The sequence below is a fragment of the Scyliorhinus canicula genome, chromosome 16 (genome assembly GCF_902713615.1).
Source record: "Scyliorhinus canicula chromosome 16, sScyCan1.1, whole genome shotgun sequence".
In the NCBI taxonomy this organism is placed as follows: domain Eukaryota; kingdom Metazoa; phylum Chordata; class Chondrichthyes; order Carcharhiniformes; family Scyliorhinidae; genus Scyliorhinus; species Scyliorhinus canicula.
The window spans coordinates 61546143-61618231 of NC_052161.1; the positions used below are offsets into that span (position 1 = coordinate 61546143).

Here is a 72089-nt window from a genome sequence, read left to right on the forward strand (position 1 = left end):
ACAGAGATAGGGCGGCAGATTTGGGCCAAGATAGGGTGCACTTACAGAGAGTTGGTGCAGTCTCGATGGGCCCACTGGCCACCTTCTGCATTGTAGGTATTCTATGGTAAAAATATTCCATTGACAATCCTTGGTTTCTATGGAAATAGGAGCTGGAGTAAGCCATTTGACTCATTCAATAACATCCTAGCTGATCTGACTATGGCCTTAACCCCTGCCCTATGCCCCTTGACTCTTCTGTCAATCAAAATCTGTCTATCTCAGCCTTGAGCATATTTTTTTTTTAAGAAAACATTTTATAGAAGCATTTGTAATTTTAACATTTTAACACTATAAATAACCGAGCGGCCCGACACATGCAACAACCTCACAGTAACATACCAAACTTCCCCCCACCCTACCTCCTGACTACCCATATATTAGATTCCCCACCCGTATTCTTCACTACCGTGCCTTCCTTTTCCTCCCCCTCCCTCCCACCCCTCACCCTTTCCCCACCATCACCCTCTTCTGCTGATGGTCGGTTTTCCTTAATAAAGTCTGTGATGAATGTGATTCACACCGGATTATAATCTGTATATACATGTGTCTGTATTGTAAGTGCAGTTGCACTACCTGTCCTCTAGGGGGAGTAGCTCTGGGAATGCTCAAGTTGTTCGGGGCTTCTCCCTTGGCTCTGCCCAGGACTACTCCCCCGGAAGCTGCTGTATAAAGGTTAGTGCCACATGGTCAGCCGGCCAGTTCACCGAAAATTCAATGGCTAATAGGCTGGCTCTGTTGTGAGTATATTAAAACCGCTATTCTAATCCTACAAGCACGTGTCCGTAGAATTGTTGGTTCCAACAAAGTCGAAGCTGCCACCTCCGAGCGAACCCCTGAATTGAACCTCTGAGAACAAACTTAATCTTTTCCGGCCTGAGAAACCCTGCCATGTCACGAACCCACACTCCTGACTTTGGAGGCTCCGAGTCCCTCCATCCCAGTAAAATCCATCTCCGGGCCACCAGGGAGGCAAAGGCCAAAACGTCGGCCTCTCTTCCCCCTGGGCTCCCGGATCTTCCGACACTCCAAATATTGCCACCTCTGGACTCGGAGTCACCCTCCCTTCCAGGACCTCTGAAATGACATCTGCAAATCCCTGCCAAAATCCCCTCAGCTTCGGACACGCCCAGAACATGTGTACATGATTCGGCGGGATTCCCACACACCGCTCACATCTGTCCTCCACCTCCTCGAAAAACCTACTCATCCGGGCCACAATCGTATGAGCCCTATGGACCACCTTGAACTGGATCAGGCTAAGCCTGGGACATGACGAGGATGAATTGACTCCCCTCAGGGCCTTTTCCCATAGTCCGATTTTCAACTCACCCCCCCCCCCCCCCCCCCCCCCCCCCCCCACCCCCGGTACCTAGGTTGATGCTGTAAGATCATTGCTGTGGGAGGTACCTGAGACAGTACAATCATTGGTGAAGCCTGCCTGCTGATTCCGCCCAGTAAGGCGGAGTATAAGAGTCTGTGTCTCCCTAGCTGCTGCATTCTGTACCTGCGCTGCTGGGGAAACATCTAGTCCAATAAAGCCTTCAATTGTACTCCAATCTCACTTCGAGAGTTATTGATCGTGCATCACCCCAGTCCCTAGCCACCTGAATCCCCAAGTACCTAAAAGTCCTTCCCACCACTTTAAACGGCATCTCCCTCAGTCTCCTCTCCTGCCCCCTTGCCTGTATCGTGAAGACCTCGCTCCTGCTCATGTTTAATTTGTAACCTGAGATCGGACCGAATTCCTCCAATATCCCTATAATTCCTGAAATTCCCCCCAATGGGTCTGTTATGTAAAGAAGCAAAGTGGCCGCATAGAGCGAGACCCTATGCTCCACGCCACCTCTCACTATCCCCGCCAAATGTTCGATGACCTTAGCGCCATTGCCAAGGGCTCTATGGCCAGGGAAAACAGTAGTGGGGAGAGTGGACACCCCTGCCTTGTCCCCCTACACAGACTAAAATACTCTGACCGAACCCAGTTGGTCCTTACATTCGCCACCGGTGCCTGATATAGCAGACGGACCCAGTCCACGAATCCCTGTCCAAACCCAAACCTTCCCAGGGCATCCCACAGGTACTTCCATTCTACCCGATCAAAGGCTTTTTCTGCATCCATGGCCACCACCACCTCGACCTCGCATCCCTCCGCTGGCATCATTATCATGTTTAGAAGCCGTCTAATCATAGAATTTACAGTGCAGAAGGAGGCCATTCGGCCCATCGAGTCTGCACCGGCTCCTGGAAAGAGCACCCTACCCAAGGTTAACACCTCCACCCTATCCCCATAACCCGGTAACCCCACCCAACACTAAGGGAAATTTTGGACACACTAAGGGCAATTTATCATGGCCAATCCACCTAACCTGCACATCTTTGAACTAATATTGGACATCAGGTGACGTCCCTTCACAAATCCAGTCTCGTCCTCCCCTATTACCCCCGGTACACAATCCTCTATGCACGTGGCCAAGATCTTTGCCAGCAATTTCGCATCCACATTTAAAAGGGCCTATACGACCCACAACTCTCCAGATCCTTATCCCGCTTCAAAATATGGGAAAATATGGGATAACGTTGGGGAGAGCACTCCCAACTCCTTAGACTCATTAAAAGCCTTTACCAGGAGCGGCCACAGGAAGCAGGAAAACTTTTTATAGAACTCAACCGGATATCCATCAGGACCCAGGGCCTTACCCAATTGCATCGCCCCCAACCCATCTATAACCTCCCCAAGCCCAAGTGGGGCTCCCAAACCTTCTATCAACTCCTCATCTATCCTCGGGAAATCCAGCCGCCCCAAGAACCGCTTCATACCCTCCTCTCCGGCTGGGGGTTCCGATTTATACAATCTACGTAAAATTCCAGAAACACATCGTTCACCCCCACCGAATGCACCACCACCGTCCCCCTCGTATCCTTTACTTTCCCAATCTCTCTCACCGCCTCCTGTTTCCTCAGCTGATGCGCCAGCATCCTGCTGGCTTTTTCCCCATATTCATAGGCCGCCCCATAACCCTCCTCAGCTGTCCCTCTGCCTTACCTGTGGGCAGAAACCCAAGGGCGGGATTCTCTGATCCCCGCCGGGTCGGAGAATCGCCAGGGGGGCGGCGTGAATCCCGCCCCGCCGCTCTGACGCCGGCTGCCAAATTCTCTGGTGCCATTTTTGGGCTGGGGCAGGGATCAAACTGTGCCGGTCGGGGGTCGTTGGCAGTGCCCCCCCCCCCGGCGATTCTCCTGGCCCCGATGGGCCGAGCAGCCGCCTGTTTTCGGCCAGTCCCGCCGGCACGAAACAGACAAGGTCCATTCCAGCTAGACCTGGCTTTAAGGGCAGCTTGCTGAGCCCTCGGGGGAGCAGGGGATCTGGCACGGTGGCCTGGCCCGCGATCGGGGCCCACCGACCTGCGAGCGGGCCTGTGCCGTGGGGGCATTCTTTCCCTCCGCGCCGGCCTGTGTAAGGCTCCGTGATGGCCGGCACGGAGAAGAATCCCCCTGCGCATGCGCAGGAATCACGGCAGTTGTTCTGTGCATGCGCCAGTACACGCTGGTGCTCCTGTGCATGCGCCAACATGTGCCAGGCAGTGGAGGCCCTTCGGTGTCGATTGGCGCAGCGCCAACCTCGTCGGCGCCGGCCTAGCCCCCAGTAGTGCGAAGGATTCCGCACCTTCCGGTGGCCCGACGCCGGAGTGGTTCACGCCACTCTTTGGCGTTGGTACGGCCTGCCCCGCCGATTGCAGGAGAATCCCCCCCCCCCCCAAATTCCAGTTGTAGTCTCTGCTGCTCCTTCAGGAGCCCATCATCCGGATACTCCGCATACCTCCTGTCCCCCTTAAAATTTCGCCTACCAGCCTGTCCAACTCCACCCGTTCAACCTTCTCCTTATGGGCCCGAATTTAATTGAGTTCGACCCCGAATAACTGCGTTCAGAGTCTCCCACATCACCCCAGCCAAGATCTCACCCACGTCATTGATCCTTTGGTATCCCCAAATGGCTTCCCTCACCCGCTCGATTACCTCATCCTCCACTAGCATCCTGACATCTAACCTCCATTGCGGCCACTGGGCCTTTCCTTTGCTAACCTGCAGGTCTACCCTGTGTGTGGCGTGGTCTGACACCACAATTGCTGAATATTCAGCATCTACCACCTCAGCCAGCAGCGTTTTGTCCAGCACAAAGAAGTCTATCCGGGAATACACCTTATGCACATGGGAGTAGAATGAAAACTTCTTACTCTTTGGCCTCCCGAATCTCCACGGATTCTCCCTTCCCATGTGCTCCATGAACCCCCGCAGCTCCTTTGCCATAGTTGATACCTTTCCAGACCTGGTACATCTTCCATCTTCCAACAGAGGCTTCAGGGTAAGGATGAACCTTTTCAGTCCTTCTTGACCCATCTCCGCATTCCAGCGCAGTCATGTAATTATGACTTGACAGTTGATTCCATGATCCGGGATCAGATCGTTTTTGGGGTCCAGTCCGACTCCCTGCGGGAGCAGCTCCTCAAAATCAAACAGTTGACACTCTCCATCGCCATTGAAACGTGTGTTGTCCATGAGCATGCCAGGAATCATTACTCCCGCATCAGGGCGGCAGAAAATGCAAAACTAGTCTCCCACGAGGCAGAAAGGGTGCAGGCCATCGCAAAAATGCAAGGCCTGAGCATCGAGGAGAGTGGCCGTTTCGCGTGCATTTCCCGGGTCCCTACGCACATGCGCCACCACCGGGTGGACGACAAGGTCGAAGACCCCGATACGCATGTGCGAACGTCGGCCGACCGCACTGCGCATGCACGATGGCGCACAGAACGCGCTGACGTCAGCGTCATGACGTGTCCAAATTGTGGCTCCACCCATTTGAAGCGGTAATGTCCAGCCAAAGGAAGGCGATGTCTACAGTGTGGAAAGCCTGGGCATTACGCGGCCTTATGCAGGTCCGCTCCACTGGCCAACAGCCAGCGATCCCAGCTGCAGCGCAGACGTGTCCGCTGCGTACAACAAGGCATGAAGGATTCGGATCCCGACAGCCCAATGGACCCCGATGCTGACTGCCTCGAGTCTCCATACCGGGTGGGTATAATCACCACGCACAAGCTGGCCTCCACCGTGCCTGCAAACTGCCTTTCAATCCTCACTGTGGATCCTGACGACGAGTGGTGTGTTGTCATCACGGTTAACCAGCCTCGCATCCGATTTAAATTGGACACTGGCGCATCTGCAAACCTCATATCACAGTCGGTCCTCGACAGCATCCGAGACCAACCTAGCATTCTTCTACCAGCCTGCCAGCTCCTTGACTACAATGGCAATGCCATAGCTGCCAGTGGATTGCGTCAGCTAGGTGTATCTCACAAGGCAATCAAAGCGACGTTACGATTCGAGATCTGACAAGGCATCCCTGCTTGGTGCTCGCACATACAAACTCCTAAATCTGGTCCAGCGCGTCCATGCCATGTCCTCGACACCGGCGACTGCCTCGTCCAATGTAAATCTCTAGGCTGAGATAGCCGACATTCTCACGCAATACCACAACGTGTTTGATGGAATGGGCCGCTCCCATATTGTTACAAGATATTGCTCAAACCGAATGCCATCGCAGTCATCCATGCATCACGCCGGGTGCCGGCTCCTCTCAAGGATTGTCTGAAAAAGCAGCTACAAGAGCTCCAAGACCAGGGTATCATCTCAAAGGTCACGGAACCAACAGACTGGGTCAGCTCCATGGTCTGCATCAAGAAGCCCTCTGGTGAACTCCACATTTGCATTGATCCCAAAGACCTGAATCGCAACATCATGCGCGACCACTACCCAATCCCGTGAAGAGTTAACCTGTGAAATGGCTCATGCCAAATTCTTTACCAAGCTGGACGCCTCCCGTGGGTTCTGAAAGATATAGCTGGATGAGTCCAGTCGGAAGCTGTGCACGTTTAACACTCCGTTCAGCAGGTATTGCTACAACTGCATGCCTTTTGGTATCATATCAGCTTCCGAAGTATTTCATCGCATAATGGAGCAAATGATGGAGGGCATCGAGGGGGTACGAGTCTATGTGGATGACGTAATCATCTGGTCCACGACGCCCAAGGATCACATCGCTCGCCTCAAACAAGTTTTCCAGAGGATTCATGAAAACGGCCTCCAGCTCAACAGGGCCAAATGCTCATTTGGTAGGTCCGCTGTCAAGTTTCTGGTGACCACATTTCACAGCAGGGTGTGCAACCTGACGCTGACAAGGTGCTGGCAATCAATGCCATGAAGACCCCAGAGGAAAAAAGGCGGTCCTCCGTTTCCTCAGGATGGTGAATTTTCTCGGGAAATTCATTCCCAACATGGCATCCCACACCACAGCCCTCTAGCACCTCGTAAAAAAAGTCGACAGTGTTCCAGTGGCTTCCTGTACATCAAGCGAAATGGTTTGAGCTGAAAGCGAATCTCACGGCAGCCCCAGTACTGGCATTCTTTGCCCCAACCAAGGATACCAAGATATCCACAGACGCAGGCCAGGATGGCATTGGGGCGGTGCTCCTCCAGTGAGATGACTCCTCGTCCTGGGCTCCAGTGGCATACGTCTCCAGGGCCATGACTCCGACTGAACGACGGTATGCCCAGATCGAGAAGGAATGCTTGGGTCTCCTGACGGGAATAGTCAAGTTTCATGACTACGTATACGGCCTGCCAAAGTTCACGGTGGAAACAGACCACAGGCCTTTAGTCCACATAATCCAAAACGATGTGACGTTGAACTCGTCTACACACCGGGTAAGGAGCTGATCGTCGCGGATGCCCTATCCCGATCCGTCACCATGCCATGTGAACAGGGCGACTTCATTTGCCACATTGAAGCACAGGTGCAGCTGTGTGCCAGCAACCTCCCAGCCACTGATGAACGAGTTATACAAATACGCGAAGAAACTGCCAAAGATCCCCTACTGCAGCGCGTGATGAAGCACCTCGCCCATGGCTGGCAAAAGGGGCAGTGCCCCCAGTTCTTCAATGTTAAGGATGAACTGATGGTTGTTGAGGGGATCCTTCTTAAACAAGGTAGAATCGTCATTCCCCAAAGCATGCTCAAACAGATCTATGAGGGTCACCTGGGGGTCGAGAAATGTTGATGCAGAGCTCGGCAGGCAGTTTACTGGCCTGGCATCAGCCAGGACATTGCCAACACAGTCCTCAACTGCACAACATGCCAGAAGTTTCAACCAGCTCAGCCCAAGGAAATGCTGCAACAGCACGAGATTGTGACCTCTCCGTGGTCCAAGGTGGGGATAGACCTCTTTCACGCCAATGGGCGTCGTTACGTGCTCCTGGTCGACTACTTCTCCACCTACCCGGAAGTGGTAAAACTGTCGGACCTCATGTCCAAGTCCGTCATCAAAGCCTGCAAAGAGACGTTTGCCAGGCATGGGATACCACTCACGATAATGAGTGTTTCTACAGCCAAGAGTGGTCCGACTTTGCACGATTCTACCACTTTAGTCACCTCACATCCAGTCCCCATTACCTGCAATCAAACGGGAAGGCCAAGAAAGGGGTCCATATTGTCAAGTGGTTGCTGTGCAAGGCTGCAGACTCAGATTTCAACCTGTCTCTATTGGCATACAGGGCAACCCCTCTGTCGACTGGTTTGTCTCCGGCGCAGTTGCTCATGAACCGCAACCTGAGGATGACTGTTCCAGCCATCCATGTTCCAGACCTTGACCACCTCACGGTGCTGCAGAAGGTGCAGCGATCCAGGGACCAGCAAAAGATCACGTATGATGCTCATGCCACGGATCTGCCTGCGCTGGCTCCAGACGATATTGTTCGCGTTCAGCTGCCTGAAGGAGGTTGGTCAGCCCCAGATGTTGTCATCAGACAGGCTGCTCCCAGGTCTTTCATTGTCCAAATGGCTGATGGCTCCATTTTACGGCGCAACAGGAGGGCACTGCGTAAAGTTCCCTGCCCATCACCCGACCGCACTTCTACGTATGTCATCATGCCTCCTCCGGACGTCTTGCACCACGAGGCCACCGAACTGGCAATGATCCCACCTGTCCACAAGGTCACCGAGGTGGCAGCCATCCCGCCTGTCCAGGTGCCGGCGTCACCCCCTCCACCTCTGCGGTGATTGACAAGAATTTGTCGTCCACCACAAAGACTGAATCTATAGATTGAAATCTTGTAAATTTTGTTCAGTTTGCTCTGTATCTGCACGATAGACACCTTCACAGGTACATATGTTCATTCATTCCCCACTTGTACATAGTTATGCATGCATATACAGCCACGTTCCAAAATTTATTTTAAAAGGGGGCGATGTCATAATATCCACTCATGTATATCATGAGATGCAGACAGGCAGTGATTGACACACAGGATAACCAATGAACACACACAACACAGAACAAGAATCACCAGACAGGCCACCACTATACAGCCCACAGGGCATTAAGACTCTCCCTCTCTCACAGAACACGGCTAGGGAGATAGTCACTGTGCACAGGCCAATGAACATCATCACCATGTGGTGGAGAGCTAGTCTGGTCAAGCCAGTAGGAAGTTATCAGTTAGGTTAATAGAGTGTCAACCCACAGCAGATTATGTACAGCAATCAACAGGTTCAATAAACCAGTGTTGGACCATCTCCTGTGTCAGAAGCCTGTTTCTCATTTTACTGCATCCAGTTGCAGTCAATGTTAGACCAACACAGATAAAATATCATGCACCAGCGTCCGATCCTTCTCTTCCCTCCGGCAGACCCACGATCCGAATGTTCTGCCTCCGAGAACATTCTCTATGTTCTCCACATTCTCCAGCAGTCACTTCTGCTGGTTTTGCAGCATCCCAATCCCTGCTGCCATCGAAGTGGACTGCTCCTCCTGCTCCCCCAACAGCTCCTCCAGTCTCTGGATCACCTGTCCTTGGGTCGTCAGTCTCGCCTCCACGCGGTCAACCACCGCCTTGATCGCCTTCACTGCCCGGACTAGGTCCTCTGCACACTCCTTACGTTGTTGGGTGAACTTCTCGTTTAGGAAGCTCACCAACTGGGATGTCGAGCACTGCGGTGACGGGGCTGGACCCTGTGCATCCGCCATTTCCACACTCGCTATCTGCTCCTCACCCGCCATCACCTCTGGTTCCTTCTTTTCCGATTTTTCCTGGACTGCAGCTTCATAAACTGGGGGTCCCCTCCTTCTGTTCCTGCTTCTACACCTTTACTTCATAAAATTCTTGCAACAGTCTGGCGTAAAAGCCACAGAAAGACCACCATGAGCGGGAGCTGCCAAATTGCAGCAGGGTAGCATGGTGGTTAGCATAAATGCTTCACAGCTCCAGGGTCCCAGGTTCGATTCCCGGCTGGGTCACTGTCTGTGTGGAGTCTGCACGTCCTCCCCCTGTGTGCGTGGGTTTCCTCCGGGTGCTCCGGTTTCCTCCCATAGTCCAAAGATGTGCGGGTTAGGTGGATTGGCCATGCTAAATTGCCCGTAGTGTCCTAATAAAAGTAAGGTTAAGGGGGGGGGGGGGTTGTTGGGTTATGGGTATAGGGTGGATACGTGGGTTTGAGTACGGTGATCATGGCTCGGCACAACATTGAGGGCCGAAGGGCCTGTTCTGTGCTGTACTGTCCTATGTTCTATGTTCTATATGCGACCACTCACTCCATGGCCGCCACCGAAAGTCTCAGCCTTGAACATATTCAAGGACCCAGTCTCTACTGCTCGCTGAAAAATAGAAATCCAAAGATTAGCAATCATCTGAGAGAAAAATTTCCTCATCACCTCCATCTTAAATGAAAGACCTCTTATTTTAATTTTCCCCAAATTTGAGATCCTCCGCAGGGGGCGGGGGGGGAGGGGCATCTTCCCAGCTTCTAACCTGTCAAGCCCCTCAGAATCTTACTTGTCTCAGTAAGATCAGGAGGAATTTAACAGGTGGGCAGAGATGCCAAATGGGAAAGACGTGATCATCATCAGTAACACGGTAACACATGGCAAAAAAAGGTGTGACAGTCATGTTTGATACGCTTCCAGGTAGAATATGTGGCCAGTATGAAGCATGGGGATGTATGGGGACAAGGACAATTGGTGTCTCTTGACATATTGCTAACTCTCTACTTTTTCATGCAGGATCAGGAGACATTCAGTGCCAAGGAGAGGGCCAAGACCAGAGGGGAAGTGGACAAGCTCAAAGTGATAATGCCTTTTCAACACAATGAATGGGAGATTGGAGGCAAACAGTTTCATTGCAGAAGGCGAAGTTGGACTAGCCAGCCAACAGGGTGAGAATGCCTCTAAACTGACATTGAGACATTGGCACATTAGAGAAATGCTTGAAACTGGACTAGCCGCTCCTTAATGAATGGCTATCTTGTTGCTCGCCACTGCAGGTTATCACCACAGGCTGAGAAGGCTAAAGTTGATTTATGAATTATAACTATTTATTATAATCAAAAGAATTGTTTTAACTTTTTTTAGTTTTTGGATTTGAATGAGGTATTTAGTGTAGGGCTGACTGCAGATTCCAATTGTGAGTTTTTTATTTTACAAAGTAGCTTCACATCAATTGCAGTGCTGCCACGCTTAATTATTCAGATTGCACATAATACTTTTATTGCAGTTCTGTTCAGAGATAACATTTTCTCTTATACCCTTCTCAGGAAATGCTTAATTTGCACACAATGAATTTTGTCATTTGGGGTTAGTTCAGAAAAACTTCACAAAAATCTAGTAAAAACTGGAACACTGCCCCCAAAAAGCTGTTAAGGCTTGGTGGAAGGGAATTTCAAAACTGAGACTGGGCAGCATGGTAGCACAGTGGGTAGCACTGTGGCTTCGCAGCTCCAGGGTCCCAGGTTTGATTCCCAGTCACTGCCAGTGTGGAGTCTGCACGTTGTCTGCGTGGGTTTCCTCCGGGTACTCCGGTTTCCTCTCACAAGTCCTGAAAAATGTGCTGTTAGGTAATTTGGACATTCTGAATTCTGCCTCTGTGTCTCTGAACAGGTGCCAGAATGTGGCGACGAGAGGATTTTCAAAGCAACTTCATTGCTGTGTTAATGTAAGCCCACTTGTGTCAATAAAGATTATTTATTTATTTTTTATATTTGTTTGGCCAGGACGTTTGCAGCAGAGGGCAGCAGAGCAGAGCTACTGATCAGCTGTTCTGGGGAAATTTGCATACATGCAGTGCGGTCAGCCTAAGTTGAAGGTGGTTTGTGGAGGGGCTGTTGGCAAGTGATACTAACGACATAGGTAGGAAAGGGGACAAGGATGTCAGGCAGGCCTTTAGGGAGCTAGGATGGAAGCTCAGAGCGAGAACAAACAGAGTTGTTATCTCTGGGTTATTGCCCGTGCCACGTGATAGTGAGATGAGGAATAGGGAGAGAGAGCAATTAAACACGTGGCTACAGGGATGGTGCAGGCGGGAGGGATTCAGATTTCTGGATAACTGGGGCTCTTTCTGGGGAAGGTGGGACCTCTATAGACAGGATGGTCTACATCTGAACCTGAGGGGCACCAATATCCTGGGGGGGAGATTTGTTAGTGCTCTTTGGGGGGGTTTAAACTAATTCAGCAGGGGCATGGGAACCTGGATTGTAGTTTTGGGGTACGGGAGATTGAGAGTATAGAGGTCAGGAGCACAGATTTGACTTCGCAGGAGGGTGCCAGTGTTCAGGTAGGTGGTTTGAAGTGTGTCTACTTCAATGCCAGGAGTATACGAAATAAGGTAGGGGAACTGGCAGCATGGGTTGGTACTTGGGAATTCGATGTTGTGGCCATTTCAGAGACATGGATAGAGCAGGGACAGGAATGGTTGTTGCAGGTTCCGGGGTTTAGGTGTTTTAGTAAGCTCAGAGAGGGGGGCAAAAGAGGGGGAGGTGTGGCGCTGCTAGTCAAGGACAGTATTACGGTGGCGGAAAGGATGCTAGATGGGGACTCTTCTTCTGAGGTAGTATGGGCTGAGGTTAGAAACAGGAAAGGAGAGGTCACCCTGTTGGGAGTTTTCTATAGGCCACCTAATAGTTCTAGGGATGTAGAGGAAAGGATGGCGAAGATGATTCTGGAAAAGAGCGAAAGTAACAGGGTAGTTGTTATGGGAGACTTTAACTTTCCAAATATTGACTGGAAAAGATATAGTTCGAGTACATTAGATGGGTCATTCTTTGTACAATGTGTGCAGGACGGTTTCCTGACACAATATGTTGACAGGCCAACAAGAGGCGAGGCCACATTGGATTTGGTTTTGGGTAATGAACCAGGCCAGGTGTTAGATCTGGAGGTAGGTGAGCACTTTGGAAACAGTGACCACAATTCGGTGACCTTTACGTTAGTGATGGAAAGGGATAAGTATACCCCTCAGGGCAAGAGTTATAGCTGGGGGAAGGGCAATTATGATGCCATTAGACATGACTTAGGATGTGTTGGTTGGAGAAGTAGGCTGCAAGGGTTGGGCACACTGGATATGTGGAGCTTGTTCAAGGAACAGCTATTGCATGTTCTTGATAAGTACGTACCAGTCAGGCAGGGAGGAAGGGGTCGAGCGAGGGAACCGTGGTTTACCAAAGAAGTGGAATCTCTTGTTAAGTGGAAGAAGGAGGCCTATGTGAAGATGAGGCGTGAGGTTTCAGTTGGGGCGCTTGATAGTTACAAGGAAGCGAGGAAGGATCTAAAGAGAGAGCTGAGACGAGCAAGGAGGGGACATGAGAACTCTTTGGCAGGTAGGATCAAGGAAAACCCAAAAGCTTTCTATAGGTATGTCAGGAATAAAAGAATGACTAGGGTAAGAGTAGGGCCAGTCAAGGACAGTGGTGGGAAGTTGTGTGTGGAGGCTGAGGAGATAAGCGAGATACTAAATGAATACTTTTCGTCAGTATTCACTCAAGAAAAAGATAATATTGTGGAGGAGAATGCTGAGACCCAGGCTATTAGAATAGATGGCATTGAGGTGCGTAGGGAAGAAGTGTTGGCAATTCTGGACAAGGTGAAAATAGATAAGTTCCCGGGGCCGGATGGGATTTATCCTAGGATTCTCTGGGAAGCCAGGGAAGAGATTGCTGAGCCTTTGGCTTTGATTTTTAGGTCACCATTGGCTACAGAAATAGTGCTAGAGGACTGGAGGATAGCAAATGTGGTCCCTTTGTTCAAGAAGGGGAGTAGAGATAACCCCGGTAACTATAGGCCGGTGAGCCTAACGTGTGTGGTGGGTAAAGTCTTGGAGAGGATTATAAAAGATACGATTTATAATCATCTAGATAGGAATAATATGATTAGGGATAGTCAGCATGGTTTTGTGAAGGGTAGGTCATGCCTCACAAACCTTATCGAGTTCTTTGAGAAGGTGACTGAACAGGTAGACGAGGGTAGAGCAGTTGATGTGGTGTATATGGATTTCAGTAAAGCGTTTGATAAGGTTCCCCTCGGTCGGCTATTGCAGAAAATACGGATGCTGGGGATTGAGGGTGATTTAGAGATGTGGATCAGAAATTGGCTAGTTGAAAGAAGACAGAGAGTGGTAGTTGATGGGAAATGTTCAGAATGGAGTTCAGTTACGAGTGGCGTACCGCAAGGATCTGTTCTGGGGCCGTTGCTGTTTGTCATTTTTATAAATGACCTAGAGGAGGGCGCAGAAGGATGGGTGAGTAAATTTGCAGACGACACTAAAGTCGGTGGAGTTGTAGACAGTGCGGAAGAATGTTGCAGGTTACAGAGGGACATAGATAAGCTGCAGAGCTGGGCTGAGAGGTGGCAAATGGAGTTTAATGTGGAGAAGTGTGAGGTGATTCACTTTGGAAAGAATAACAGGAATGCGGAATATTTGGCTAATGGTAAAATTCTTGGTAGTGTGGATGAGCAGAGGGATCTCGGTGTCCATGTACATAGATCCCTGAAAGTTGCCACCCAGGTTGATAGGGTTGTGAAGAAGGCCTATGGTGCGTTGGCCTTTATTGGTAGAGGGATTGAGTTCCGGAGCCATGAGGTCATGTTGCAGTTGTACAAAACTCTAGTACGGCCGCATTTGGAGTATTGCGTACAGTTCTGGTCGCCTCATTATAGGAAGGACGTGGAAGCTTTGGAACGGGTGCAGAGGAGATTTACCAGGATGTTGCCTGGTATGGAGGGAAAATCTTATGAGGAAAGGCTGATGGACTTGAGGTTGTTTTCGTTAGAGAGAAGAAGGTTAAGAGGTGACTTAATAGAGACATACAAAATGATCAGAGGGTTAGATAGGGTGGACAGTGAGAGCCTTCTCCCGCGGATGGAGGTGACTAGCACGAGGGGACATAGCCTTAAATTGTGGGGTAATAGATATAGGACAGAGGTCAGAGGTGGGTTTTCTACACAAAGAGTGGTGAGGCCGTGGAATGCCCTACCTGCAACAGTAGTGAACTCGCCAACATTGAGGGCATTTAAAAATTTATTGGATAAGCATATGGATGATAAGGGCATAGTGTAGGTTAGATGGCCTTTAGTTTTTTTTCCATGTCGGTGCAACATCGAGGGCCGAAGGGCCTGTACTGCGCTGTATCGTTCTATGTTCTATGTTAAGATTTACAGAACCAAGGTGGAGAAATGGAATTAAGATACAACTCAGCCATAACATAACTCGGGGATCCCCAACTAAGTTATGCAGATCCCTGCAATTCCACTGGAGCCTCCCAGGGGTTCCGTGACAAGCCGGGCTGATTGATACAATTTGACCTTCGTGCTCTTTCCAGCTCGTCCAGAGGTTAGTATTTCTGGAATCCAGCCTCTGATTGGATGAGCAGTGTGTGTGAGTGATTAGAGGGAGTGAGAGATGTGAGTGATTACGTGTGTGTGTGTGAGTCAATGTGAGTGATTGTGAGTAAGTGTGTGTGTGCGAGGGCGTGTGAGGTGCAAGGGCGAGATGAATGCATGTGTATGTGCGCGCAACATGAGTGTGCGCAAGATCAGTGTGTGCGCGATTGATAAGTGCGTGCACAGGGTGGCACTGCCAGGGTGACAAATGGCAGTGCCAAGCTGCCATTTCAAAGGTCCCTGGGTGCCAGAATACCATGCTGCCCAGAGCTCGGCCACCTGTGGGTCTCCAAAGGCCTGGGAGACCAACTCAGTTGCCATTACAACTGGTCTACGTTTGTGTGGACCAGTACTAAATGGAAGCAGGTTGAGGCCTTGCTGGGGAGTCCTTTAGTTCCTGGGGGCCGGGAGAATACGCCAAACGGATATTTAAATGAGCCTAATGACTCATTTAAATATGCTGATCTAGATCTCGCAATCAGCGATTGCAACATTTCAAACCTCTCGCGAGACTCAATGGACTTGTTGCATTGTCAAGTCGGGAGCGACAAGGTCGGTACATCCCGGAACACAATCATTTTCTCAGGGGTTCCTTCATTCCTCTTGGGAGGTCAAAGGAGTAACGTGGCTGGAAAAGTTTGGGAAACCCTTATCGAACTGAATGGCAGAATAGGCTAAAGGGGCAGAATGGTCTACACTGGTTCATATTTATTTATTGAAAATGTATAAATAGTGAATCAGAAAAACTGGTGCAAGTAAAAAAAAACAAAGACAAATAATTATTAAAAATATTTATTAAAAACACTGCAGAAAATCAACAGTCCAGTTAAGCATGTAGTTACTCTCAGAAAATGAAAACCTGTTAGCGATGATGCATCTTTAGTAAACCACAATGATGTATAGGAGGGGCAATTTAATTACCGCTAGCTGTATAAATTACAGCTAGCTGTGAAATAATGAGGAAATGCTGTTTTGACAGCACTTCATTGTTTTCCTTGCTCATAATTTAAAACTTCCAGTTGACATAAAAGTTTGTTGTTTTGCTCATTATGTGTAATCCAGTTTTGCCTATACTACATCAATGCAAAATTGTCAGGAGAAGTTCATGTCACACTTTTCTACAAAAGTACTTCCACAGCGGGATGAATGCAAATGGAACAATGGCCCAGATTTTGTGCAGGTAGTAACAAGAAAATGTAGCTTTTGACAGCATTACTCCATTGAAACTGATAGTCACTTCTAGAGTTTACACATACGCAGAGTAATTCAGATACCCAGGGGTTGCAGTCAGCAATTCTACACTTATCCAGAGAAGCAATTGAGGCACACAGACTACAATTAACAGGACACCTATCAATTGTTAAGAATTTCTGCTTTCTCACAGTTCATTTCACTGTATAAAACCCCCTGAAAAGGTTGCACTTTGCTGAATGAAGTGTATCTGAGTTTTTAAACCGGTGCACTAACTTTATGGTTACAGTTGGACACATTCACAAGCCATGAAATGCTAATTTCACACTATGGTGTGTGGCATTTCCCCCCAAATCCACTTTTTAAAATAAATTTAGAGTACCCAATACTTTTTTTTCCATTCAAGGGACAATTTAGCATGGCCAATTCACCTACCCTGAACATCTTTAGTTTGTGGGTGTAAGACCCACACAGTCACAGGGAGAACGTGCAAACTCCACACAGTGACCCGGGGCTGGGATCGAACTTGGGTCCTCGGTACCCTGAGGCAACAGTGCTAACCACTGCACCACCGTGCTGCCTCAGATCCACACATAGTGATTTTTTAAAAAGTGTTTGTTTATTTCAGCTTTTATCTTAATCCAATTATATTCTTTGTATCATGATTGCAAGGCCTTTCTCGTAACTCTCGTTGAGGTCAGCATCGAGTGCTCTTCCCTCGCTGCTGACTGCAAAAAAAAAACAGGACCTACATAACTGCATTGCACTTAAAAGATCATTCCTGTTGAATAATTGGATATACAAGTTTTCATAAATCCATTCATTATGATCATGGCTGATCATCAAGTTCAAAACCCTGATCCCGCCTTCCCCCCAAATTCTCTTGATCCCTTTGGCCCCAAGAGCTATATCTAATTCCTGCTTGAAACTACACAAAGTTTTGGCCTCAATTAGCTGGCCTGTAAACCTTCGCTGCACTCCCTCCATAGCGAGAACATCCTGCCTCAGAAGGATGCGTGTATTTCCTCCAAGTGCTCCAATTTCCTCCCACAAGTCCCAAAAGACTAGTTGGGTTTATTAGACATTCTGAATTCTCCCTCAGTGTACTCGAACAGGCGCCAGGGTGGAGACTAGGGGATTTTCACAGTAACTTCATTGCAGTGTTAATGTAAGCCTACTTGTGACACTAATAAAGATTATTATTATGATTATTATTTTTTTTTAAATTTTGCTCTGCTCCTCACCCATGTCCCTTTCTCTTTTTTGTCTGGGTGCTGAAGCACAAATCCTGACACATTAAATACATGCATTAATTTCAGTGGAATTCTGTACAAGTCAGAAACCACACAGCAGTCAACCCAATGCACTTTGTTCTTTACTCTTGAAGAATTGGCAGAAGATTTACATCAGTCATTTACACCAGTCAAACACAAATCTCGGGCACGATTTAACTAAATGGGAACACTGTCCCATTGTGAGCATGTTTAGCCGCATGTCGTAGTGCCTAGAAACACAACATTATTAACTTCAGCATAATGGCGAAATTGAAGTTGTTGGTTCAGGGTTAAGACAGGGACTAGAGTCTGCCGGACAACCCCCACCCACCCCAACTTCACCATGTCCAGTTCCTATTGGCTTTCCAAATTCCATTTGCTCAGACAATACTAGGTCTTGAAAATGGGACACACGGTATTACACAACCATTTCCATAATTTGAATGTGCCAATCTCAAACAAGCATGAGCTCCTTTTTCTACCAACTCAGTTCCAGAAATGCATGGCGTAGACAAAAGAGGTGGAAAGCCAACCATTATAGATCCTGCGAAAGCAACAGCAGTGTTGGACAGACTGCATAAACCTATGTCAATATTGGAGAAGTCAGTACATTGGCATCTATTTGTTTAACATTCTGTCGCGAAATAGATGTGGATGTTTGGATTCAATATTTGATCTTTTTCATGATAAACCTGGTGCGAAGGTTCCTCCACTTTGAACCTCCCAGCTTGAACAGGATTCTTCTAATGTTAATTTCCAAATGCTCATCACGGTAAATGGAATGAGTTTCAGCCATTTTAACGTGGACAACAAGATAACATGGCAACACGTGAAATTACTGAATAACCCCAATGGGGTGTTGAGAACTAGAAAAGCATCTAAGCAGACATTGATTTCATTGCTGTGCCATTTTCACTTGTATCCGCTTTGCTTTCTTCATTAGTATCCTCTGCCTTCGGATTAATTTGTCTTATAATGTTTTCAGCAGCGGCGACACATTTTGCCTGTCTGAGTATTTCAATCAATCGAGGAAACGCGCCTGCATTTCCATAACTCTGATGCCAGGCAGACAGTATTTCATAGCCCTGTCGGCTTATGTTATCATGAAAGTCAGATTCAATCTGTTGCACTTTAGTTTCAAGAAGCCCTAACATTATTCCAATTTCATGGAATTTTCTTGGTTCAATTTCCTTCGTAATCAAATTCAGGTGCTCTGCAGAAAGCGGAATGTCTGTTCAAGAAAAGAAAAAAGACACATTGCTTATTCAATACCAAATCTGATTGCAAGTAAAATCCCACCAAGTATGGGCGGTATTTTCCATGCCTCCCGCAGCACGGTGTGAGCCCGCCATTGGACAACTACAGGGTCATCTGATCCTGCCACTGTCAACCTGGTTACCTGTTCTATGCATTATCTGCCGCCGGGAAACCAGCATTGGGGGCCCACAATCGGTAGGACAGGAAGATCCTGCCAGCGAGAATAGCTGGGGAGCTGAACTCACTGGCCAGACCGGCTCCTCACCCATCCTAGCTGGTGGATCCTCCACATCCTCCACCCATGGGCAATGTTCACCTCACTCCCCCATGCATATGGGAATTACCCCTCCCCGCGCCCCTCCAAGTGAGGACACCACGCTATGTGGCCACTGAGCGGCACCCATTTCCAGGTCTTCTACAACCCCTTTCGGGACCCCCTTTCAGGACCCCCACTCTTCATCCCACCAATCTTTCAGAGGCCCTTCATGTCCGCCCTATACCTCCTCACTCTCCTTTTATGGACACCCCGCCCCCCTCAGGCCCTGACTCTTGGCACTGCCACTCTGGCAGTACACTTTCTGGTTTTACGGTGCCACCTGAACACCATGGCAGTGGCAGGGTGGCAGTGCCAGGATGAAAGCCAGACATTGCCAAGGTGCCCACGTTCCAGGGGTAGGCCAGGAGGCAATGCTGGACTATTTCTGGCAATCCTAGGGCTTCCGATGCCTGGGGAGATCCACTTTGGACCAATACTGAATGGTGCCTGGCTGGGGACTCCCTGGGATGGCCGTTAGATGCCAGAAGGTCGGTAGATTATGGGTGAGTATGCTTAAGTAGGCAGGCCCATTGTGGGTGATTTCTGGTTATGACGCCTGATGGGACTTGGGTAGATTCTGCGAGATGTGGCTGCCAGGAAGCCCGCGGGAGGCTTCACTCGGCATCTACCGGCCACGCTGTGCTCCCAGTCAGGCCTGACGTAGCCAGTGGATCTCGCCCATGACTTGCACTAAATAGTCCTTTGCAGATCTGCATGAGTCCATGTGACTATTTATTTTAAAAGTACAGCCTAAAATGGGTTCAAAATGGAAACATGAGAAAGGTTACGTGCACTGACTGTGTTTGATGGTGTACAGTACCTTGCACCTGCAAGAATAAAAAGGAAAATAATTAGAATACAAGTTACCTGTGATACAAAACCTAACTGGGAGCGAGGTGCAGTGCTGAAACTTGGGATCGAGGTTGCCAGGACACCCGAGATCCAAGATTCAATTCGCATCTCAAACGGTCCCAGACACAACTTGCTAATTTCACAAAATGTAACCAAGCATCGCAAAATGTTACAATCAGATTATCAGAGTGTGAAGTGAATTTCCAGTTGCTCTTATGGTTTCAAATCGCTTTAAAAGTCCTCCTCTGTTCCTCTATTGTCCCACCATAAAGTCTTCACTCCCAGTCTACCTTTACCAACTACTCCCTTATCCCATTGTAGTCGCCTTTGTTGTTTAAGCACAAGACACTGGTATTGGATTTTACCTTCTCACCTCCACCTGTATTTTAAATTCAACCATACTGTGATAGCGTCTTCCGAGAGGTTCCCTAACTTTGAGATAATTAATTATTCCTGTCTCATTACACAGGACCAGATCAAAGCTAGCTTTCTCCCTCATAGGCTCCATTTCATACTGTTCGAGGTAACTGTTGTGGATACATTCTATTAACCCCTCCTCAACGCTGCCTTGCCCAACCTGAAATCAAGATTTCAGCTTTCCCTGCACTGGCCCCTTACTATGGAGGGGGAAACAATTCAGTAAATTACAGCAAAGCCCCACGCTGTACCTTACAGACAAACTATCATTTAAAATTTGCTGGTGAGGTGTCTTGCATTTTCACTGATCAATATAAATTTTGAATATAGGTCTATCATAACTTTTCTGTGACAATATGCATCACACATTTACTGGTTAGAACATAGAACATAGAACAGTACAGCACAGAACAGGCCCTTCGGCCCTCAATGTTGTGCCGAGCCATGATCACCCTACTCAAACCCACGTATCCACCCTATACCCGTAACCCAACAACCTCCCCCTTAACCTTACTTTTATTAGGACACTACGGGCAATTTAGCATGGCCAATCCACCTAACCCGCACATCTTTGGACTGTGGGAGGAAACCGGAGCACCCGGAGGAAACCCACGCACACAGGGGGAGGACGTGCAGACTCCACACAGACAGTGACACAGCCGGGAATCGAACCTGGGACCCTGGAGCTGTGAAGCATTGATGCTAACCACCATGCTACCCTGCCGCCCCAAGCTAAGTACTCCAAGCGAGGAATCATGCTGACACTGGGTGTGAAATACAGGGTCTGTTGCCTCTGACATTTCAGCCATTAATTTACATGAACAGGATATGAAGGCCCCAGGCCTGTGAAATTCCTAATCAGTGCCCTGGGAAGTCAGCGGTGGACCATTTTACACTTTGAATGCTAATAGCATTCGAAACAAAGTAAATGAGTTGATGGCACAAATCGTCGTGAATGAGTATAATTTTTTTTTAATTTAGATTACCCAATTATTTTTTCTATTAAGGGGCAATTTAGCGTGGCCAATCCACCTACTCTGCACATTTTTTGGGTTGTGGGGGCGAAACCCACGCAGACACGGGGAGAATGTGCAAACTCCACACGGACAGTGACCCAGAGCCAGGATCGAACCTGGGACCTCAGCGCCGTGAGGCGGTTGTGCTAACCACTAGGCCACCGTGCTGCCCCAATGAATGAGTATAATTGTGGGAATTACAGAGGCATGTTTGCAGAGTGGTCATGACTGGGAGTTAAATATCGAAGGGTATCAGACTATTCGGAAGAACAGGCAGGAAAGTAAGGGTAGTGGTGTTGCTCTGATATGTAAGGATAATAAGAAGTCTTACAACACCAGGTTTGTTTCGAATCACTAGCTTTCAAAGCGCAGCTCCTTCATCAGGTGAGGGAAGAGGTGGGTTCCACAACCAGATATATAGACAAAGTCAATGATGCAATTGGATACTTTGAATGCAAGGATTTGCAGGTAATCAAGTCTTTACAGGTCCAGACAGAGTGATGGAGAGAGGAATAATCACAGGTTAAAGAGGTGTGAATTATCTCAAGCCAGAACAGTTGGTAAGATTTCACAAGTGGGTTCTTTCATGGGGTAACAGGTGAGTGCAAGAGGTGTGGGAGGGGGCCAGCGAATCACGCGCACACGTTTTGGAGTTGCGAGAAATTGGGAAGATTCTGAGGGTGGTGTTCGCGGTCTTAGCCAGGATTGTGGAGGAGGAGGTGGCCCCTGCCCTTTGGTGGTGATATTTGGGGTCAGAGAAGCCGGAGCTCATGGAAAGGAGGAAGATCGATGTTGTGGCCTTTGCTTCTCTGATTACATGGCGGCAAATTTCACTGGAGTGGCGGCCGGCATCGCCATCGGGGGTAGTGCTTGGTTGGGTGGCCTGTACGACTTCCTGTGGTTGGAGAAGGTGAAGTATGAGTTAAGGGGCTCTGCAGGGCAGTTTGAGAAAAGGTGGGGATGTTTGTGACCGTGTTTGAGGAGCTGTTCGTCACGGGTGCGGGGGGGGGGGGGGGGGGGGGGGGGGGGGGGAGCATGAAAAAGGGGGAAAATCTGTAGAGACTGTATAGTTGATTGCTGGGAAGTATGTTTCCCGGGGTGTTTATTTGCTGTAACATGTTTTGATACAACATGTTTGTAAAAAATAAATTTTTTTTAAAAAAGAGAAGGTAAAATCCAATACCAGCGTCTTGTGCTTAAACAAAGGAGACTACAATGGGATAAGGGAAGAGATGGCAAAGGTAGACTGGGAGCAAAACTTTATGGTGGGACAATAGAGCAGCAGTGGTGGACTTTTAAAGCAATTTTTCACAGTGCTCAGTATATACCAGTGAAGATGAAAGACTGTAGGAAAAAGGTTAATCTGCCATGGATATCTAAGAAATAAAGGAGGCTATCAAATTGAAAGAAAATGCATACAAAGTGACAAAGATTGGTGGGAAATTAGAGGATTAGGAAATCTTTAAAAGTCAACAGAAAGCTACGAAAAAAGCTATAAAGAAAAATAAGACTGATTATGAGAGTAACCTTGTTCAGAATATAAAGACAGATAGCAAAGGTTTCTGCAAATATATAAAAGAAAAAGAGTAGCGAAGGTAAACATTGATCCTTTAGAGGATGAGAAGGGGGATTTAATAATGGGAAATGACCGAGGCATTGAACAGGTATTTTATGTCAGTTTTCACAGTGGAAGACACAAATAACGTGCCAATAATTGATGGCAAGGAGGCGATGGCAGGTGGGGATCTAAAAATGGTCATCATCATTAAGGAGGTAGTGTTGGGAAAGCTAATGGGGCTAAAGGTAGACAAGTCTCCTGCCCCTGATGGAATGGTGCTAAAAGATGGCGGGGGAAATAGCAAATGCACTCGTGATAATTTACAAAAATTCACTGGGGCAGTTCCGGCAGATTGGAAAACAGTAAATGTGACTCCACTGTTTAAAAAATAATCGGCCGGTTAGCTTAACTTCTGCAGTAGGGAAAATGCTTGAATCTATCATCAAGGAACAAACAGGCCCTCCTTCCTCAATCCCTCATGCCTCCCAGACCGACCCCTCCCCCCTGATTTCTCTTTCAGTCTCACCTTGCACATCCCTGAAATCAGGCAAAGAATCTTTGCTACTTTGACTAATTGCTAAGAGCTGCTTAATCAGTTTTGAACATAGCTAATAATTATTCTGCAATAACAAATGATTGCTTACCTCCTGTGGCTTTTTGTCACCTGAAATAGAAATAAAAGCAGGTAAATCTCAAAATATAACTTTATTTACATGATCACTTACATGACATCTTAATCACACTCTGAAACTATACATAAAATGCCTCTCTAAATTAAAATTAGGTTTCTAACATTCTGGATTAAACTGGTTACTCACTACAACTTTTGTGAATGGACAATGTATTAAAGACAATCTCAGCTGACAGCTGTTGGTAATAACACAGATTTAGTTACTTTACTAAGTCAACTGATTGAGAAAGACCAAAGGGTTCATTTAAACCCTGCACCAGCTCCCCAACTCCATCGGGAACAGATCAGCCGATTTATTTTACCTCAAGACGGGGCAGCACGGTAGCATGGTGGTTAGCATAAATGCTTCACAGCTCCAGGGTCCCAGGTTCGGTTCCCAGCTGGGTCACTGTCTGTGCGGAGTCTGCACGTCCTCCCCGTGTGTGCGTGGGTTTCCTCCGGGTGCTCCGGTTGGGTTACGGGTATAGGGTGGATACGTGGGTTTGAGTAGGGTTATCATTGCTCGGCACAACATCGAGGGCCGAAGGGCCTGTTCTGTGCTGTACTGTTCTATGTTCTAAACTCCAGTACTTACCAAAGGCAAATGAATGGAGAGTTCACACATACTAAACTGGGATCCAAGTATGATAGAACATTGATAGCCAATATTGGCTATCAATGGCCTTTTTATTGATTTACAGCTTATCAACTTATAATAGATATTATTCCCAAAAGTATTTTAAAAAACAAGCAGTAAATTGAAACTTATATTCTGAATTAGGTGCAACTTCTGTTGGGTTAAAATGATCCCCCTGCTTTAAGCACAATATCCACAAAGGTTTTGAATCAACCACTCTTATAAGTGGAATTTCATATAGAAATTGTGTTACATGTGTATGGTGCAGTAATGATTAAAAGCCTGGGTTAGCGTGTGTACGTCTCCAAAGGTTTTTTAAATCCTGGTTTAAAAGGCAGGAAGGTACTGCGGCTGCAGAATGTGCATCGTAAAAATCATATAATCACTCATTCCACATCTGTATATTGTTTACCGAAATAGGGTAATGGAATTTTCCCTGGGAAGTAGATAATTCGAGACATCTATTTGGCCTGAGTAAAATGATCATAACCCAGTTAGTGGAATAGAGATTATGTCGTTAACAGAAGAAGCCAGGGGATGAAGCAGTTAGATGTTGAGCTTTCAGTTAAACAACTTGCTGTTAACAGAACAGGGTTTTTTTTGCCAAATGTTGGGAGGTTAAACTGCAGTTTGACACAGGCAAGAACCTGCAGGCTGTTTACCGAAGGATCTCTCTCTCTCAAAGCAGTTTATCCAAGAAATCTTTACAGCAAGTATTCCTGGGTATGCTAACTGTATTTAAAAGTGGGTTTTGACATGAGGCGGGTTTTGCTTGATTGGAGATAAAAAGATAGCAGTTAGGAGCTAAAATGTTTTATTCTTAAGTATTGTTTAACTGGTCATTGCAAGCCATTTCTTTTATCATGTTAAAGTTAATTTAATCCTATGTTAGCAATACAGTTTATTTTAATATACCATATCTCTGTGCGTGGAGTCACTCATGGAGCAAAGTATCCTTTCCTCACAGTCTTATAAATTAAATTAAATGTTGGGGTTTCTATCCAGTATCCTAGCCACTGTTGGGGTCTGCTCCGGGATCTTAATACAAGCATTCAGCAGCTATCCCTACAGGAACAAGTGTCCCAACTCACTCCAGGAGTGTAATATTGGTATGAGTGGAATCCAATCTGTACCTCATTATTGGCTGAGACCAAGTCAGTGTTGGTTTCTTACATAGAGAAAAGATGTAAAACTGGGAAAAGTAGCTATTTTATGTTTGTCCGTTGCACTCAAGTGAATCGCAAAGTTACTTAATGTGCAGACAGCGTAATGGTATCTCCTGGACATTAGGATATTGTAAACATGCCATACTTCAATAGGCAAGTGGTGCAGAATACCAGATTAAATAATGACATCTACATCTACAGAAAGATATTTTCAGTGTTTGTCGAAGCAGGGAACAGTGGAATAAATGGTGAACCGTCGATATAATGGGTGGCCTGCAAGTTAGAGCTACTGCAAGTTAGATACACAGGAAGTCTTAAAATGCAATAACTAGATTCTGAATTTATTCTATATGCGTGCAATTATGTGTCAGTACATCACAAATATACATGTATGACAACCGTTTGGTCAGGAACAATCTTGGTCACTAGATAATTACCGTCTTTTGGATTGTTTGGCTGTGGAGAAGAAACACAAATCAAATAAGAAAAATGTCAGACATAGATGAAAAGATATCTAAACATTATTACATGAACTGAAGTAACAGCCTGGATTTTGTGCTGCAGTCTCTGCAGTGGAGCTTGAACCCACAACCATTGGAATCGAGTGGCAAAGTTGAGTCACAGGAAATGTCTGTGAAATGCCTGATGTGTCAGGCATGTTTTGAAACATTAATAAAATTGAGTGTGATGCAACTCCTGTGGGAAAAAAAACAGCAAATGAATCATAGGCAGTGGGAAGGGGTGGTGTAATGGTTTCATCACCGGACTAGTAATCCAGAGACCCAGGGTAATGCCCTGAGGAACCAGGGTTCGAATTCCACCACGGCAGATGGTGACATTTGGATTCAATAAAAATCTGGAATTAAAAGTCGAATGATGTTGATTGTCTTAAATGACCATCTGTTTCACTAATATGAATCTGCCGTCCTTATCCGGTCTGGCCAATGTGACTCTAGATCTCAAATACTCTCACTCAGTTCAAGGCAATTAGTAATGGGCAATAACTGTTAGCCCTGCCAGTGAAGCCCACATCCTACTAATCAAAAAAAGAGGCTGCAAAATAAACTTAGCACACTGTAAATTATGGCCCATGCAGATAATGTACTTACAATTTACCACTTAAAGGTAGAAAATCATAAGCTGTTATGTGTGTTTAAATGTTCCAGATTTCCCATTTTTAAATGGGGCAACACAACACTTTATTTCTAGAAATACTCAAATAAACCGAATTAGGATCTCAAAATACAACACCCTCTGTACTTTCATACATTAAAGCATTATATTACTTTAAAATTATATATATTTGTAAAACAATGAAATTAGTATTTACCACAGGCTGAAAATCACGTGGCGTCCGAGGGCCTGAAATAAAATAAAAACTTATCAGTGCCAGATGAGTAGACTATGTGCCAAGATAAAACTAGTAACAGGATTATCGATGATTAAAAGGTAACAACAGTAAATACTATTTATAATTGCTTATATTACTTTTCAAGAAACGGCTTGAAATATAGGGCTGTATTCTCTGTTGCGAATCTGCCCTGCTACCGCTGCTCATGGGGGCGGATAATTTGGCGCAGCGTTTGCTAGTGGTGGGATTCTCAACTCCCGCCACGTGTCAGTGGGATTTCCCATTGAGTCATCCCAGACCGCCGGGAAACCCACAGGCAGGGATGCACTGGCGGCAGGAGCCAGCGAGCGGTCAGAGAATTCGCTCATGCTCTGTCAGTCGACAATAAGTTTCTAGTTGCAATTCAGACTGTGAAATGTAGGTAACGATAGAGGAATTACTCCAGCTTTTGCCAGCAATAATACTACTCCAGTAACTAGAGAGAATCGACTCAGTCATGGTTGACTTGCAACACAATGACTGATCACTGTCCTTGAGAAAAAAGTAACCTCTTGCTCACTGAAAATATTAACCAAGTGGGTATGAAATGCCGCTTTTTTTCCCTTCCAAACATATTGGTGATTTGCTGTGCCGCACCATGCCAACAATGTAGCATATACTATTTGGTGAGGATCTCCTGACTGCACATTTCCGTGAAGGTTCAATCAACAATAAATGGGTACATGTAGCATCATAGCTGATTTGTTCTTGACTGTGATAGGAAAGGCAGACTATTTGTATGGAGCTTTTGCAACCTCAGCATATTCTAAATAACTTTACAGCCCAGGAAGTAGTTACAGCCAGGGAAGTAGTTTCAAAGTGCAGCCATGTTCATAATGCAGTAAAGGCAGAACTAATTTGTGCACAACAGAGTCCTACAAACAGAAATGTGGTAACAGCTATGATAATCTGTTTCTGTAACGTCGGCTGAGGAATCATAATGGCAAATATTTGAGACCATGAGACTTGTATGTTTCAACATGAACCGTTTATTGATAGTCTTTAACTAATTACCATTCCAAGTTATAATAATCCTGCTTGGTACTGTTTCACCATGCTGGCTGGCTGGCTGCTTACTTAGACAGTGTTGCCTCTAAACTGATCTGTCTCTTACCATGTGACTGTATACAGCATACCGTAGGCGGTGTATTCTTCAGACCCATGTTAACCCTTCTCTGTTAGGAAAATTTACATCACAATGGCGTGCATGAACGTTTCACAACAGCTAACAATACTCATCACTATTATTGGGTAAACACGGCAGCAGGTTCTGGAATATGCATGCATACAGTTCATTGCAGACATTCTGGAGCTGCTGTCAGAAATAACCTCTACAGTGTTCTGCCGTTGGATTCTGGCTCTGAAAACACTGCCAAACATGTGAATTTGCTGCACTCAATCTAGCTGCACATTAAAAATGGTTGATAAAGTTCGAGCTGGTTCACGTACATTTTTAAAAAGGTGCTTTTTTCAGACTCGTATCTCTCCTCCTTAATCCCAACTGCATTTCATAGAATTCATAGAATCCCTACAGTACAGGAGGTCATTCGGCCCGAGGCTGCCCGATCCATATCCCACCCTATCCCTGCAATCCCATAATTTAACCTTCACATCCCTGGACACTAAGGGGAAATTTAGCATGGCCAATCCACCTACCTCGTACATCTTTGGACTGTGGGAGGAAACCGGAGCACCCGGAGGAAACTCACGTAGTCACAGGGAGAATGTGCAAACTCCACACAAACAGTGACCCAAGGCCGGAATTGAACCCGGGTCCCTGGCGCTGTGAGGCATCAGTGTTGACGTGCTCATCAACATTGTGCTCATCACATTGTGCTACCGTGCCACCCCAATTCCCAATCTTTATTTAGCTGTTCACGCCCTGTTTTGGACCCTGGAAGGTCTCAGCAAGATTCTTAAATCTGTTTCTCTCCCTGCTCAAACACACCACTGACCCCCATCCCCTGTGAGTCTGCTCCTCTGAATATATGGCAGATTAGAAAACATCTATCCTAAGACTCAAAAATTTTGTGGCCATCTGTCAGTGAGGTGAACATCAGTTCTACATAAAATCCAGACTATATTTTGTTCAGATTTCAAGAACAACTTTTAACAAAAGTCTGCTATGAAAACTAGCACTTTAATAATAGGATCCTCCATTGCTTTGGGGCAGTTCAAAGGAACAGTTTTTTTCCCTTACTAGTAGCCTGGGCTTAAAATACATAGAAATAGTTTTCTTTGTAATCATCACTGTTGACCAATATTGAAATGGAGAGAATTAGGTTGCTATTTTTAATGAGTAGAAGTATTTTTTGAGGTTTTTTTTTTTTTACTTACATGGGAGGGATTTTCTTTTATAGTACAAAATGATGCCTCCAGCAATTACTGCAATAAGAATCACACCAATCACCACACCAGTAACCCATTGCTTTTCACCTGCAAAACAGAAAAATGTAAATAATCAAGTGGATTCCCAACTGGCAGCCAATACAGGCTTAGAGGTATTTTGCTGCTTATCACCACCCGTGACTTTGCCTCAACAGTACAGGAGAAAGGGGAACCTTATGAACCCCTTGTGAACAATACATTTTGCAACTGAGTCACTACAGTCAAACGGCTGTCACCTCGTGGTTTCTATAAACTTGATATACGACACAAAAGCAGCTCTTTGACAACCAGCTTACGTCCGCAAGCTGTCCGATGGATAGGTCAGACATACAGGCCGGAAACGTAGGAAAGCCACGGACAAGAAACGATTAGCTATTCCATCCGCCTGATCCTCGTGGTTCTGATGGCCAGATCGTTCCAGCTCCACGTGCCGCCAGCATTTTCTGGTCTCTCTGAAAGTCAGTGGACTTTTGCCTCGCCTGCCGCAACCCCCAGGCAAGGTCCCACCATGGCGGAGCCAGAAAATCTTGGCCATTGGGCGGGATTTCCCGGCCGCGCCCACCCTGCGACCGGAAACTCCCACCTGAGGTCAGTGGACCTTTGAATGGTCCACCAAATTTTCCATCCCATCCTCGTTGATTCCAGTGGCAGCAGGATCGGAACATTTGCCCCAGTGTCTTATGCTGCCCTACCAGGAGTCATATGGTTACCTGGGAAAGGTATAAAATAAAGCCCAGCTAACTCAGAGAAAAAAAAGCTCGGGGAAATTTCTCTCTGACCACTTTAAGTGGTGGAAGCTAGTCCAGTTGACCACTGACCCTTATTTATATTACAGGGATCCCAGACTCAAGCAATGATCGGCTTTGACTTCAGTGATGTCCGCAATAGCGTCACCAGTAACTGTAATAGGCTATAGTGTCTATCTATGTCCAGTTCCCAACATTGGAGGTGCACGGAGTTTGGGAGAAGCAGAATATGGATTCAACTGTGAGGAAGGTCAGCAATTGAAAAGCTGACCGATGCTCATTGTTAGGCTCCTGTAAGGAGGAATCACTATTTGCATGAAATTATTGTTGTTGATATTGAAGTGCTGGGGAGAAGCCCAGCGGCTCTGATGCTCCACCTCAAACAAGGAGTCGGCTCACTACAAAGTGAGGAGGAAATGCTTTTAAAGTGTTGTGCAACTAAACGTGGCAGTAACATGCAAATTCTTCATTGTCATTTATGTTTATGAACAAAACCAGTATTGTAATGGAGCCAGTTAGCAATTATAGAAATACATGTGTTTGCGTAACATCAATTTTATCAGCTGCTTAAATTTGGTGGTAATGATAAAGCAGTGAGATAGAGACAGACCTTTCTTCACGCAGACGGTGTCGTTCTTTTCTGTGCAGGGATTTGCAATCTCTTCTGTATCTACGTCACACCTTGGGCAAGAAATGAAAGACATAAGGAAACAGCTAGAAAACAGGAACAGAAAATACTAGAGACACTCAGATGGTCAGGTTTGAAACGTCTTTCCTTTCTCAGAACCTGCCTCAGATGCACTGAATGTTTCCATGTAGTTCTGATTTTCAGCATCATGCAGTATTTTGTTTTACTGAGTCTAGCAATTTGACGATGAGCACCTCTCGCACCCTCACTCACTGCAAAATAAAAGCACGAGAAATTGGCTGCTTCAGTTCGCAAACCTGCGATTTCCCAATGAGTGCAGACGGCAGGCAAGGCTCCCCGCTGATGACAGCTAGTTCAGCATTACTATTCAGTCCTTCAGCATAATCAGGCAAAACAATACGCCATGTACCCAGCTTTGAAGCCCCTCAACTGCAGAGAAATACTTGCTCCTGCATCTCAAGCATCCTCGTTGTAAGATTGTTCATTTCGAACCATGTTGTGCCAAATTGTGCCCAGTTTTAAACTGTATCTTACACCCATTGTGAGGTGGGATGCAACTGTCAAAATTCATTTGATTCCAGGCAGGTGAACACCCAATGATATGCACTTCCACAGTACGGTTCCCCATTGGGAGGACAATTTCAGAAAATCTCAACAAGCGTTTTAATGTTCTGAGCAGCTGTGTTGCACGATCTGAAAAGTGCTCAGGGTAAATGGTAGAAAATCAGTTGGGCATCTTGCCAAAACATATGTACCGAGAATTCAAACGTTCCTACCCATGTTTTCAATGTACTTAAAATCAAACAGTTGGATGTGACTTAACAAAATCGCAGCTGAGCAGTATAAATGAGATACCAACAGCTGTGACAGTCAATTCACTGAGACCTTTGACTCAACACAAAGAAAAGACTGTGTCAGTCGAGGCTCATTGTTGGCACACTCACCTCTGCATCAGAAAACTGTGGGTTCAATGACTACTCCAGAGATGAGAGCACAGAATCAAGGCGGATATTCCACTGTACTTACTATTAAAGGAGAGCTGCACCAGGGAGTCAGTTGGTCGGATGGCTGGTTTGTGGTTCGGAGCCACACCAACAAGGCCGGTTCAATTCCCGTACCGGCTGAGGTTATCCACGAAGGCCCCACCTTTTCAGCTCTGCCCCTCACCCGAGATACGGTCTCGCTCAGGTTAAATCACCACCAATCAGCTCTCTCCTAGAAGTGAAGAGCGCCTATGGTCCTCTAGGGCTATGACGACTTTCATTTTCACGAGATGAGATATTGAACTGGTGCCCTACCTAACCTCTCAGGTGGATGCAAAAGATCCTGATGCATTATTGTGAAGATCAACAGGGAAACACTCCTACTGTTCTGGCCAACATTTATCCCTCACCCAAAGAACAACACTGAAATGGATTATCTGGTCATTATTACTTTACTATTTGTGGATCTTGCTGCCCGTAAATTGGCTTCGACTTTCCCTACATCACCATGGTGACTACACTTCAAAATGAATTGTAGTCAATAAATTTGGCTGTAAAATGCTTTGGAATATGCTGAAATCATGAAAGGCACTATTATCAATGCAAACCTATTAACATATATGAGCAGAGTTAGCAAAGTCATCACAAAAGTGGTCTCAGTGACATTAAACGTAAGCATGTGCAAACGATATTGGCAGCTCGGCTGCTTATCCAATTGATTCTCTGCAGATCTGTGTACAAAGACCCAGGTACTATTTTCCAGCATTGAGTAACAAACCAGCTGACACTCTCAGGTCTAGCCTTGGGTTTCATAGAATAGCACAGGCTGAAACTTAAATGTATTTTTTCTGGTATTTCTTTTGTATAACTTTATATCGTTATGCAGCATTCTTGATGCCCTTAAGATTTCCCTTAGCACTTATTAGCCAACATGACTTTTGAAATGTAGGGGATCTTTGGTGTTTTGCTGGCAATTGTCATTTACAGTTAATCACTCCAGTCAACTTTAGTACAACAATATATACAAAACAGCAATGAGATAACTAATGATCAAAACTAATTAAGAGTTAAACTGCTCTTCAGTAATATTGCACAGCATGTTTTACAGACAACAACAACATGCATTTATATAGCTACTTTAGTGCAATTAAATGTCCCTAGACAATGCACAGGTGCATCGGCAAACACAATTTAGGTGATATTAGGATAAGTCATTAAAAGCTTGGTCAAAGAGGTATGTTTTAAGGAGCTTCTAAAAAAGGTGATAGAGGTCACGAGGAGGAGAGGTTTAGAACATAGAATATACAGTGCAGAAGGAGGCCATTCGACCCATCGCATCTCACCGACCCACTTAAGCCCTCACTTCCACCCTGTCCCCACAACCCAATAACCCCTTCTAACCCTTTTTGATCACTAAGGGCAATTTATCATGGCCAATCTACCTAATCTGCACGTCTTTGGACTGTGGGAGGAAACCAGAGTGCCCAGAGGAAGCCCACGCTGACACGGGAGAACGTGCAGACTCCGCACAGACAATGACCCAGCGGGGAATCGAACCTGGGACCCTGGTGCTGTGAAGCCACAGTGCTATCCACTTGTGCTACCGTGCTGCCCTTGGGAAGGAATTTCCAGAACTAATTATCCTGTCGGCCAAAGATACAGCCACTAATGGTGGAATAATCAGAGATGTTCAAGAGATTGGACTTTAGTGGGTTATTTAAAGGGCAGCAATCCTTCACTACTGCATTAATGCACCCGCCCACATTACGCAATGCCCTGAAATAGAATTTTGATCTGCAATCTTCTGACTTGAGGAAAGAGTGCTCCCAAATTGGACCAAGCTGCCACTTGATAATTCAGAGTTATAGTCATAGAGTTTCACCGCACAGAAAGAGGTCATTTGGCCCACTGTGTCTGCCCTGGCCATCAAGCACTGACCATTCTGATCCCATTTTCCAGCACGTGGTCCGTAGCCCTGTATGTTACAGCACTTCAAAATCCCCATCTAAACGCTTCTTAAATGCTGTGAGGGTGCCTGCCTCTACCAGCCTTTCAGACAGTGAGTTCCAGATTCCCATTACCCTCCAGGTGAAAAGGTTTTCCTCAAATCCTCTATAAATTTCCTAGCACTTACCTTAAATTTATGCCCCCTGGTTATTGATCCCTCTACCAATGGGAAACGTTTCCTCCAATCTACCCTATCATGTCCCTCATAATTTTGTACAACTCGATTAGGTTCCCCCCTCAGCCTTCTCTACTCTCAGCAGAACACCTCGGCATAACCAGCTCTCTTCATAGCTGAAAAGTTCCAGCCCCCGAAACATCCTGGTCAATCCCCTCTGCACCCTTTCTTGTACAATCACATCCTTCCTATAATGTGGTGACCACAACTGCACGCAGTACTCTATCTGTGGCCAAACCAGTGTTTTGCACAGCCCCATCATACCTCCTTGAATAGTAAACAAAGGAATATATTCTATGCCTTTGTTTACTATTCAACATATCAATCACAATTGCACATTTTTCTTACTTACTCTTTACAACTGCGGCATTGCTGACAGTTTTCAGAAGTTGGGCAGAAGAAATTTTTTCGGCAGGTACATTCTGTGTTTTTAATTTTAGTACAGTTGTTTTTTATTTTGTGACCTAAAAGAGAATAAACAGATTACAATCTTCATCCATTGGAGAGCGCAGACTGAGGCTAAATTTGAACTAGATTTTATGGTCAGTGATGAAGCCACCGATCTCTGACCCAGTGATCTCCAAGGAGGCAACTTCCCCCTTTCTCCACAGCAGTTTAAATCTGGTTCCAAATTAATGGGTTCTTTGGCATTGAGCAGAAGCAGTGTTGGTGGGCAGGGAAGCTACCAATCAAATTGGAGTATTCACACAGCAAACTAAGAAGTTAAAGGCACTTAAAAATCCGTTACTTTTAATTTAAACATTCAGAGAGTAAAATTAAAATGAGATATTAAGATGGAGGCTAATGTGTAGGCAATTGGACTGTTAATAAAGAATAGTGTTTTCGGAAAATGTAAAATTACAAAATTGCAATGACGGAGAGCCTGTCCTTCGTTGCAAAAATGTTGGAAGAAGCCCAAATCCCAGAGGCCTCACCCCCAAAAACGGCAACCACCATTTCTCACAGTAGGGTGCCTGACATTTCATAGTTTTATTGACAGCTCCAAGTGGTTATGGACTCTTTGAAGTGGGATTAGTTTATTCGGGATAATGTAGTTGAAGAAATGCAAATGTAATAAATTATTTGTTTTATGAATGAAAGGTGTTTTTTTTTTAAGTATGCAATAAACACTTGGAAGGTTATTTTATTTAATCTCAGCATGGGTCCAGAGGTCTACCGGATACAGGGTGGATACTGGGTGAGATATTTAGGTGCAAGGGTAGGGGGTGCTGGGTGGGAGTGGTATCGGTTGGCATGAGGTATAGGAGCTATAAAAGGCCAAAGGTGGGCAGCAGCATAGGTTGGCACAGAGAGTAGAAGGACCATGCTGAGTGGGTGGGGGATCCTTCCAAGCCACTTTCTTCAAGGTCTGGATTGTGGAGCTGGCGATTATCCCGACGCTGTGCTCCCTACCTAGGAAAGAAAATCTATCCTGATGTGGAGCGGTGCCCTCACACTGTATATAACCGCTTACCTCTCTCTAACAGAGAGAGATGCCTTTGACATGACAGAACATTTCCAATTGCCAGAACAAGAAAGTGCAATGATATTCACATTTACTCCAAAGATCAAGATGCTCTCTGAGGTGCTTCAATTCAGTGATGAGAACATTACAAACATTTCAATGTTTTCATGACAGTGAGTAAAAGTCTATTCAAACAGTATGCATTGGTCATGTTGCACTCTGCGGTGCTTCAATACATACGGTTAGGATTAAGCACACAGTCTGGGGGTTTTTTACGGTTTCCAGCCCCCTCGGTCCACATTGGCTGAAAGGCCTTAGACAGTGGCCTTTCCCCATTGTATTTTGATGACGGCTGCCCCAAGCTTCAGTGCATCCCTCAGCACGTAGTCCTGGACCTTCGAACGTGTTAGTCTGCAATACTTGATCGGGGACCACTCTTCGCACAGGAAGATCAACAGAGTGACCTGTTTCCATAGCTAGTATTCACAGAACAAATCGCTAGTTTGTCATCAGGGAGCTTATAACTTGAGGCGCCCCACTCCACATCAAATGTGGCTGACCAGGAGTCCCTCCCACTCTTACTACCAGCCATTGGCGTGCTTGGAAGGATTGTGCAGGTTGACACACTCAACATGTTTGACCGCGTTATGAACGCATCTTCGTTGGCCATCGAGCTCTGGGGCAGGACTTGAACTCGGAGCTTCTGGTTCAGAGGCAGGGACACTATCCATTTCGCCACAAGTCCGAAAATAGCAGTGTTGGCATCAAATCAGCATTACATGCTGATAAGCCTCATGAACTGCCTACATTGCATACTTCCAACAATCATTGTACATGCACCAATGCCAGGAGGACTGGTGTAGGACCGACTCCATCATCAAAGGCAAAGTGGAAGCCCCATTCACACTCAGAAAATTAGTTTCCGTTGTGCTCCGGGCAAAATGATGCCTGTGGCGCAGGAGCAGATCTAAAGAATTTCCCTGTCCTCAAGTCTTTTTGCTAATTCAATATAATTTGAATGAAATATTTTGACTGGCCCTTCCTGGTTCAGACTCTGCGCATGGCATTAGGATTCTTGAACTAAGGATGGCATGGTGGTGCATTGGTTAGCACTGCTGCCTCATGGCACTGAGGACCTGGGATCAATCCCAGCCCCGGGATACTGTCCGTGTGGAATTAGCACATTCTCCCCTTGTTTGTGTGGGTGTCAGCCCCACAACCCAAAGGGTAGGCGGATTGGCCACGCTAAATAAAAAAAGAATTGGGCGCTTTAAATTTAATTTTTTTGTAAATTCTTCAACCTGATTGGTTCAGGAGATATGCAGTTACTTACCCTGTTCATACAAGTCACAGATCTCCTGCAGAGGTGCGGCACCTAAATACCTTTCTAATCACAAGAATTCCCAATGCAAAGCCCAATAGAAAATCAGTGGGCAAGTTAAGTGTAATGAACAACTGATCGTGAAATTCATGCCTATGTTTTCACTGTTAGTGTATTAAACTGCCACATGCCTATAAAATAATTCCCTGGTCTCAGGAATGAGGATATTAATGCAACGGGAGTACACAACAGAGAAACTGGGGTTAAATCTGTCGCCTAATGGGTATCAATGGAGATCCAGCAAAGCCTGATGGTTAAAAAAAAGGCTAACTCTGCAAGCAAAAGAATTGTGGGTGAGCAGCAGAAACTGCAATGGTCTGCAGCAAAGAATATGAGGTGGGATTCTCTCAGCACGGGGCCAGGCCAGGCCGGAGAATCTCCAAAACCGGCACGAATCGCGCCACGCCGCCCCGACGCCGGGATGCAATTCTCCACAGAGCAGAAAATCGGTGTCATTGGCGCCGGCGTGGCGCCGGGCGGGGGGGTAGGGGCCGCTCAATAGGGCCCCCCCCCGGCGGTTCTCGGCCCGGGATGGGCCGAACAGCCGTGTCAAAAAACCCAAGTCCCACCGGCGGCGTTTACACCTGCTGTCAGCCGGCGGGAACTCGGCGTGGAAGGCCCGGAGGGGGCCTCCGATGTGGCCTTACCCGCGATCGGGGCACACCGATCGGCGGGTTGGCCTCTCTGGCTGCAGGCCTCCTTTCTTCCGCGCCGGCCCCTGTAGCCCTGCACCATGTTGCATCGGGGCTGGTGCCGAGAAGGGACACACTGCTCATGCGCGCGTTGACGCCGGTGCCATTGCGCAAGCTTGGGTTGGCGCTGGCCCCACTGCGCATGCGTGGAACCCGCGGCGCCCAGTTTATGCCAGGATCAGCAGCTGGAGCGGCATGGGTCGCTCCTGTGCCTGAGGCCATGTTGACGCTGTCGAGAAACGTGATGGCGTTTCCGATGGCGTCAACACTTAGCCTCAGAATCAGAGAATCCCGCCCAGGATTTGCAGCCACGGAGTAGGCACAGGAACTAATTGGGCAGTCACTTCACGTGAGACACGGTTGTTATTATGCAGCAATTGAACACAGACCCCCATGAGTACAAGTGCTCAGAAATATGACCCCCCTGAGAGAAATACGACCCCCTGAACATTTGCGACCAAATGGCAGTGATTGATCTGTGCATGTCCTGTGAGTACATGACTGAGAGCACAATCAGGGACATAAGCTGCGACAATCATCGTGAAGGAGCAACGGAACCCCGAGTCCGGGACTCAGAGGCATTGGAAGGAAGGAGACCGATCACCTCGCCTCGCTACAGGTAATATCTAAGTCCAGCTGTAAGCTTTATACCTTTACAGAATAGTTTCGAAATTTTGTTTAAGGGAGTTTTGATAGCTTTTATAAGACAGAGTTTTGATACTTTGTGTACCTCTTCGTGTCACAAAGTTTTGATACTTCTGCGTACGAGGATTTAATACCTTTTGTAATGAAGTTTTGATGCTTTTGTGGTAGTTTGATAAGAGTACAATAAAGGAGATAATTGTACGATAATTTGGGAATCTGCGTGTCTTTGGTCTTTGTCCGCAACGTCCGTTGACTCAAGTTTTGAAGTACACCTCTCAGAGCAGGGAGATTATGGTGAGATTTAATAATGGTGTTCAAAAGTATTTTTTAATAGAGTCATTGAAGATAAACTGTTTCCACTGACAGGAATCTGAGGATTTAGCAAACTTGTCCAAGAACCAGAAGGTAGGTGAGGATTTTATTTTAATACAAGGAAGTTTATGATCTGCAAAGCACTGCCTGAAAGGGTGGTGGAAGTACATTCAATAAATCTTTCAAAAGGGATCTGGATTTATATTAGACAACTGCAGAGTGAGATTAATTGCTCTCTGAAGCAGTGAAGCAAGAAACTCAGTTGTATCGTCTGTGGATGAGCAACAACTGTTGGCCTTGGCAGCAACACCCACATTCTGAAATTCTTTAAAAATTATTAGCTCTTCCAAAGAGCCAGCACTGGCTGGAAAGGCCAAATGGCCGCCTGTGTTGCATGAATCTTCAGTTCTATTTTACTGCAGAACAATATTCAGCATTTGATATCAATAATCCTGCGTCAATTGGTGAAAGTTTCCAGATACATTTTTTGAAAAATAATACATAGTTACCACTTTCCTCCTGGCATTGAATGCATCGGAGGCATTTCTCTAATCGATTTTCATCAGCTGTAAATGTATTATCTGGACATGCCGCACATTGTATTTCCTCATTTTCATTGCAATCTTTCTGCAGATAAGTACCTAAAAAGCGAATGTACAGAATTTTGAGAAAAATGTGAAAAGAAGCACAAGAACATCGCATCTAACCACCCGTGGAGAAAGGCTTACAGCATTTTCCAACATTTTCAGGATATCCTAATAGCTCCTCGTCCATGCATTCTTTTCACCTACAGACTTGACTGTTCCCACAAAAGCAGAAAATGTTGGATCTGCTCCATCAGGTCGGGCAGCATCTGTGAAGGGACTGAGTTGACATTTCAGGTTGATGGCCTTTCAGCAGAACTTAGGTGATCAACTTGAAATATTCACCCTGTGCTTTCAAAACGCTTTTGACTACGCCAGTGCTCTCCCAGCTTCCAAAAAGGTGAGCTGATTTAAAACTCTGCTGACCACACCTCATCCTCTGTCAAGTCTCGCACACCCTTGACCTCTGACTTCATTGGCCCAAGTCGTCCTCCAATGCCTTAAATATAAAATGGCCATTTTTTTTTTTTTTTTTTTTAAAAAGGTCAATTCTGTCAGACCTTAACCAACCTTCAGCCCTACTCCCCATTCCACACCAAATTTTCCCTTCCTTTGACACTAGCATTTTATGCAACCACTCCCTCTTGCCTTTATCCAGGGGATGCCAACCGTTCATGATTAGCTTGGATTCCCCAGGAATTGAAGATCAATCTCCAGGACACTGCTGGGTGCAAAGCTGGAGAGAAAAAAATCAGGATATTAAAAAAAATCTTTTTTTTGGTCATATTCTTTGAGTATTTCTCTGCACTAGATATAACAATATTGAAAATAGGGGTGGGGAAACTGTTTGGTTGACAGTCAAGCATCATCCAACTGGGTAATGAGTGTTTTGGTTTTTCAGTTGGTGGAGGAAGACAGTGTGTCACAAGGATGGATGTGTTGGTCAGCTAACGGCTGGAGTGAGGGGGCTCGTGAAGTGATGAAATTGGCAGGAACGCATTTAGACACATTTTGGCAACCCTAAATTCACTGCTGTCATTTGTAGCCGTGCCATCAGTTGCTCATGCTATAGAACTGCACCTCCCACATCTGCACTTCCCTCTCCTACTACGACACCCTCCCTAAATTGCATATCTTTTGCCAAAACTCAGCCTACATTTGTGTCCAATCGCACTTCAGTGAAGGTGTTACAGAATTGCAGTATGTTGCTGTTTCTGTGAAAAATAGGTCCAATATTCTACATGCGCTAACAGTTTTGTGCACGTGGCAGCAAATCAGCACACTGGAATTGTTTAGAATGAACACTCACTCACCTGCCCCACATTTATTTTGGCCAGGCTTACAAGCAACTTCTCTTCTGAAACGCTGATTCATAGAAACTCTATGCGCCAAACCCATCACGTTGGCAAGTGGCAAACCATTTTGAACAGCATTATTCCTCACTGAGGTGGATGGGTAGGCACGAATGACAGTCTGCAAAACATTATGTGATACAACAATGATGAGTAGAATTTTTACAAAAGATGCCCTCATAAAATTGTTTAAAGCAAAACAGTCAGATTCCGCTAAGTTATGACACAATCACATTTAAAATAAACAAACTAACAACTTCAAGAATAAAATTGAGCACACAATAATCTATATTGTGCAATAGTTATGAAGGGACCTTGTTTCATGTCCAGTTGCTGCAGTGTCAGATATTTAAGATTTCAATCGGATTAATTTGTTTAAGAATTGCATTATTTTCAAAAGATCTGAGGCTGGTATCAGGGCCGGGGGGCTCTCTTTGCAAGGACAAGGTAGACCGTGGCATGGCTGACTCTGCCTTTGACACTGCCCCACTGGAGGCATTTCTTGCCTCCTGGACACACTCAACACCATTAATTGGGTGTCAAGTATACATCCTGTCCAAATAGAGCATTGCCAGTATCGATAACAGGGTGGGAGACAGGAATTAGCCAGCGGCTGTGTTTCCAATCCAACTCTGAAAATCCAGCCCCAGCTATTGTCATTTTCATGTTTTCATAAAGACCAGTCCCATATATTCACCCATGAGTGCTAATCAAAACCTGGGGCGGGTTTCTCCGACCCCCTGCCGGGGGCGCCCAAATTCTCTGGCCCGCAATGGGCCGAAGTCCTGCCCGCCTGTAGCCAGTCCCACCAGCATAAATCAGAGCAGGTCCCTTACCGGCAGGTCCTGGTGTCGCGGGCGGGCTCCAGGTTCCTGGGGGGGTCGCGGGGGGATCTTGCCTCGGGATGTGCCCCCACGGTGACCTGGCCCGCGGGCGGGCCAGTGCCATGGGGTCACTCTATTCCTTCCGCATCGGCCGTTGTGGTCCTCCGCCACGGTCGATGCGGAAGTGAATCCCTGTGCGCATGCGTGGGGATGACGCCAGCACACGCTGGCGCTCCCGTGCATGCGCCGACTCCGGCCCTTCGGCGCTGGTTGGCGTGGTGCCAGGCCCCTATCCCGCCAGCCGGTGGGGCGCCAACCACTCCGGGGCGGGCCTAGCACCTGAAGGTGCGGAGGATTCCGCACCTTTGGGGAGGCCCGGCGCCATAGTAGTTCACACCACTCCGTCCCGCCGGGACCCCCCGCCCCGCCGGGTGCGGGAGAATCCGCACCTCCCCACCCAACACTTGTTACCAATTATCAGCTAGAAAGGAAGGAAAGCAGTCTTCGCCCATGTGTGCATGTGCGTGCATGCGTGTGTGAATACGTGTGTGCTTATTGTTACGATCCCAGTTGATGTTATAATTGGACAGGAAAATCCCAGAATGGAACCCTGGCTCAAAAGACCGTAACTTTGACTTTGGTTTTATAAAATGTATGAGGAACAGAGTCTCGGGATTGCTGGTTAGTTTTAACAAGAAGGAAAAAAATTCTAAAATATGAAAAGTTGGATTATAATGCAATGTTCCTTTACTCTACCTTGCCTTAACAAATATACACAGATTTTAACATTAGCATGTATTGCAAAGTACATCTTAAGCTACAATGGTCTCATTAACACAAAATGTCCCTTTTGAGCACACAAGATGACTGTGGTCAAGTACACACTCCGCCCTGAACCTAAGTTAGTGTCTGTGGTTTTCTCCTCAGAATCCCTCCAGATGATTGTCACATGAGAGTTTCCAAACTCCACTTACAAAAACACACTTTAAATTCTTCTCTCATAATAATACTTTCCTTTGGTCCCGGTTTTACAAATTACACTTTCAAACAAAGCTTCCACTCCACTTTTAACATTGAATCCAATCCAGGATTTCACATTAGCTCTTTTAGGATTTTTTGGTCTTGACTGCTGTGCAAGCTGCTCACAATTGCTTCAAATCTCAACTTCCCTGAGCGACACGGTGGCGCAGTGGTTAGCACTGCTGCCTCACGGCACCAAGGTGCTGGTTTCGATCCCGGCCCCAGGTCACTGTCCATATGGAGTTTGCACATTCTCCTCGTGTCTGCGTGGGTCTCACCACCACAACCCAAAAGGATGTTCAGGGTAGGTAGATTGGCCACGCAAAACTGCCCCTTAATTGTAAAAAATTAATTGAGTACTCTAAATTGATATTTTAAAAACTCTCAACTCGCAGACTGTATTAGTATTACATCAAACGTTTCACCTACCTGTGAAGTCCGCAGTCCCACTGCAAATCTAGTTACTAGATTGTCTCCTTAACTCAGAACACTTTGGGCAGCATGGTGGCACAGTGGTTAGCACTGCAGCCTCATGGCGCCGAGGTCCCAGGTTTGATCCTGGCTCTGGGTCACTGTCTGTGTGGAGTTTGCACATTCTCCCCGCGTTTGCGTGGATTTCGCCCCCACAACCCATAGATGTGCAGGGTAGGTGCATTGGCCACGCTAAAATGCCCCTTAATTGGAAAACTGAAATGGGAACTCTAAATTTTTTTAAAAGCTCAGAACACTTTGTTTACTCTTCCTTCAATTCCTCTGACAATACCTTGGTTTCTTTTCACCTAACTCCAGACTTCTTAGGCACTCTTTCTGTCTGAATTCCCTGGTTATCTTGACTATAACTTGTACTTTAGGAAGCCTGCTTCTTTGCAGCTCCCGTCCTGTTCAGTCTTTCTTCTAGCAGAGTTGAGAAATGTTCACTCCTTGAGATCCTGTTCTCAAATTACCCAAACGAAAACTTAATTGTTTTTTAACCTTACAAGGACATCCTGGGCGGGATTCTCTAAGAGTGTCCACGCCGTCGTAAACGCCGTCGTGTTTTACGGCGGCGTGACTGGGCCAACCCCATGACTAATTCTGGCCCCTACAGTGGGCCAGCACGGCACTGGAGCGGTTAACGCCGCTCCAGCTGCTGATCCTGGCATGAACTGGGCACTGCGGGATCCGTGCATGCGCAGTGGTGCCGGAGCCAACACGCAAATGTGCAGTGGCGCCGGCGTAAACGCGCGCATGCGCAGTGGCTTCCTTCAACTTGCCAGTCCCGACACAGGACTACAGGGGCTGGCGCAAAGGGTAGGAGGCCCCCAGCCAGAGAGGCCAGCCCGCCAATCAATGGGCCCCGATCGCGGGCCAGGCCACATCGGAGACCCCCCGGGGTCGGCCCAGCCCCGGGCTGAGAGAATCCCGCCCCCTGTTGCTAAGTAAAACCACATGTTTATGCTTCTATTGGTTTTACACACTGTAGATATCTCTCAGCACAATAGAAACCCAGTTTGAACATAACCAGCCCCAAACATACAAACAACTTTGTCCAGCATGAATCTTTGTCCAGACACAGAAACATTACATTAAACACACCTAAAACTATACCTTATTTCCAAATATAAATTCCTTAAAACTACCTTTGTTGTCTTAACAATATACACGTGTGCACATGATTGTGTGTGCATGTGTGTGTATACACATGTGCATGTATGTTAATGTATGTCCATACGTATATTCCTGTGTGTGTGTATCTGTCCTGTGTTTGCGGCATGTCCTTGTGTGTGTGCATGCATGTGCATGTATGTGTAGTCAGGTGTGTATATGTGCATGTGTGCATGCAAATGTGTATAAACATGTGTGTAGACATACGCGCATACAGGTGTATATGCATGTGCCTTATTGTGTATATCGTGCATATGTGTGCATGCGTATATGGGTGTATGCTTATCTGTAAGTGTGTATATGCATGTGTGTATATGTGTACATGTGCATGCATGTGTAAATGTGTATGTATCTATTTGTGTGCACTGTGTACATGTACCTGTGTGTGTGTGCATATTTGCATGTGTGTTTGTGTGATGAGAAAGGAATACTTGGCAATATAGTTGTGCAAGGCTCCTTTGGGATGAGCAACCATAATATGATAGAATTCTTCATCAAGATGAAGAGTGATGTAGTGTTCATAGAATTTACAGTGCAGAAGGAGGCCATTTGGCCCATGCACCGGCCCCTGGAGAGAGCATCCTACTTTAGCCATGCTTCCACCCTACCCCATAACCCAGTACCCAGTAACCCCACCTAAACTTTGTTTTTTGGACATTAAGGGCAATTTATCATGGCAAATCCACCTAACCTGCACATCTTTGGATTATGGCAGGAAACCGGAGAACCCGGAGGAAACCCACGCAGACACAGGGAGAAAGTGCAAATTCCACACAGACAGCGGCCGAAGCCGGGAATCGAACTTGGGACCCTGGAGCTGTGAAACAACTGTGCTAACCACTGGGCTACCGTGCTGCCCTAGTTGATTCTGAGACTGTGGTCCTGAACCTTAGAATGGAAACTACGAGGGTATGAGGCGCGAGTTTGCTATCATGGATTGAGAAACTTTACTTAAAGGGATGACGGTGGTTAGGCAATGACATACATTTAAAGTGCGCACTGGTGAACTATAACAGTTGTTCATTCCTGTCTGGCACAAAAAAGGGGAAAAGTGGCCAAACCATGGCTTCCAAGGGAAATCAGAGATAATATTCGACTGAAGGAAGAGGCATACAAATTGGCCAGAAAATAAAACTGCAGGCCTCAAGATTAGGAGCAGTTTAGAATTCAACAAAGGATAACAAAGGGATTGATTAAGAAGAGGAAAATAGTGTACGAGAGTAAGTTTGCATGGAACGTAAACACTGACTGTAAAAGTTTCTATAGGTATGTGAAGAGAAAAAGATTGGTGAAGACATGTAGGTCCCTTCCAAATTTATAACAGGGAACAAAAAAATGGCTGACCAACTAAATACATACTATTGTCCTGTCTTCAAAAAGGAGGACTCAAATAACGTACCAGAAATGTTGGGAATGCAGGGTTTAGTGAGAGGGATGAATTGAAGGAAATCAGTATTAGTGGGGAAATGGTGTTGGGGAAAATTGATGGGATTGAAGGCCGATAAATTCCCCAGGAACAGATAATAATTGATCATAGATCATGGAATTTATAGAATTTACAGTGCAGAAGGAGGTCATTCGGCCCATCGAGTCTGCACCGGCTCTTGGAAAGAGCACCCTACCCAAGGTCAACACCTCCACTCTATCCCCATAACCCAGTAACCCCACCCAACACTAAGGGCAATTTTGGACACTAAGGGCAATTTATCATGGCCAATCCACCTAACCTGCACATCTTTGGACTGTGGGAGGAAACCGGAGCACCCGGAGGAAACCCACGCACACACGGGGAGGATGTGCAGACTCCGCACAGACAGTGACCCAAGCCGGAAGCGAACCTGGGACCCTGGAGCTGTGAAGCCATTGTGCTATCCATAATGCTACCGTGCTGCCCCACACGCTGGTCGTGCTGACACCCCAGAGTACTTAAGGAAGTGGCCCTAGAAACAGTAGATGTGCTGGTGGTCATCTTCCAAGATTCTAGACTTTGGAACAGTTCCTACAGATTGGAGGCCAGCTAATGTAGTCACACTATCTAAAAAGGTGGTAGACAGAAAAAAAGGAATTATTGACTAGTCATGCTGGCATCGGTAGTGGGGAAAATTCTACAGTCCATTACGAAAGATTTAATAGCAGAGCACTTGGAAAACAGCGGTGGAATTGGACAGAATTAGCATGGATTTACGAAGTGAAATCATGACTGGCAAATCTACTGGAATTCTTTGAGGATGTAACTAGCAGAGTTGATGAGGAAGAGCCAGTGATGTGGTTTATTTGGACTTTCTGAAAGTTTTCGACAAAGTCCCACATTAGAGAATAGCGTGTAAAGTTGAAATGCAGGGATTGGGGTAGTGTATTGAGATGGATAGAAAACTGGTTGGCAGACAGGAAACAAAGAGTAGGAATAAACGGGTATTTTACCAAATGCCAGGCAGTGACAAGTGGGGTACTGAAGGAATCAGTGCTGGGGCCCCAGCTGTTCACAATATACATTAATGATTTAGATGAGGGTACTAAATGTAATATCTCCAAATTTACAGATGACACAAAGCTGGGTGGAGGGTGAGCTGTGAGGAGGATGCGGAGATGCTTCAGTGTGATTTATACAAGTTGAGTGAGTGGGAAAATGCATGGCAGATGCAGTATAATGTGGATAAATGTGAGGTGATCCACTTTGGTAGCAAAAACAGGAAAGCAGATTATATTAATGGCTATGGATTGAGAAGGGGTAAAAGGTCAATTATACAAGGCCTTGGTGAGACCACACCTGGAATATTGTGTTTAGTTTTGGTCTCCTTATCCAGCGAAGGTTTACCAGAATGATTCCTGGGATGATGGGACTGACCTAATAATAATCTTTATTAGTGTCAAAGTAGGCTTCTCCCTGCAATGAAGTTACTGTGAAATGAGGAGAGGAGAGATTGAGTCGGTTAGGATTATATTCACTGGAGTTCAGAAAAATGAGGATCTCAAAGAAACTTATAAAATTCTAACAGGACTAGACAGATGCAAGAAGGACATTCTCAACGGCCAGCGCCCATAGTGCCCGGAATTCTCCAGTCGTTGGGATTCTCTGTCCCCGACGGCAGCGCACCCTCCCCCGCGGGTTTCCCGGCAGTGTGGGGTGGTTTCAATGGGAAATCCCAGTGACAAGCAGCGGGAGTAGAGAATCCCGCTGCCAGCGGACGGGGCACCGCCGAGAAACACGCAGCTGGAGGACCGGAGAATCCCGCCTGTATCTTTTCAAGGAGTTAGATATAGCTCTTGGGGTGAAAGGGATCAAAATATGGAGGGGAAGGCAGGCACAGGCTATTGAGTTGGATTGTTAGCAATGATCGTAATGAATGAAGGAGGAGGCTCAAAGGGCAGAGTGGCCTCATCCTGCTTCTATTTTCTATGTTTCTATGTGTGCCTATACATGTGTTTGTATGTGTGTGTGTAAGTTTGTTTGTGTATGTGTGCCTACGTGCATGTACGTAGATGGGTGTGCATAGGGGTGTGTGTGACTCTGCATGTGTGGGGGGGGGGTGTGGACGAGTAGGGGAGTGGAGTTAGCCATTTAACTTTTAAAAACACTGCTACAATTCACTGTTCAACATCTACTGAGTGATCATTGGGGCAACTCCCTACCGCTTGTTAAGATATGACAAACAGCTCCAACATGAGTCAGCACGTTTGGGGAAATACATGTATGGGAAAGAACTGAAAGGGAATATTGGAAAGAAAACATTTTTTCCCTCTAAATGTTAAGTTACAAATTGATCTTTTATTAGCCATTGAATATTCAAAAGAAATTAAATTCCAAAAATAATTTTCATGGATTCTCCAGTTTGTTTACTCCAAAGCACATAAACTTCCTTTTCATACTTAATCCAGGAAACAGAAGTTATGTTTCATACTTAATCCAGGAAACAGAACATTTGCCTCGGCCGCCTTTTTTCTTACTGATCTTTTTTTTACTGGTCCAATGAGGCATTGTAGCAATATTTCTGGATTAGTAACCAGAGGCCCAAATTAATGAATTTGGAGACCCATCATGCAGCTAGCAAAACTCTAATTCAATTAACTAAGAATGAAATGCTAGCCACTTTACTCAGCGAATAGTAATGACCTGGAACACACTGTCCACGAAGGTGATGGGCAGCACAGTGGCCTCTCAGTGTCAGGGACCAAGGTTCAATTCCAGCCTTGGTTGACTGCCGGCGTGGAGTTCGCACATTTTTCCCGTGTCTGCATGGGATTCCTCCAGGTGCTCAAATTTCCTCCCACAGTCCAAAGATGTGCACGTTAGGTGTGATTACGGGGTTACAGGGATAGGGCAGGGAAGTGGGCCTTGGTAGGGTCGGTGCAGACCCAATGGGCCGAATGGCCTCCTTCTGCACTGTAGGGACTCTATGGTTCTATGGAAGCAGAAATAATGATTTCAAAAGGAAACTGGATTGATATTTGAAGGGAATAAATTTGTACAGCCACAGGGATCGACCAGGGAAGTGTGACTGACTGCTTCATAGAGGCAGGACGTGGATTCAACAGGCCAAATGGGCCTCTTTCTGTACCATATGGGCTGACTGGAGGAATTAGCTCAAATGGTAGAGCACTTGCTTTACATGCAAGAGGTAATGGGATCAATGCCTACATTCTCCACTTTGATTTTATGGAGCGCACGGTAGCACAGTGGTTAGCACTGTCGCTTCACAGTGCCAGGGTCCCAGGTTTGATGCACAGCTTGGCTCACTGTCTATGTGGAGTCTACATGATCTCTCTGTGTCTGCATGGGTTTCCTCCGGGTGCTCCGGTTTCCTCCCACAAGTCCTTTCTGAATTCTCCCTCTGTGTACCCGAACAGATGCCGGAATGTGGCGACTAAGGGCTTTTCACGGTAACTTTAATGCAGTGTTAATGTAAACCTACTTGTGACAATAAAGATTATTATTATTATTATATATGACTCTGAAATGATCAGATTGTTGTGAAGAATAATCTGGTTTGGTAACGTTCTTCAGGGGAGAAAATCTGTCATCCTTACCATGTCTGGCCTATTACACAAGGCTCCAAACCACAACAGCACCACCCTTAACTACTCTCTTGAGGTGGCACAGCAAGCGACTCGGTTGTATCAAACCGCCAAGTGGGGGGAAATGCACCAAGGGTGTACTTACACCGCAAATACTTTAAGAAGGCAGCTAAGAAGGCAGCTCACCACCACTAGAGGAATGCATTGGGGCCTTGCCAGTGACACTCACAACCCAAAAATGATTTTTAAAGATTACAATCACTACTGTCTACTGACATGCACAGGCATACTCACAACAAAAAACCCCTTCCGAAATACTTTAATCCTTACACTAACCCTTCTGCCATTGCTCATGTTTAAAGCTATGTTGTTTTGTCCCGTTTAGTTGAATAGCTGCCCGGCATGGTGCCCTGGAAATCTAATGCCAGTGAATTATGTATTTTTAAAATATTTTGCTGATGACTTTTCCAGTAGGGTGCGGGGAGTGCATTAATGTCACTTTTTTGGGCGGGCCTGCAGTCAACTGTAGTTTCGCTGTACAGTATTTGAATCTGAGTTTTCAGTTGTAAGAAAACCCCCGACAAGCCGAACTGAAAGCGGTGCCTGTTCAATGATCCCCTTCCCCAGTCATCTCCTCGGGAGAGTGTCCTCCCGGCCGTGTTAAAGCCCCGTGCAAGCGGCACAGACACACACAGGCAGGCAGACAGAGGGATGTGGAGACACAAACATCCCCACTCCCTGCCCTCTGACTGTCTCTGCTTCTAGCCCACCCCTTCATCGCTGCCCACTCACCAGTAAAGCCGACAGCAGCATTGCGGGAGCCTCCAGCTTCATATTCCCCGAACAAATTCACGCAGCTCCGGGTGTCCACTCCTCACAGCTCGACACTGCGAAAGTGAAACTGTAACCAGGGAAACCACCCCGCCCGTCTCGAAAGAAAAGTCCCGCTGGGGCCTTTCCGGAGCGGCAATTCCAAATGTGGTTCACTCATCCATACACATTATTTTTCTGGCACGACATCCCCAGTGTTTTCCTGAGATTTGCTTGATGCACTTTGTTTTGTTTTACTGAATGAAGCGTTGACAATAGTAGCAGAGATGCTTTGGGCTTCACTCCCCCAATCAAGAGATTTGAGCCCATCTGGACTGGCTGCTCAGTGATGAGTGGGTGGTGAATTATCACAAGGGTGTAGCTTTTAAACCACCCCAGCATTGTCTTGAGGAAGTGCAGTTTGGGTCTCACAGTGCCTTGGCCAATATTTCTTTCTTACCACTGAATCTGCCACCAAAACAGATTAACTTCCTCCTCTCGACACCATTGCCCACAAGAGGGGATTGGTGACCATGGACTTCCCATTCGATTGCTCCACGACTATGTCTGGGAAAGTACTACAACTTGTATAGAAGGTATAGAACCCCCTCTGGCTGTGTGACTCACATTGAATGTATACGGTGAATATTATGGCCGGAATTCTCCGACCGTTCACCGTTCATGCCAGTGGGATTCTCCAATCCCGCTGCAGTGAATGGAGTTCCGGCTGAGCGCCAAATTCTTGGGGCAAGATTCTCCGCAAATGCGGAAAATCGTAAAGGCTGCCGTGGGACAGGCCGCGACCCACGGCAGCCTTCACGGCCACTTCCGGGGCCGATTCTCCCCCCCCCCCGGGCAAGGGTAGGAGCGCAGTCACTGCGGCGCGGCCTTGATGACGGTTGTCAAGGCCGCATGTCAAGCGTCACGCCGGCTGATGCGGCCGATGACGTCAGCCGCGCATGCGCAGGTTGGACACCGCCAACCCGCGCATGCGCAGTTGGCGTCTTTCTCCTCAGCCGCCCGGCAAGCCGTGGCGGCTTGATCTTGCCGGGCGGCGGAGGGGAAAGAGTGCGTCTGTTTTTGACGCTGGCCCGACGATCGGTGGGCAACGATCGCGGGCCTGTCCCCTCCCGAGCCTAGTCGTGGTGCTCCCGTGCCAATCGGGCCTCTAGATGCCCCAAACGGGCATCTGGCGTCCGTTTCATGACGGCAGCGAGCAGGTGTGTTTGCTGCCGTGGTGAAACGGGCATGAAGGGCCGGCCGCTCGGCCCATCGGCCTCGGGGAATCGCCACTCACCGTAAAAAACGGCGAGCGGCGATTTGTGGCGTGGGTCGGGCGTGGGGGGGAGGGCCTCCCAACATTTTTCACGCCCTCCCGCTATTCTCCCACCTGGCGTGGGGGGCGGAGAATCGCGCCCTTGGTTCTCGCTGGCTGCACCGTCGGTGGGCGAACTCAGTTCGGAAGATCCCGGCCTACATATCACAATTGAATGGGAGCATCTCAAGGGTGGCATCTTGATCCAGGTAGACAACTTAAGTACCACTGCACCATTTGTAAAGCCCATTTTCAAACATCTGCAAAGTTTATTTGACTGCATTGAAGCACTTCCGACTGCAACATGATCTATGTAGAAAACCAGAATATTATTGCACTTTGTGTGATTGCTGTTTTGAAATATTTGTGATGTTCTTTCAGATATTTAAAAAATGAAGCATATTTCATTTCAAATGAAGCTGAGGTTTGGAATCAAAACAAGAGGGATGTACTGTTACTAAAATGGAGGCTCTGCATGTGGACTGTTAGGCCAGTCCAACCAGTGCCTAGGAGAGCGAAGTGCAGACAGTGCTAATAACCAGGGCCCATACCTCCAGGGGGCCCAAGCTCATTGGCCAAGTCGTCTCTCAATCAGGATGTTCAGTGTCCATAGCAGCCAATCCTGTGGGAACAGCATCTTGATTGACAGTATATTCAGCTGTTACTCTGAATAACAGCAATCATTGGCTGAGATATTTGCCCCAATCCCTCCTCATGTTAGATCTCATGTGAGAACTACTCTGTTGGAGCATCACTTCAGGCCGCAAAATAAGGTAAAGCAAAGTGTCTAGTGCCTCAGTTCTACCCAAAAGAAAAACCTTTCCCCACCTCCTCCCACTTGATGGTGTGTGGGCCCTTGCTGACCCCATTGCCCACATTGTTAACAGTGTGCACAGTCTATACCCCACCACCCCCCAACCTCCTGTAGCCACCGAAGCTGGCCACGTCCCGACATAAAATGGAACATTGAGTTGCATGCAGGGAAAATTGGACAATAACAGAGAGGCAAGCAGGTTGCAGAACCTCTCTGTGGATTCTGTCTGTGAAGAAACCAGACAGCACAGAAACTAACAAGCTGTGCATATTAATCGAGCAATTCCCGATGATTCCCAGGCACAATGGACACAACACTTAGAAGAGATTGAAACATTCTATAGCAGGTCAGACATCCCGGCACCAGTGGAGTCTGAAACAAAAGGACACAAATAAGGTGGAAAGAACCGCCCAGTGATCGTGGAACAGCCCCGTTATTGGGGAAATTCAAATCAATCGATTGGGAAGAGACCCAATCGATTGCAAGTTTATAGAGAATCCGCCCAGATGGGCGCGAAACCCAAAACAGTATAAGACAGAGACCCCGACCCCAGCTCACTCTCTTAGCCAGCCCTCCTTGCTCTCAGCCAGCCCTCCGCTCTCTTAGCTGGCCCTCCCAGCAGAACACCTTTGCAGCAGCTCTCCAGGACCGTAAACGTGAGAAGGAGAGGCCTGGCCAATTGCTACACCGACAAGTAAGTGTCATACAATGCACGCCACGAGAGTAGATACTCCTGACTCCTTTAGTCCACACCAAGTGGAAGCCTGCGGATCCAGGACAAAGCAAGAGGCCATTGTTCCCTGATCCGGCAGTTCCCTTATTTCAGATAAGTATTGGCCTAAGTAGTGGTAGGAACAGTTTAGTCTTAGTTTATATGCATGAGTAGCAAATAGATGTGTAATAATAAACGTGTCTTGTTTGAACTTACTAACTGGTGTATTGAGTCATTGATCTGAACTTGATCTTGAACCTCGTGGCGGTATCATAAGGATACCTGGCGACTCTAGAGCTAAGGAATAAAACAGAGCCAATTGAGTGTAAAGCACACTCACCCAGAACAAGCAACACTCCCCAATCCCAACCCCATTCACTGAATGCCTGGATAGTTCCTGGATCATACACTGGTTTCCTGTGAAACTTGTTTGAAAAGCAACCAGCCCCAGAGCCACAGTATCCAAGTAATGTGTCTGCTGAGAGACACTAAACAGATGAACACAGGTGATTGAAGCTGAAGCATGTTTGGAACTCCTGGAATGCTCCCTGGCCTCTGAGAGTGTGAATGAATTTTGAGCTGGGTGTTCCGGGATTCCAGTTGGAAAATATAGGTATTCTGGTTCAGATCAGAAAGTCTCCAACTTGGGTTGTGGGAGACGAGGAAGGTGATGTTGATGGAGGTAGACATCATTGGTGAGGTGGAAGGTGAGGTGGAGTTTTCAGCATAAAAATCAACCAGCGTTAACAAAAAATGTTAAAGATTGCTTATCAGTATGCCAGAAAAAATAAACCCGAGGACTGGATGCAATTTAGAACCCTACAAAGGAGAGCCACAAAACTGATTAAGATAGGGAAAATAGAATATGAATGGAAACTTGCGAGAAATATAAAAGGGAGACTGTAAAAGCTTCTTTCAGTAAGTGAAAAGGAAAAGATGAGCTGGGCCAAATATGGGTCCATTACAGCTGGGGACAGGAGAATATATAATGGAGAATGGGGATATGGTGGAGAAACTAAACAGTTACTTTGTGCCCGTCTTCATGAGGATGATACAGAAAATTTCCAAAAAATACTAGGTGACCAAGGAACCTGTGAAACTGAGGAACTAAAATAAATATACTATTAACAAAGAGGTAATGCTTGAAACGTTATCTGGGTTGAAGTTTGGTAAATTCCTGGACCAGATGAGTTTCATCCCAGAGTGCTGCAGGAGGTGGCTGGAGAGATAGTGGATGCATTGGTGGTGACCTTCTGTAGGTTCTGGAAAGGCTTTGTGCAGAATGGAATGTAACCTCACTACTTAAGGGAGAAAATAGGAGAATGAAGAACTTTGGCCAGGATTCTCTGAGCCAGCATGAAAAGCGGTGCGAGCCACTCCGGTGTCAAAGGGCCTCAAGTGGCAGGTATTCACCCCTTCCGAGGGGGCTAGTACGGTGCCGGAGTGGTGTCCACAGCTCTGGCGCCCGAAAGCCGGCACGCCACAGCCAGCGCGTGTCCGTGCATGTGCGTGGGTTCTTGTCTCAGCGCCGGACCACAGGCAAATTGGTGGAGCTAGCCCATCCGCTGACCAGTAGGCCACAATCGTGGGCCAGGCCATTGTGGAGGCCCCCCCCCCCCCACCCCGGGGTCAGATCCCCCCGCCACCCCCTCTCCACCGCCAGGACAGCCCCCGCAGCCAGAACTCCAAGTGGGACCATACGTAACACATGCCGGCGGGACTCTGCTTAACTCGGCGGGCACCCGGCCCGTCGAGGCCCAGAGAATCGCCAGGGGGGCCCTTTCAACGGCCCCCGACCGATGCGGCGGCAATCCCGCGGATGCCTGAGAATCAGCGGCAAAGAATCGGCGGGCTGGCATCGGGATGGCATGCCGTGATTTTCACGCCACCCCCGCTGATTCTCCAACCCGGCGTGGGGCCGGAGAATCCCGGCCTATAGATCTGTTAGTTTGATGTCAGTAGTAGGGAAAATTTTTGGATCCATTATAAAGAATGTGATGATTTGACATTTAGAAAAAAATGGTGAGATTAATTTGTCTCAACATGGATTTATGAAAGGAAATTCATGTGCACAAAATTCATGTGGAATTGTTTGAAGATATAATCTGTTGCACAGATAAAGGAGAACAAGACAATGTGGTGTATTTAGATTTTCAGAAGGCTTTTGATAATGTTCCACACAGGAGGTTAGTAACTTAAATTAAATCACATGGGATTGGGTAATATACTCGTATAGATTGAAAATTGGTTAGCAGACAGAAAACAAAGAGTAGGAATAAATAGATAATTCTCAGGATAATAGGCTGTTACTCGTGGTGTACCACAAGGACCAGTGTTAGGCCACAGTAGTTCACAAGCAAGATGCATCTGGGGACCAATTGTAATATTTCCAAATTTGCTGATGTTTATGTGAGAGAGAGTATATAAGAACATAAGAACTGAGAGCAGGAGTAGGCCACCTGGCCCCTCGAGCCTGCTCCGCCATTCAATGAGATCATGGCTGATCTTTTGTGGACTCAGCTCCACTTTCCGGCCCGAACACCATAACCCTTAATCCCTTTATTCTTCAAAAAACTATCCATCTTTACCTTAAAAACATTTAATGAAGGAGCCTCTACTGCTTCACTGGGCAAGGAATTCCATAGATTCACAACCTTTTGGGTGCAGAAGTTCCTCCTAAACTCAGTCTTAAATCTACTTCCCCTTATTTTGAAGCTATGCCCCCTAGTTTCCGCCAGTGGAAACAACCTGCCCGCATCTATCCTATCTATTCCCTTCATAATTTTAAATGTTTCTATAAGATCCCCCCTCATCCTTCTAAATTCCAACGAGTACATTCCCAGTCTACTCAACCTCTCCTCATAATCCAACCCCTTCAGCTCTGGGATTAACCTAGTGTATCTCCTCTGCACACCCTCCAGTGCCAGTACGTCCTTCCTCAAGTAAGGAGACCAAAACTGAACACAATACTCCAGGTGTGGCCTCACTAACACCTTATACAATTGCAGCATAACCTCCCTAGTCTTAAACCCCATCCCTCTAGCAATGAAGGACAAAATTCCATTTGCCTTCTTAATCACCTGTTGCACCTGTAAACCAACCTTCTGTGACTCATGCACTAGCACACCCAAGTCTCTCTGAACAGCAGCATGCTTTAATATTTTATCGTTTAAATAATAATCCCATTTGCTGTTATTCCTACCAAAATGGATAACTTCACATTTGTCAACATTGTATTCCATCTGCCAGACCCTAGCCCATTCACTTAACCTATCCAAATCCCTCTGCAGACTTCCAGTATCCTCTGCACTTTTCGCTTTACCACTCATCTTAGTGTCATCTGCAAACTTGGACACATTGCCCTTGGTCCCCAACTCCAAATCATCTATGTAAATTGTGAGCTATTGTGGGCCCAACACGGATCCCTGAGGGACACCACGAGCTACTGATTGCTATGCTTGATATGTGTGAGTGTGTGTGAGAGCGTGCATGAGACATAGAATTACATAGAATTTACAGTGCAGAAGGAGGCCATTCAGCCCATCAAGTCTGCACTAGTCCTTGGAAAGTGCACCCTACCCAAGACCACACCTCCACCCTATTCCCGTAACCCGGGAACCCAACCCCACCTTTTGGACACTAAAGGGCAATTTAGCATGGCCAATACACCTAACCTGCACATCTTTGGACTGTGGGAAGAAATCGGAGAACCCGGAAGAAACTCACACAGACACGGGGAGAACGTGCAAACTCCGCACAGATAGTGACCCAAGCCAGAAATCGAACCTGGGACCCTGGAACTGTGAAGCAACTGTGCTAACCACTGTGCTACCGTGCTGCCCATGGTGTGTGTGAGAGAGAGTGTGTGTGAGGGAGTGGGTATGTCTGTGTGAGTTTATGAGAGAGTGTGTTTGGCTGTGTGTAAGCATGTCTGTGAGAGAGTGTGTACGCCTGTGTGTGAGAGAGAGTCCATGTGAGAGAATGTGTGAGAGAGTGTGTATGCCTGTGTGTGAGATAGAGTCCATGTGAGAGAGTGTGTGAGGGAGTGTGTATGCTTGTGTGAGTGTGTGAGACTGTGTATGTCCATGTGTGAGTATGTCCGTGAGAGAATGTGTATGTCTGTTTGTGCGTGAGTGAGATTGTATGTGAGAGAGTGGTGTGAGAGAGTGTGTACATCTGTGTGTATGTGTGCGAGAGAGTCATGAGAGAATGCATGTGAGGAAGTGTGTATATCTGTTTGAGAGAGTGTATATGTCTGTTTGTGTGTGAAAGAGAGAGTGTGTGAGAGAGTCTATGTGAGGGAGTGTGTATGTCTGTGTGTGAGAGTTTATGTGAGTGTGGTGTGAGGGAGTGTGAATGTCTGTGTGTGTGTGAGGGAGTCTATGTGAGGGAGTGTGTATGTCTGTGTGTGAGAGTTTATGTGAGTGTGGTGTGAGGGAGTGTGAATGTCTGCGGGTGTGTGTGAGAGTATGTGAGGGAGTGTGTATGTCTGTGTGAGAGTTTATGTGAGGGAGTGGTGTGAGGGAGTGTGTATGTCTGTGTGTGTGTGTGAGAGAGTTTATGTGAGGGAGTGGTGTGAGGGAGTACGTGGGCTGGATTCTTCCGCCCCGCACGCCACAAGAATGCCACGGGCGAGAGGCGGACAATGGAGAACACCATTGACCTCAGGCGGGATTCTCCGGTCGTTGGGCGAACAAAGCCGGAGAGTCCCGCCAATATGCCTGTATGTGCTGACTTTCAGGCGCAGTGTGTGGTGAATGTATTGTATTAACCATTCACCATGTATGTTACTGTATCACGCTGTTGCCCATGTGTATGATGAATATAGGAAACCTTTATATATATTGTGTTATATGTCTGTTGCAGCCATGTTATTACAAGAATTTTAGATTAAGGAATCCAGATTATGGGCGCAATCTACCTGAAGAGGGCAGAGTTCTGTAGAGCGTGAGATCAGCCGGGTGTTTCTCAGTACTCGGAGCGCCAAGAAACACCCCACCATCTAACACCCATCGGGTATACTGGATGCCTCAGCAGGGAACGTGCAGCCGAGGTCACACTTAGCCCCATTTCCTGCACTGAGGACCTCTGTTCGTCGGAACGCCTCAGTGCAGCGAGAGGTCGAGTCCCCGACATGACCCTTAAACCACCCCCACCCCGCCTTCCCCCCACCCTGCCAGTCCCAACACACTCTGGGGGGAAGCTGTCCCGCTCTAATGTGCAGATTTGCCTAAATTTCCCACAATGGGCGGGATTCACATCGCGACATCTCACAAGATCGCGTTAGATCTCACGAGGCGTAGGAACCGGGTAAATCACAGGAGCGTGATCTCCCAGCATCTACCAGCCACATTGCACCATAGTGTGCTAACTTTCAGGCGCAGTGTGTGGTGAACGTATTGTATTAACCATTCACCATGTGTGTTACTGTATCACGCTGTTGCCCATGTGGGCTCCACCTATGGACCATTGTACGATATTACATGGAATGTATCATGTTGGTGCCTTCGTGGGCTCCGCCCTGGCTCCTCCCCTTGAGGTGAGGTATAAAGAGCAGTAGCCCTGTAGGTGGCTCTCACTAGCAGAGACGCAGACAGGCACTGTTCTAGTCGATTAAAGCCACAATTTATATCTACTCTCTGTTTTGCGTGAATTGATGGTCGCATCAATTTAATCGACTACAACACCACAATGGAATCGGCCCTCAAACCTGACCGACGGGAACTCGACCTACAAGCCGCGGAGGCCAAAGGGATTTTTTCGCACTGGCTCCGCTGTTTCGAGGCCTACCTTGCAGCCTCTTCCTCGCCTTCCGTCTCCGATGATCAGAAGCTGAGCCTCCTCCACACCTGCGTGAGCCATCAAATCTCTGTACAACTCAAAGAAGTCTCCACTTTCGCAGACGCCTTCACGATACTGAAGCGCCTATACATAAGGCCAGTGAACGCGTGGCATCTCCTCAATACTCGCCGCCAACGTCCCGGGGAATCGCTGGAGGAGTACCTACGCGACCTCAAAGTCCTTGCGTGAAGTGGCAACTACCAGGCCGTTACGGCCACTCAACATATGGAACTCGCCATCCGGGCTGCCGACGTGGCTGGAGTCAGGTCCAACTACGTGAGACAGCACCTACTCGAGATAGGTGCCCTCGATCTGGAAGAGACGGTAGAGCTAGACTCGTCCTTAGAAGTAGTGTTCCAAAGCCTCAACGTGTTCCCGTCTGATCACACGACCCCCCTCGTGGACACCCGAGCAGTAAGTACCCCAGGCCTGTGCCGCACGGCTGTCTGCCCAACACAGGGGGGCTACCCTGCTATTTCTGCAGCCAGCATTAGCACCCCAAGCAGCGCTGCCCGGCTTGGAACCCGAATTGCGGCAACTGCGGTAAAAAGGGACATTTTGCTGAAGTTTGCCTGGCCAGGTCCAAATCCTCAAAATCACAGGCTCGACTCACAGGCCCACAGACCCTGCAATGTGCCTGCATGCCTGCCGGCTCGCCGCCACCCCCCCCCCCCCCCCCCCCCCCCGAACACGTCATCGGCCTTGTGTTGTCCGTGGGGGCAGCCATCTTCAAGCCCACACAACATGTGCGACTCACGGGGGCCGCATCTTGGCCATCGTTGCCCATGTCACCTGCCACGTGCGACTCATGGGGGCCGCCATCTTGGACGCCATCTTCCTCGCCACCCAACACGTGCGACCGATGGGGGCCGCCATCCTGGGACGACCCCAGCACCTCGGACCACGCCGGCTACCCACAACTCAGCGCGGTCACACTTGGCCAGTAGCGACCCAAATACCTCCGGAGCTCCATGATGACCGTCCAGGTCAATGGACATGAAACGCCTTCCCTGTTCAACTCCGGGAGCACGGAGAGCTTCATTCATCCAGACATGGTAAGGCGCTGCTCGCTCCCAATCTTCCCTGCACATCAAACCATCTCCCTCACTTCTGGGTCGCACTCAGTACAGATCGGGGGATGCACTACCGCAACCCGAGGAACACAGGGCTCCGAGTACGCCGATTTTAAGTTATATGTACTCCCCGACCTCTGCGCTCCTCTCCTGTTGGGACTGGACTTCCAATGCAACCTCAGGAGCCTAACTCTGAAGTTCGGCAGGCCACTACCCCCACTCACCGTATGTAGCCTCCCGACCCTGAAGGTCGGCCCTCCCCCGCTCTTCGCAAATCTCACCGCCGACTGTAAGCCAGTCGCCACCAGAAGCAGGCGGTACAGCATCAAGGACAGGACTTTCATCCCCTCTGAGGTCCAGCGACTCTTGCGGGAGGGGATCATCGAGGCCAGCAATAGCCCCTGGAGAGCTCAGGTGGTGGTCGTCAGGACCGGGGAAAAGAACCAGATGGTTGTAGACTACAGCCAGACCATAAACCGGTACACGCACCTCGATGCATACCCACTTCCCCGGATCGCAGAAATGGTTAACCAGATCGCACACTACCAGGTGTTCTCCACGGTGGATCTGAAGTCTGCATACCACCAGCTCTCAATCCGCCCAGAGGACCGCCACTACACGGCCTTTGAGGCAACGGCCGCCTCTTCCACTTCCTCCGGATCCCCTTCGGCATCATAAATGGGGTCTCACTCTTCCCAAGAACGATGGACCAAATGGTGGACCAGTATGGGCTGCGGGCCACATTTCCGTACTTGGACAACGACACATTCTGCGGCCACGGCCAGCAGGACCACGACGCCAACCTCCAGAGATTTCTCCAAACTGGCCAAACCCTTAACCTCACTTATAACAAGGAGAAATGCGTTTCCCGCACAACCAGACTACCCATCCTCGGCTATGTCGTGGAAAATGGAGTTCTGGGACCCGGCCCTCACCGTATGCGGCCCGTCCTGCAACTCCCCCTTCCCCACTGCACCAAGACCCTGAAAAGGTGCCTCGGGTTCTTTTCCTATTACGCCCAGTGGGTCCCCAACTATGCGGACAAAGCCCGCCCACTAATCATGGCCACCACCTTCCCACTGGCAGCCGAGGCCCGTCAGGCCTTCAGCCGCATCAAGGCAGATATTGCCAAAGCCGCAATGCGCGCGGTGGACAAGTCCATCCCCTTCCAGGTGGAGAGCGACGCGTCAGAGGTCGCCCTCGCCGCCACCCTTAACCAGGCGGGCAGGCCAGTAACATTTTTTTTCACGTACCCTCAACGCCTCCGAAATTCGACACTCCTCAGTCGAAAAAAGCCAAGCCATCGTGGAAGCTGTGCGGCACTGGAGGCACTACCTCACTGGTCGGAGGTTCACCCTCGTCACCGATGTAGCCACCTGGGGTGGCCACGTCCCGACTTCAAAATGGACACTTGCAAAGAGTAAAGGGAAAATTGGACAGTGCTAAAGAAACAAGCAGGTACAAGGTTTGCCTGAGGATTGGAATTTGCAGCTCCCAGACAAAACCGATACTACAGCCATTAGCATAGTAATGAGCTATCTCCGGGAACAAAAGAGAAACATTTAAGCAATCGGTACCAGACTCCCCGGCTCCAGTGGAGACTAAAACAAAGGCAGGCCAACGGTCACCTAGTGCCCGCCCAGTGATCAAGCAACGACCCCTTTATTGGAGAAATCAATACAAATGATTAGGACATGGTCCAATTAATTGGGGCCAAGTTCAAGGCCTGTCCAAAAGAGTGCAAAGCCCCTTTGGGGTATAAAGAGGAGACCCCAAAGACAGATCGCTCTCTTCTTCTTCACCTTCATCTTGGCCTTGGCTCTCAGCGACGAGAGACCCGCCAAGCACCAGCCAAGTAAATCTAAGGTCAACGCACGCTACGAGATAGGCGCTCCTAACTACTATTCTATACATATAGTTCAAAGCTAGCAGCCTCAGAATCGGACAACGGCCATTGTTCCTCTGACTGAGTGGGCACCCGAAGCTAAATATAGGCTTTTAGTAGTAGTTGTAGTTTAGTGAGTAGAGTTTGTGCATGAGTAATAATTGACTGTGTGTGTAAATAAATGTGCATTGATTTTAAACTTACTAATTGGTGTATTGAGTCTTTGATCAGTATTCGGTTTTGAACCTTGCGGCGGTATCAAAAAGATACCTGGCGACTCTTGAGCAAACGTAATTAAAACAGAGCCAATTAAGGAGAGCATAACGAGCAACACCGACCAACAATTGGTAGCCTTCATGTTCGATAATACGCAGCGGGGAAAAATCAAGAATGATAAGATCTTGAGGTGGAGGATCGAACTCTCCACCTATAATTACGATATAGTATATCGTCCTGGGAACCTCAACGAGCCCCCAGATGCCCCGTCCCGCGGCACATGCGCGGAGTGTAAGCCGCACTTCTGTTGACTGGATAAGGCCCACCTGGTAAAGGCATCCCGGCCCTTTGAGCGCCTCAGAATTGACTTCAAAGGGCCCCTCCCCTCTACTAACCGCAACATGTATTTCCTCAACATCGTTGACCTGTTCTCCCGCTTCCCCTTTGCGATCCCCTGACCCGACATGACCGCGGCCACTGCGATTAAAGCCCTGCATAGTGTCTTCACCCTGTTTGGTTTCCCCACTTACGTCCACAGTGACCGGAGCTCGTCGTTCATGAGCGATGAACTGCGTCAGTACCTGCTCAGTAAGGGCATCGCCTCGAGCAGGACTACCAGTTATAACCCCCAGGGAAACGGGCCGGTGGAGAGGGGAGAATGCAACGGTTTGGAAGGCTGTCCTTCTGGCCCTACAGTCTAGGAATCTCCCAGTTTCCCACTGGCAGGAGGTCCTCCCCAACGCGCTCCACTCCATTAGGTTCCTCCTTTGCACGGCCACAAACGAGACCCCTCATGACCACCTGTTTGTTTTCCCCAGGAAATCCACCTCGAGGGTCTCGCTTCTGTCCTGACTGAAGACACTGGGGCCCATCCTACTCCGCAAACACATCAGGAGCCATATGTGTGACCCCCTTAGGGTCCAGCTACTTCACACCCAACCCCCAGTATGCATGCATAAAACACCCCCACGGCCGACAGGATACAGTTTCCCTCCTGGACCTGGCACATCAGGTTCCACTACCACCGCCACCCCAAATGACCCCGCCCAACCTACACTGACCAGTGCCCCGCCCCCTACATGGCACCCGCACCCTGCCCCCGCCCCTACATGGCATCCGCACCCCCTCCTGCCCCCCCTCCTCGCTTCACCGACCCACAGGAACAAAGCTCCAGAAGAGATGCTCCCAGAGTCCACGTCCGTCCCCGCCCTGCCGGCTTCACTACCCATGCCCGCACGGATGGGTTTGACACCCGGGCCAGCTGCGATACCAGAGCTTCGGCGATCACATCGCACGATACGGGAGCCGGACAGACAGAACCTGTGAACCCTTCACCCCCACCGGACTTCAATTTTTTACCGGGGTGAACGTGGTGAACGTATTGTATTAACCATTCACCATGTGTGTTACTGTATCACGCTGTTGCCCATGTGGGCTCCAGCTGTGGACCATTGTACAATATTACATGGAATATATCAGGTTGGTGCCCTTGTGGGCTCAGCCCCTGGCTCCGCCCCTTGAGGGGAGGTATAAAGAGCAGTAGCCCTGTAGGTGGCTCTCAGTAGCAGAGCAGTCGCAGGCAGGCACTGTTCTAGTCGATTAAATCCACAGTTTACATCTGCTCTCTGTTTCGTGTGAATTGATGGTCGCATCACAGTGCAGCTGGTAGATCGAGCCCCATATGTTTGCTAAAGTTGTGATTAAGGGGTTGTGATGAAAGTGTGTGTGTGAGAGAGTGTGTGTGTGTATGATGCTGTGATGCCACTATGCATCTATTTTTTAGATGCATTTTTGAGCCCTGCCTTGAGTCTGTTATTTTTAATTTCAGTTTTATAGTTCTGCTCTGGTTTCTGACGAAAGGAGGTGTGTTTCTCAGACTGAGTTCTGAAAGCTACACTCCCCAGGACTTTGTACATAATGTGTAAGCCATTGAGTGTTGACTTTATTAATAAATAACATTTACCTGAGTGTGCTTAATTTTGCTTAATTGACAGTTTAGAAGTATATGGAAAGTAAGCTCAAAGACCTTTCTTTATTTTTTTCGGAACTGTTCAATTGTTAATTGAAAAGCTGCTCTTTTCTTTGGATGTTAATGGATTAATAATAAAGTTTACTTGTGTTTATGATTTTTTCATACCTTAACTTTTTTTTGACATTCAAGTTTGACATTGAGCCAAACCAGTTCTCAGGCAGCTGCTGCTGGGTTTCTTGCTAAAGGGGAAGGAAAGGCTTACACAACGTTTGACTGATCTGTGGAAGGCTGGGAAAAGGAGCTATTTTTGTTCCATTAAAACAGGAAGTGTTGAAAATGCGTTTGCATGTCTGGCAACATCTGTGCAGAGACAAACAGAGGTCGGTGACCCTTCACCTAAACTGGTGCAGGTTATGGACCTGAAGTGTTGACTCACGGTTGCTCAGTGGTTATCACTGCTGCGTCACAGCACCAGGAACCCGCATTTGATTATGGCCTTGGGTGACTGTGTGGAGTTTGCACATTTGGGGCAGCAGGGTAGCATGGTGGTTAGCATAAATGCTTCACAGCTCCAGGGTCCCAGGTTCGATTCCCGGCTGGGTCACTGTCTGTGTGGAGTCTGCACGTCCTCCCCCTGTGTGCGTGGGTTTCCTCCGGGTGCTCCGGTTTCCTCCCACAGTCCAAAGATGTGCGGGTTAGGTGGATTGGCCAGGCTAAATTGCCCGTAGTGTCCTAATGAAAGTAAGGTTAAGGGGGGTGTTGTTGGGTTACGGGTATAGGGTGGATACGTGGGTTTGAGTAGGGTGATCATGGCTCGGCACAACATTGAGGGCCGAAGGGCCTGTTCTGTGCTGTACTGTTCTATGTTCTATTCTTGCTTCATGTACAAAGATGTGCAAGTTAGATGGGGTTATGGGCATAGGGCAGGGGAGTGAGTCTCGGTAGGGTGCTTTTTCCCAGGGCTGGTGCAGAATTGATGGGCTGAATGGCCTCTTTCTGCACTGCAGGGATTCTATGATTCGGTTTTTCCTGACCTGCTGAGTTTCAGTTTAAAATGAAGAAATATTTATCACTCACCACCATTGCAGATGAATTAGTTGGTGCTATTTTACTGGAAGGTTTTGTTAGTTTTAAACTTAGAAGTGAAATCAGGCATCATGCACCATTAGACTATATCACTGATGGTTCAATTTATTCTCATTCATACATAGGATTTGTGCTTATGGACCTATGGTGCCCATGGGATGTTGCTGTCTGGATATTGTACAGATTCAAAGAAATGGAGCTGGTTAGAGAATGTGAATGATACGTTGCTTGGAATTGTCTGATGATGGATGAAGAAATTTCTCCTCACCTCAGTCCTAAAATGTTACCCCCTATCCTCAAGCTATGACCCCTGGTTCTGGACTCCCCCACCATCGGGAGCGTTCTTTTTGAATCTACCCTGTCTAATCCTGTTAGAATATTGTAAGTTTCTATGAGATCCCCTCTCACTCTTTTAAACTCCAATGAATATAACCCTAACTGACTCAGTCTCTCCTCATATGACATCCCAGGTATCAGCCTGGTAAACCTTCGCTGCATTCTCTCCACAACAAGAACATGCATCCTCACACAATACTACAGGTGAGGCCTCACCAATGCCCTATGCAATTGCAGTAAAAGATCCCTATTCCAGATTGTGATGATCGGAATACCTTGCCCCTTTAAGAGGCTTGTGATGATCGGAATACCTTGCCCCTTTAAGAGGCTTGGAACCCTGGGGGACTCCGCCTCTGGCTACGCCCCCTGGGAAACAGTACTTAAGATGAGACTCCATTTTGTGAGCACACTTCTCATGGAGGCTGCCATTGTTCACTGCTTATTAAAGCCTTTGATTACTGACCTAACTTTCGTGTCGTAATTGAGAGTGCCTCAATTTAATAAGCAGTGCACATCAAGATGGACAGCGGTCTGAAATCAGAGAGACTCAACCTGGAAGGCAGGACGCCTGAAGCCTCTGAAATCTTTAAACATTGGCTCCGGTGTTTTGAGGATTATTTGGACTCCTCACCGTCTGATGTCGACAGCGCCCGCAAGCTGCGCTTCCTACATGGCCGGGTGAGCCACCGAATCTCTGCCATGATTGAAATCGCTACGACCTATGAGGCGGCGATCGAAATATTGAAGAAACGCTTCATAAAGACTACCAATGAGGTACATGCCAGGCATTTGCTCTCGACCTGCAGCCAGCGCTCCGGAGAAATGCTGGACGAGTTCATGGAAAGACTCACCGCGCTCGCGAGGAACTACGACCACAAAGCAGTGACGGCTGAAGAGCACAGGGACTTACACATTCGCGTCGCCCTTGTATCTGGCATCAGGTCATCGTACATCCGGCAGCGGCTCCTAGAAGACGGGGCAAAGGATCTCCAAGGCATGGTAACGCTCGGCTTTTCTCTCGAAGCGGCCACCGTAACCTCCGTACGTACTCCGCGGACCTTACGAATCCCTCTCGATCCCCTCCAGACTCGGCCACGCTACAGGCCTGTGCCACGCGTCGATCCACTCACTCCGGGGGCTCCCCATGCTATTTCGGTGGGCAAGGCCAGCACCCACGTCAGCGTTGTCCGGCCCGATCCGCGACCTGCAACGACTGCGGGAAGAAAGGGCACTTCGCGAAAGTCTGCCTGGCTGGGCCCAAAGGCCACAAACAAAAGTCTCACCAGGCCCAGAAATCAAGCTCCCGGCCTCACAGACCCCGCAACGCGGCTGCACTGCGGCCAGACACGCCCACTTCTGACGCGTCATCGACCTCGTGCGAGTCATGGGAGCGGCCATCTTGGCGGCGGCCATCTTCGAAACCCGACACGTGCGACCGGCGGCGGCGGCCATCTTGTGAGTCCGACTCTGACAGCCCGCACCTAGGAGCGATCACGCTTGATCAATCACGGCCGAAACACCTGCGAAACTCGATGATGCGGGTGCGAATCAACGGCCAAGACACTCCCTGCCTGTTCGACTCCGGGAGCACGGAGAGCTTTATCCACCCAGACACGGTAAGGCGCTGCTCCCTGCGCACCCATCCCGCCTCCCAAACTATCGCCCTCGCCTCAGGGTCCCATTTGGTTCAAATCACGGGGTATTGTGTCGCTGACCTCACAATTCAAGGCGCGAAATACTCCCGTTTTAAACTGTACATTTTTCCTCAACTCTGCGCCCCCCTGCTGCTTGGCCTCGACTTTCAGTGCAGCCACCGGAACCTGACACTGAAGTTCGGCGGACCCCTGCCCCCACTCACAGTCTGCAGCCTGGCGACACTCAAAGTTGCGCCACCCCGCCTCTTCGTGGGGAGGAGTCCCACGCAGGGAGTGGTACACCCAAGGGCCTTTACTTCCATGCCTTGTATTTCCTGCACCCCTCACTCTGCACTTTACTGGGACAGTGAAATTTGTATGTCCTGTTGTAGATACAGGGCAGGTTCGGCCAATAGTTCCTTTTGGGTGGCGGCATTGTTAACACCACATACTAAACAATCTCACAGCATTTCCTGCAGGGCAGTGCCGTATCCACTAAACTCTGCAATCTTTCGCAACCATGACAAATACACGGAGATGAACTCACCTGGAGTCTGCTCCATGGCATTAAAATAAAACCGCTGTACAAAAACAAATGGAGATGGGCTAAAGTACTGCCCACAAGAGTGACTAGTTGGTCGAAGGTATGCGTGTCAGGCACCGCTGGTTAAGTAAGATTCTATCACTCCGAACGTTTGCGTGCCACAGGCAGTCAACAAGACGAAATGAAAAAAATGAAATGAAAATCACTTATTGTCACAAGTAGGCTTCAAATGAAGTTACTGTGAAAAGCCCCTAGTTGCCACATTCCGGCGCCTGTTCGGGGAGGATGGTATGGGTGACTGACGATCATTCTCCATGATATTGTTGGCCCTTAGAAAGTAGCGCATTCACTCTGCATGCTGATTCTAATCATCCAAACTGACATCAAAGACATCTAACTGTCCGAACAGAGGCATAACGAAAAGGGAAATCCAACCTTTATCCAACAGGGACTGTAAGGTGGTTTATCCAATGGTGTAGAAGCATTGATAGCTATCGAGTTTGACCCTCACCACCAGTTTTATAAGGCCACCAAGAAGCCAACACTGAATAGTTCAAAGAACCTTAGGGCACGATTCTCTGACCTCATGCTCTCTCTCAAGCAAAACGAGGTGAATAGCGAGAGAAGCCACAAACGAGAATCATACCAGGCGCCAAAAAGTTTGTGATGCAACCGGTCTGCTCCCATAGACAAAATCAGGATCTCCACGTAGCGTGGCAAGAAACCAATTATCACTACTTAAACCCCATTTCCATACAATTAGCGGGAGAAACCTCTTATCCATTGGCCTCTCGGCTCACGCTGGTGCCGAGTGCTCCTTTTGAAAAATGTGCACCTGGTGGAAGAGCTTCTGTGGGGAGCCGAGGAGGTGAGTAGCCATCTTTGCTCACAGGCAAAGAGCCAAGGGGTGCTGGGCTTGCCGCCCCAGTGCTCGGCAGGGGGGTGAGAGACCCTCCGCTTTGGGGGGAACCTTTACAGAGGTGGGCCACCATGGGGAGGGGGGAAGCAGCTGGGGGGGGAGGGGGGGTGGTTAACCACAGCCACACCGGCATGCCAACCCCCGGATTGTGTGTGCCTGTTCTGGTACAACCCTAGTCCGTCTGCCTCACCGACTACCCATAATTCCAACTGACTGCCAAGGCCTCTGGATGTGTGGCTGAAGGCCATTGCTAATAGGGAATTGGCAATTCCCGAGAGTGGGGGGTCATGTGGCATGTGGGGCTTGTTGCCTCGCATCCCAATCACACCTTGATGCATGGACACTGTGGTTGAACATTGCAGGTTGCAACAGCACACCTGCAACAGCCAAAATCCGAGCACCCAGGGGATGGGACACCGATCTGGGGACATGTTCATGGCCAGAGGGTGGGTGTGCTACAGGAATTAGGAGATGCCTGGAGAGATGGACCAAGGGTTCAGAGGTCGGGCCATATTGATGCAGAGGTGTCATACAGCTTGTAGTCAAGGGTTTTTAATGTGTCACAGGTGCCTAACAAAGCCCCACGCTCCTGATGGTGCTGTCCCACTCTCCCCACCATCCCCTCATCGCCCCTCACCCCTACCTACTCCCCCACCCTCTCCCACCTTCCCCAGTCCCCTCAGTGACCCCAATGTGCTACGCCTTCCTTCCTCCACTGCTACATCTAGCTGTTCCTCCATAATGCACTCTGAGGTGGAGGTAGCTAGCTGCTTTCCATGCCCCGTGGTCTTCGATGCCCATGGCAGGCATCTTCTGGGGGCTCTGGGGCCGGAAGGCCCGGGCGCATTTGTTAACAGAACATGCACAGCTGTGCCACCCTGTCCCGTGTGCTGACTTCGAGACGCAGCCTCATGAGGGGGGTGGAATGCGGGAGAGCTAGTGGCCACCACCCCACTCACTTCATGGGACGGGCCCAGGTTGGCACCCAGCGCTTCCTCTTCCCACTCGGTGCCAATAGAGCCCCAGGATTCACCTCAAGATGGTTTGAGCCCCAGGTGCTCCTGCATCATCTGGCTCTGCCAGCCCTGGCGGCTCCCTGATGTCTGCAACATTGTGTTGACGCCCTCGGCGATGCTCCTCAGTGACTGGGACATGCTTTGCAGTGCCTCAGCCATGCCCGCCTGCGACTGGGACAAGATCCGCAGCATTTGGCTATGCCCATCTGAGAGGCGGTCATGGCCCGCGGAACCTCAAATCATGTCTGCCAGCGAGTCGGACATTCTGCCAAGACCCTCAGCCATGGCTGTCACTGATTGCGCGACACCTTGGACTTGGACTTCGCCAATGGTGCCAACGTCTTCCACCAGGCTCTCCACTGCGGTCACCACCCTAGCAGTGTTGGCTGCGGTGCCACTCATTGCCGACAGCATCTCCTGCGCTTGTAGCCTCTGGGACTCCTCCAATCGGTTATGGACCTGCTGGAGTGTTGTTGACATCTCCCTGTGAATGTCCCGGCCATTCCATAATGTAACCATCGGCTCTGGGTAACCCTGTTCCAGAGGCTCAGCATCTGATTGGGACCCAGCTGACCTCCGACTTCTGTCTTGCCTGGGAGTTCCTGCCTCTACCTGATGTACATCAACAACTGTGGAATACTCACCAGATTGTACCCCAGAAGCCTGTCCAATGATGTTTCATGCCAAGGTGTGTGTATCAGCGCTGGTGGACGGTGTTGATGACAGCTGTAACTCGTCGATCGCAGCATCCTCTGAGCTCTCCTCCAAGATGTTCTCCTGGGAGGCAGGAGAGGGGCCACCCGGGATGGGCCAGCCACCGGCTGGAGGACCTGTGGGAGAATGAACATGTGGTCAATGGAAAGGATGGGTCAGTCAATATGGCAATAACAATCCACGTGTGACAAGTCCACCGGGTAGGGTCCAGTGGATCATCACCTCTGTGGTGTCGGTTGACCTCCGCCTTGGTGATTGGTCTGCCCTCAGCCATCCCCAGTCACCTCCAGGGTCCGCTCCTCAAAGGAGGTGAGGATTCTTAGGTCCAGCACCCCACTGCCAGTTTGGGTCTTTTCCTCGTGATTGTGGTAGAGCTTTTCCTGAGGAGACACAGAAAGGGCATTGTTAGCCACATGCATGGTTCACAGTGGTGGGAAGGGGGTGTGTGAAGGAAGGGTTGGGAAGGGGTTGAAGGGAGGGAGGGTGAACGGAGGGTTGGAGGCCACATGGAGGGTTGAGGGGGTGGACGCTTGTTTGGGGGAGGAAAGGTCTTGTGGGGAGGAGGGTGATGTGGGGCATCACCCATGCTGCCCAGTTTAGGTCATTGACCTTCTTGTGACACTGGAGACAAATCCTCCTGGTCACATTCCCCGAGCTCACAGCCGCTACAACTTCATCCCAGACGTCACTGGCTGCCATGTGGCTCATCCTCCAGACCCTCGGGGGAACAGGACATCTGTCGTCTCAACACCATGGCTGCGAGCTAGTGGGGCTGGCTGTGCAAGTTGTTGCTACCAATGTGTCTTTAACCCGTATGTGGTGGACAAATGACTGCAAGCCAGCTTCATTTAATCAAATAGTGTTAATTCACAAGCGCACAATGTTACAGTTAATCAATCACACCATCCAACGCAAGTTACTTTACAGAATACAAAAGCTCATACTAGACCTTAACTTCACTTCAGAGTGACCAGCTAGTACCCAGACACATAAAGGCCTTTATCTATATTCAACTTCTGGCCTTTTAAGGTCGTGCAGCACCTTTTAACCTGCTTGGATTTCGCACCCCTTTTGGATGGTCTCTGGGTCATTGCCCATCAATTGATCAGGATTCGATCGTCCTGATCAATCAAGTCCAATCAGGGGCTACCACATTGATCTTGGGGTGTGCACTCACCGGCCATGTTTGTAGGTGTTAGGGGCATGTAGGCCCTTCCAAATCAGGTACCGTTTTGTCTGGTAGACATTTGTAACTGATGGTATGTTTCCATTGTCCCTGGGCTGGCCTGGAGATAGCGTTTATCCTGTGTATTGTAATGTCCAGGCTGTACCTTGCTCTCAATGTTTATTTAAACTGCAACCTGCTTGTCCTTAAACTTAGCCAATTCTCCCAGCATTCTATGCAGAACGCTATCTTGGGTGGCCGTTTGGCCACAAAGTGCTGGTTAAGTGCTTCTCGACCTTGTTAGCAGGGTTGCTGACGAGCCTTCATATTAGGAGGGCAGAATACCAAGGAATTGATTAAAAATACAAATGTCAAATGACGCTGTCAGGTACTGGATTGGGTTTTGGATTGCATTGATTGCGTGTGTGACAATGGCTTTGCTATACAATTTTATAAATCCCAAGGCATTTCTCAAATGCCCCACCCACTCACCTATGTTCAGTACGAGTTTGCTGGGGCGTTCAGCGGGAGGAAAGATGGTGGGAGTATGCGCACCGAGTGGGGCTGCACCCAATACGGTAGATAAGCTGGCCGAGGTGATGGTGGGGGAGTTTGAGCAGATATTTTCCAAGCAATTTGACAAGCTTCACAAGGAGATGATGACCTCGCTCAAGGAGTGGGTGGATGAGACTCTTGCCCTGATGAAGGCGGCTTTGGCAAAGACATCAAAAGAGGTGTGGGAGCAAGGAGAAGCATTGAAGGGGTGGAGACATTGTCGCAGCACAGTAATCAGTTCACCTCAGTGAATGAGGGGCTGCAGAGAGTGGTGGAGAGTAACAAAGGGCTAAGAGCCAAGGTAGAGGACCTGGAAACAGGTCACAAAGGCAGAATCTCAGGAATGTGGGACTGACTGAGGGGCGGGCGGTGGAGGGGGCGGAGGGGGAGATAGCAGAGGCCGACGGAGCACTTTGCAGAGATGTTTCCCAAGTTGATTGGGGAGGAGGTGAACAGGGCTCATCGGTCGTTCAGGCTGAAACCAAAGGTGAATGAGCCACCAAGAGCTGTGATGGTCTGCTTCCATAGAGCAGGAGAAGGAAAAGGTGTTGAGATGGACAAAACTGAACCGAGAGGTGAGTTGGGAAGCAGATGGTATTCATATATACCAGGAACTCACGGCAGTGCTCTCGGAAAGGTGGGTGGCCTTTGGTCGGGAAAAGGTGGCATTGTACGAAAGTGATGAGAGGTTTGAGGTGGTCTACCTGGTGAAGCTGAGGGTTATTCATAACTCCAGCCACTTCTACTTTGAGACAGCGGAGAAGTCAGAGGCACTTGTGAAAGCTGAAGGACTGGCTCTGAAATGAGTTTGGAATTTTTTTGTCTTTTTTCTCTTCTCTTTTTTCTTGGGTTTGTTCTCTCTTCTCAAGTTGTGTGGGGAAGGGATAATTTGGGGCTGTGAGGTGACTGGTTAGGATTTGTTTCTCTTAGTTTTGAGGGATTACTGTGTCGGGAGTTTGGAAGGTTTAGTTGTGGGAGGGGCCTTTGTATTGGTTTCCTTTTTATGGGGGAGGGGACTCAGGCAGGGGCCACCCCCACTAGCAAATTTAAGTTAGCTAGTGAA

General features: G+C 47.9%; 1 protein-coding gene across 2 annotated transcripts; it reads right to left on the reverse strand.

Moving 5' to 3' along the window:
* Window positions 1–17200: 17200 nt before the first annotated feature.
* Window positions 17201–49529, reverse strand: LOC119979695 (tumor necrosis factor receptor superfamily member 6-like). 2 transcript variants are annotated; one of them, XM_038822239.1, is made up of 11 exons: window positions 49212–49515; window positions 39880–40039; window positions 38492–38623; window positions 33840–33951; window positions 30284–30354; window positions 28877–28975; window positions 26480–26511; window positions 25587–25605; window positions 23321–23340; window positions 19654–19660; window positions 17201–18491 (listed from the first exon to the last, which is right to left on the reverse strand). In XM_038822239.1, the coding sequence occupies exons 1-11, from the start codon at window positions 49251–49253 to the stop codon at window positions 18139–18141; spliced, it is 1047 nt and encodes a 348-aa protein (XP_038678167.1). In that variant the 5' UTR covers window positions 49254–49515; the 3' UTR covers window positions 17201–18138. The 2 variants fall into 2 exon arrangements, with proteins under 2 accessions (XP_038678167.1, XP_038678168.1); XM_038822240.1 differs by having other exon boundaries at window positions 18220–18491; window positions 19632–19660; window positions 49212–49529.
* Window positions 49530–72089: the final 22560 nt, after the last annotated feature.

Excerpts from the sequence above, each read along its gene's own strand:
- LOC119979695 (XM_038822239.1), bottom strand. The coding sequence starts at position 49,253 with ATGAAGCTGGAGGCTCCCGCAATGCTGCTGTCGGCTTTACTG. Across the intron at positions 30,355-33,839 it reads CAATGCCGCAGTTGTAAAGA|GTGTGACGTAGATACAGAAG; the intron begins GTAAGTAAGAAA and ends TTCTTGCCCAAG. Across the intron at positions 26,512-28,876 it reads TAAAAGAAAATCCCTCCCAT|GCCCTCGGACGCCACGTGAT; the intron begins GTAAGTAAAAAA and ends ATTTTATTTCAG.